General features: G+C 63.3%; 1 protein-coding gene across 2 annotated transcripts; it reads right to left on the bottom strand.

Annotated features, from left to right (window-relative positions):
* Positions 1-28,323: 28,323 nt before the first annotated feature.
* Fbln2 (fibulin 2) lies at positions 28,324-64,113 on the bottom strand. 2 transcript variants are annotated; one of them, XM_077793541.1, is made up of 18 exons: positions 64,030-64,113; positions 54,742-55,972; positions 47,549-47,657; positions 46,364-46,493; positions 44,517-44,694; positions 43,696-43,905; positions 43,240-43,353; positions 42,750-42,851; positions 41,115-41,255; positions 37,734-37,868; positions 35,889-36,026; positions 34,358-34,501; positions 34,105-34,233; positions 33,822-33,947; positions 32,964-33,080; positions 32,462-32,590; positions 30,046-30,169; positions 28,324-29,055 (listed from the first exon to the last, which is right to left on the bottom strand). In XM_077793541.1, exons 2-18 carry the CDS (start codon positions 55,967-55,969, stop codon positions 28,698-28,700), a joined length of 3,612 nt encoding a protein of 1,203 aa, XP_077649667.1. In that variant the 5' UTR covers positions 55,970-55,972; positions 64,030-64,113; the 3' UTR covers positions 28,324-28,697. The 2 variants fall into 2 exon arrangements, with proteins under 2 accessions (XP_077649667.1, XP_077649668.1); XM_077793542.1 differs by lacking the exon at positions 41,115-41,255.
* Positions 64,114-68,802: the final 4,689 nt, after the last annotated feature.

Raw genomic sequence — 68,802 nt, 5'->3', positions numbered from 1 at the left:
GAAGGGCGATCCCACTCTGAGGACCCACGGGCCCAGCCTCCATGGCAGCCTCCCATGAACTCCTGGCCTCCTAGAGCCCACCGCCTGGTGACCAACCCTCAGGGACAGGAATGCGTTCACACGCAGCATGCGACCAGGATTCGGAGTCCACTGATTACGAGGACCTCTGTGACGGTCCCTCCCCTGGGGACATCTGCGGACCACATGCTCCAGTGCTGCAGTGTGTGCATCGCAGACCTGGCCACGGAACATTCTGGAACAGTCTCACTGCCCGCCCTGTTGTCACTGAGGCCCCACGCACCTCCCTGCTCCTGGGACCCGGGGCCGCAGCCCCTTCCCTACCAGCCCAGAGGACCCTCCGCCCGTGGGCCACAAGCCCCGAGGCATCCACGGTGACAGTCGGGAGCAGACTGTGGCTGAGTGGGGACAGGGCAGCGTCCCCAGCAGGCCTGGGCAGGCTGCAGTGTCCCTCCAGGGACCAGGCCAGCCTCCTGGGGAGGGAGCCTGGGGGTTGTCGGCTGGGGACCAGAAGTTGAGGTGACCCAGGGGACACCAGGGCTGCGAATTAAGCCAGATGCGTCACCTCATGAGCCTGACTGGGTTCCAGGCACGGTTGTCACCAGCAGGGCTAGGGCGAGGTGACAGCCTCAGGGGAGGGCGAGGGTGTGACCAGGTGGGGAGGGGGACCCCCCCCCCGGGGGAAATCACCAGGGTGACACAGCAGCAGGCACGGAGTCCGGGAGTGTGTCCCTCTGCACCAGGACCCGCAGAGGTGACCACGCTGGCTGAGGAGGACAAGGAGGGCACGGGTGCAGCACCCGCGCCAAGGCCACCAAGTGCTAGGGCGGCCGCAGTGCGAGCCTGGGGTCCCGGAATGGGCAGGGCGGCCGTCGGGGACAGGCTCTGGGGAAGGTGGGAGCCACGGAGGGTGCAGGGCAGAGGGGGGACAGGCTCCTGGTGCCCCCGAATGTCTCCTGCTGAGGAAGGACGAGGAGCCCAGCAGGGCCATCGAGTGCCACCATCCAGGCCGAGGCTGCAGGCCTGGGAGCCCCTGTCCCACCTCCTGGAAGGACCCCCGGGCTCGGGCACCCCGGCCTCCCTCAGAGGCCCTGCTGGCTCTGGGTAGAGGCCGGGCGCGGAAGGAGCCCCGCAGGACCCGACCCTGCAATTACCCACGGGAGGGAGAGTCCTCGTCCCCGGGGAGGCGGAGGCGCAGGGGCCTGTCATTACCTAATTACAGCTCGCCCGGCCTCCGTGCAGGAGGAGGACCTCAGCCTCCTCCTCCCTCTCCTCTCTGTTGGGAGCATCCAGCGCCCTGACAGTGACAGTCACATCCCGCCTCCCAGGAAACATGGCTCCCTGCCAGGGGACCCTCCCACAGGCCACTTGGGCCCCCGGCAAGGCTGTCCTTGCTGGGCCTCTGTTTCTTGGGCCCTCGAATGGAGGCCAAGCCTCAGCACTTGCCGGGTGACAATCAGGAGCCACCAGCTACTGCTGACCCCAGCACCTAGGGAGACCAGGTGCAGGTGCTGGGGACACGACCCGGCAGGTGAACCTCAGCCAGGAGCTGGCGCCCAGCAGGCGCTGAGACCAGTCCCCCTGGTGTCCCCTGGGTTCCTTGGGACGTGAAGGAGGCCCCAGTGCCCTGTGGTCACTGCGTCTCTGTGACCTTCCCTGAGCTGGTCCCACAGCTGCCCTAGAGGAAGGGGGACCGAGGCCCAGGGCACAGGCACCTGCTCACTGCAACCTGCTGCATGGGGTCTGCACAGGGTCCCTCCCTCGGCTTCAGGCCGGGGCTCCCCACCAACCTGAGCTCCCACAGGTGACCAGGGACAGGACCCGCACGCTCACCAGCGCTGCAGGGCCAGGCCACTAGTCCTGTGTCCTGACTGCTGCACAGAGAGTCCCTGTCGGGGGGGCTCCGCTGTCTCTGGCGCCCCCTCCTCACCAGCCCAGGGGACAGACCTCGGGCCTCACATCATGAGATGGATGTGGTCACCAGATGGAGCTGAGCTCGGTTTCACTGTCCCTTTTCGCCAATGACGTGGGAGGCTGAGTTGGGGGTTTGGCTCTCCCTTGTTTTAGGATCGTGCATCAAGTTCCATTTGTGTAAGTGGCAAAAAGCGAACATGCTTCGCCAGGTGGGTGGCCACGCCGGTCAGCCCAGCCTGGGAGGCTGAGAGCGGAGGATCGGGGGTTGGAGGCCAGCCTCAGCATTGGCGAGGCCCTGAGCCACTCAGGGAGACCCTGTCTCTAAATAAAATACCAAACAGGGCTGGGGACGGGGCTCAGGGGTCGAGGGCCCCCAAGTTCAGTCCCTGGTACCAAAAAAGAAAAAATGGAAATTGTTTCCAGAAAGTCCGGTCCACCACGAGTTCTGGGGGCGAAAAATGGGAAGGGTCAGGGCAGCCTCTGCCAACTCATGAGGGACAGGAAGGACCAGATGCCCCCAGCTGTCCCAGATGGGACCCCACACACACCCTGGGACGCTGGCACTGAGTCCCCAGCACCCCGCAGGGCGGCCCTTCCCCTCTGTGCCTGGGTTCCCCCATCCGCAGGGGCACGGCCTGGCCACTGCCCATCATCCCGGGCTGGACGGCTGGGGAGTGAGACGTCAGCGGATGGCCTAATGGCCCTCAGCCCCGGGCGTCGTGTGTTTTCCCAGGAAACAGCACACCTGGTCCCGGGTGCTCCCCGCCCCTGCCCGCCCCTGGCCCCGCAGGCCACCTGACAGGTGGCCCTGATGTCTTTATTAGGGCTTTGAAAAGACGCAGGGCTCCGGCCCCGGCCCTCCCAGAGACGCCCAGGGGTGTTCCGATGTCAGCCAGGTTAAGGACGCAGAGCCACCGGCAGATCCTGCCCACGGGTCCCCCTGTCACTTGGACATCTCCATAAATAACGCCCAGCCCCTGCGCGGCCTGCCCAGGACGGCTGCAGACCACGGTGGCCCCCGCCTCCCGACCCAGGTCAGCTCCTGGGCACGTCCCAGGAACCAGTCACTTGGGGAAAAATCAGTGAGTCCACTGGAGTCCCCTGGGTGAGACCCAAGGCCCAACTGGACAGTCCCCCGCTGTCCCACACGGATGCCCCAGGAGGGTGCCCGGGAGCTGTCACACCCCCACTGCCTCAGTGGCCCCCAGGTGGGCACGGGTCCCTGCCATCAAGGACCCTCTGGGCACCAGGGACAGACAGGAGGGACATGACAGGCAGGCGACAGTGGCCACAAGACGCCCCGGAGACTTCAGATCCCAGAGCAGGGGACGCAGGGACCTGGGGCCGCACTTGGGTCGTGGTTGGAAGGCATCAGGGGCAAAAAGGAAATGAAATAAAGGGACCTTGAGAGGGTCCAGGCCACCTGGGGACATTGGGGGACCACAGTCCTTGTTTTCAATGCTGCTTTTGGGGTCACATTTCAAAGCCCTTCCCTGAGAAGGCGAGGGTCACCCAGGACCTCCAGCCCCCCACTCCCTGCTCACACGAGTGGGGACCTGGGGTCAGGGGGACACAGCACCTGGTCACAGCCACTGGGGGAGGGTGGGCATCTGCGTCAGGTGGCCACTGAGCCACCCGGGGAAGCCTGAGTCTGTGGACCCCCAACCAAGAGGGGACCCAAACGTTCAGCAGAAAAATCAAACCGGGGCTGGGCTGGGGCGCTGGGCTCCGTCCTCAGCAGCACGCAGAACGCGTGAGTGAAATAAAGGCACAGTGCCACCTGCGACCAAGGGCAGGGGTGTCCTCCACCCATCAGGAAGACACCAGCTGTCACCAAGGCCCTTCCACAGCAGAGCCCTGAGCCCAGAAGGCAGAGAGGGAGGAGAGAGGGGAGGGGAGGAGGAGGAGGGGAGGAGGGAAGGGGAGGAGGGAGGGGAGGAGGAGGAGGGGGGAGGAGGGGAGGAGGGGAAGGGGAGGAGCAGGGGGAGGAGGGAGGGGAGGAGTTGGAGGGGAGGAGTTGGAGGGGAGGATCAGGAGAGGAGGGAAGGGGAGGAGGGAAGGGGAGGAGGAGGAGGGGAGGAGGAGGAGGGGAGGAGGAGCAGGGGGAGGAGGGAAGGGGAGCAGGAGGAAGGGAGGGGAGGAGGAGGAGGAGGGGAAGAGCAGGGAGAGGAGGGAAGGAGGAGGAGGAGGGGAAGAGCAGGGGGAGGAGGGAAGGAGGAGGAGGGGAAGAGCAGGGAGAGGAGGGAAGGAGGAGAGGAGGAGCAGGGGAGGAGGGAAGGGGAGCAGGAGGAAGGAGGGGAGGAGGAGGAGGGGAGGTAAGAAGGAGGAGGGGGAGCAGGGGGAGGAGGAGGAGGGGAGGAGGGAAGGGGAGGAGGAGGGGAGGAGGGAAGGAGGGGGAGGAGGGGAGGAGGGGGAGGAGGGGAGGAGGGAGGGGAGGAGGAGGAGGGGAGGAGGAGGAGGGGAGGAGGGAGGGGAGGAGGAGGGGGGAGGGGAGGAGGGGAAGGGGAGGAGCAGGGGGAGGAGGGAGGGGAGGAGGAGGAGGGGAGGATCAGGGGATGAGGGAAGGGGAGGGAAGGGGAGGAGGAGGAGGGGAGGAGGAGGGGAGGAGGAGCAGGGGGAGGAGGGAAGGAGGAGGAGGGGAAGAGCAGGGAGAGGAGGGAAGGAGGAGAGGAGGAGCAGGGGGAGGAGGGAAGGGGAGCAGGAGGAAGGGAGGGGAGGAGGAGGAGGGGAGGTAAGAAGGAGGAGGGGGAGCAGGGGGAGGAGGAGGAGGGGAGGAGGGAAGGGGAGGAGGAGGGGAGGAGGGAAGGAGGGGGAGGAGGGGAGGAGGGGGAGGAGGGGAGGAGGGAGGGGAGGAGGAGGAGGGGAGGAGGAGGAGGGGAGGAGGGAGGGGAGGAGGAGGGGGGAGGGGAGGAGGGGAAGGGGAGGAGCAGGGGGAGGAGGGAGGGGAGGAGGAGGAGGGGAGGATCAGGGGATGAGGGAAGGGGAGGGAAGGGGAGGAGGAGGAGGGGAGGAGGAGGGGAGGAGGAGCAGGGGGAGGAGGGAAGGGGAGCAGGAGGAAGGGAGGGGAGGAGGAGGAGGAGGGAAGAGCAGGGGGAGGGAGGGAGGAGGAGGAGAAGGGAGGAGGAGGAGGGGAGGAGGAGCAGGGGGAGGAGGGAAGGGGAGCAGGAGGAAGGGAGGGGAGGAGGAGGGGAAGAGGAGGAGGGGAGGAGCATGGGGAGGAGGGAGGGGAGGAGGAGGAGGGGAGGAGAGGAGGAGGAGGGCAGGTGCGGGGGGAGGAGGGGAGGTACATGGGGAGGGGTCAAGGCCCAGGGAGGACAGCTGGACATGGGCAGGGCAGGCTCCAGGGACTGTGTGAATGTGACCCTGAGTCCCACTGCTGCCTGCGATTATCATGTGATAAACAGTAAACTTTAAAGTGAGAGAGAGGGAAACGGGGTCTGCAGACCCAACCCCAAGTCCACTGAAGACCACCCATGAAGCCCTCCTGTCCCAACACAGCGACGGGCAGCCTGGGCCCCAGCAGACGGAAGGCAGCAAAGACCCCCGTCCACAGAGGCACCAGGAGCCTGGAACCCAGCCTGGGCCTGGGGCCTGGGAACAGCACCGGGGAGGAGGCCTCCAGACTCTACGCAGCGTGGACATGACAGAATCTGAGAATAAGAGAAGTCCCTGGCCAGGAAGACGTGACAACTGGCCACTGACAGGCACCTACCAGAGCCCAGAGCAGACAGAGGAGAAGTGACCATTAATGGGAAACAGAGGAAGGGACATGACGGCTGTCAGTCACCGTGTCCGACTTCCAATGATGGATACTCAACTGGAAGATCAGACTTGGAACAAGTGTCTTGGTCCACGGTGTGGACATCAAGACGGGGTCTAGCTATGAAGCTCCCCAGGGCCACCACGGGGTCGGGGTCAGGGTCAGGCTCTGAACTGTCCCCATGGCCAGTGCAGGGTCAGGGTTAGGATCAGCGCCAAGTCAGGCTATGACCTGTCCCCAGGGACAGCACAGGGTCTGTTTTAGGGTCACTGTCAGTCTGTGACCTGTCCCCTGGGCAGTGCCGGGCTGACCATATGTTAGGCCACCACACCAACCTCCGCAGATTCCACGGAGGTGACCAAGTGTGTGTCCCAGGACTGCCATGACCCCAAGGTAGGGAGCCAAAGCAGAAAGAAGTCGGGGGACTGATGACCGTGGGTCTGCGATGACATTCCCTGTCACCAACGGTCACAGAAATCACAAGAGAAACGAGGTAAGATCTTGGATGACGTGAGAATAGCGGAGGGAAGACATCGATGCGCAACCTCAAGTTCACGGCCATCTAAAGGACACGTTGTCCGCAGAGGGATGAAGCAGGGGACGCTGCTGTCGACCTTGAGGACATCAAATGGCCCATCACCAGCGATCACGTGCCATTGGAGCAGTGGAGTGGGGGGAGGGGAGGTGCTGGGGGAAGGGGAGGCCAGTGGTGGAGGCCGAGGGAGGCCGGCGACGTGGAGGCTGGAAATGGAGGCCCACGGACACCGACGGTGGAGGCCCTCCTCCAAGTCCTTGCGACACTCTGACCTGTGAACCGTGTGGGTGGCTCAAAGAAAAATGAAAAGGAAAAATGGGAGATGAAGACAAGGGTGAAATGCCGCACGGGGAGGCCACCAGCGGGCAGGGGCCGGGCAAAGGCAGGGCTGGACTCCCAGGGCCGAGGCCACCACTGCCCGCCACCCAGGGTCAGGCCACACAGAGCTCCAGGGCCGGCTCAGAAACCTGCCCCCAGCTCACAGGTCACACAGGCCAGGCCAGACTCGAACCTCGACCACAGCCACCCAGAGGCCACGGCCCCCGACGCCTCGCAGCCACCCATGCGGCAGCCCTCGAGCTCCACGTGAAGCCGGAAGTCCAAGACCGGAACTCCCCACACACACAATGGCGGCACATACAGGAAGCGGAAGCCAGCCCAGGCACCGGAAGGCCCGTGCTTCCCTAAGCCAGCCATTTGTGTGCACCGGTGTTTCTGGCCCCAGAGAGCCGAGAGGGCGAGTTCCGCGCCCAACGTTCAATGGCCACCCGGCTACAGACCCTGACCCTAGTGCCAGGCCCTAAGTCCTCCTGCTCGCCTCGAGGAACTGACGCGTGCTATGTCCAACACGGGCCGCCCTCCAGTCCGCAGACAGGAAAGGAAAGAAAAAGGAAGTGAAGGAAACTAGACGGAAGGGAAAGGGGAAGGAACGGAAATAAAAGGAAGGAAAGAAAATGGAAGGGAAAAGAATGGAATGGAAATGAATGGAGGAAACAGCAGAACGGAAATGAAGGGAAAGGGCAGGGAACGGAAGGAAAAGGGACACAATGGAAAGGAAAGGGAAGGGACAGAACTGAAGGGAAAGGGAAGAAAAAGAAACAGAATGGGAAGGAAAGGACGGAACGAAAAGGGAAGGAAAGGAGGTGCCACGGAATGTAAAGGAAGGGAACCAAACGGAAGGGAAAGGGACAGAAAAGAAAGGAACAGGGAGGGAAAGGAACATAATGGAAAGTAAAGGAAGGGAACTAGAGGGAAAGGGAAAGGGACGGTACGGAATGGGAAGGGAACCTACCGGAAGGGGAGAAGAACGGACGGAAAAGAAAGAAACAGGAAGGAAAGGGAACGGAAAGGAAGGGAACCAAGTGAAACGGAAATGAAAGGAACGGAAAAGACCCGGAACAAAAGTAAAAGGGACGCAACAGACTGGAATGGGAAGGAGACTCAAAGGGACCCAGCGAGGCCTAGAGGGAGGCTGAGATCCGGTTGGACTTGGGCCAGGTCTCACTTGGAGCCTTGGCGTCTTTATCTGTAAATGGCGTTCCTGGCACCTGCTTTGCAGATCTGCCAACAGGGTTAGACAAGAGCCACGGGAAGTAGCCTCGCCCAGTGCTCAAAGCGGACGAGCTGCTGCTGTGCACCCCCAGCTTTTTCTGTGCCTCAGCCTCATCGTCTGGAAAATGGGAAAACTAGAAATCTCTGTTATCTGGAAAATGAGGATACTAGAAACCGCTGTCTCTGGAAAATGGGGATACTAGAAACTGCTGTCGTCTGGAAATGGGGATACTAGAAACCGCTGTCATCTGGAAAATGGGGATACTAGAAACCGCTGTCATCTGGAAAATGGGGATGCTAGAAACCTCTGTTGCCTGGAAAATGGGGATACTAGAAACCTCTGTCGCCTGGAAAATGGGGATACTAGAAACCTCTGTTGCCTGGGAAATGGCAGGGGACAGAGCCCTCTTTGATGAGGTCCCTCAGGAGGATCGAGTTAACTGCAGAGCTCGTGACAAGTGCCCTAGTTTGTGGGAAACCTGTTTGTACCTTATTTCAAATGAACAAATAGTCACAAAGCTGAATCTTTCAGCGGCTCCGTTGCAGGGGACCCGGACTGGGGTCTGTGCAGGTCACTTTTGCGGACAAACCATCCTCTTGGCTCACTGTTGACTGCTGTGCAGGGGCGCTGTGACAACCCCCCGTGACAGGTCTGGTACAGAGAGAAGGACAACTCTTGTCCCTAGCCAAGGGAGTGTCTGGGCGGTGTGGTGAGAGAAACAGAAAAAGGACGGGGCTGGGGACAGCAGCCCACGCCTGTCATCCCAGCAGGTCGGGAGGCTGAGGCAGGAGGATCGCAAGTCGGAGGCCAGCCTCAGCAACAGTGAGGTGCTAAGCAGCTCAGGGAGACCCTATCTCTAAATGAAACGCAAAACAGGGCTGGGGCCGGGGCTCAGGGGTCGAGGGCTCCTGGGTTCAGTCCCTGGTCCCCCCTTCAAACGATGGAGGAGAAGGAGGCATTTGAAGGAGGACCCTGTAGAGGCTCAGCCTTCCTTTCCTCCACTCACCCAGCAGCTCTCCTTGGAATGGCCCCCACACACGCTGGCTCCTGGGGCCACAGCACTGACCTTGACGGAGGTGGCCCCATCCTCCACAGCTGTCACCCAGCAAGGAAGACGGACAGTACGTAAACAGACCCCAAGGACAAGAGCACTCGGACTCTTCATGCCTCCCAGGGAGAGGAAAGGGACCAATCCAGAGAAGACTAAGGCAGGGTGAGGAGCAGAGTGACGCTGGAGTGGTCACAGAAGGACTCCTGGAGCAAGGCCGCTGGGTGGACGCCCAGGAGACCCGAGGGAGCCACCCCTGAGAACACCCAGAAGAGAGACGCTCCCAGGACTGCATGTGCAAAGGCCCTGGGGCAGGGTGTGCTGAGTGGCTTCTAGGATCAGCGAGAAGGTCGAAGGTCAGGGTAGAGTGAGGGAAGGGCAGTGGGGGAGGACATGAGGGTGGAGCAGGTGTCCCAAGGGGGAGTGACAGCTGCCACTCTGGCTCCCCGAAGCAGGTGGTTCTGTGCTGACACATGGACAAGCCCCTTCCCTTTTCGGCCTCACCTAAAGCCCCCGGGGTTGTCCCCAAGCTCCCCCAAGCCCTATAGCCCGGCCACAGGGGCCTCGAAGGGACAGAAGGACAGAAAGCCCCCAGTCACTGGCCTGCTCCAGAGGGACCCAGAGCCGAGCCCCGTCCCCAGCCCTGTTTGGGACTCTGTTTAGACTCAGGGTCTCCCTGAGCTGCTCAGGGCCTCGCTGTTCCTGAGGCTGGCCTCCACCTTGCCATCCTCCTGCCTCGGCCTCCCGAGCCCTGGGCTCACATGTGTGCACCACCGTGCCCGGCTGGACCTCTGAGCTGGCCGTGGGGGGGACAAGTGCCTTCCCCTTCAATCCTCTGTGGGACGCACGACCACGGCTTCCTGGGGGGACAACGCATGGTGGCACCCACAGAGGGTGAGCGTCTCCACACACAAAGGAGGCCTCCCCGGCGGCTTTGCTCAGACCGCACTGGCCGATGGCGCTGGGCTCCCCCTCCCTGCGTGGACACCCGCCGCCTGATTTCTCCCAGCCCCAGGTCTAGACCCCCAGAGCCACCCTGGGGCAGCCGTGGGCACAACCAGGAACCCTGCCTTCACCAACGGACGGACGGCGGGACGGTGACGTTTTCATCCTGTCCTGTGGGTCCCCAGAGAATCCGGACCAAGTCCTGGGCATGCAAATAGCATGCAAATGACATGCAAATAGCATGCAAATGACATGCAAATGACATGCAAATAGCATGCAAATGGCATGCAGATGAGCCCTCCTGAGCAGAAAGCCCTCCCTTTAGCGTCCTTTCAGCTAAAAGGGAAGGAGGCCTGTGAGTGGCCGCAGCTGTTGGCATGGAAACGGCCTCCCAGGGGCCTAAGGAGGCTCCAGACAGCTCCGGGGGGTGCAGTGCTGACCCCCACCCCGAGATGATTTGGGGGGAGGCACCAGGGATGGAACCCAGGGGCCCTCGACCCCTGAGCCACATCCCAGCCCTGTTTTGTATTTGACTCAGGGACAGGGTCTCGCTGAGCTGCTTAGGGCCTTGCCATGGCTGAGGCTGGCCTCCAACTCTCGATCCTCCGGCCTCAGCCTCCCGAGCTGCTGGGATGACAGGCCTGCGCCACGGCACCTGGCTCTGAGTCTGGCTGAGACCCCAGGCTTTCCCTGCAGGGTGGGGGGGAAGGGTCCTCTTGGTCCCTGGGGGTGAGCGGGCCCCTGGAGAACGGGGTCTGTGTCTCCCTTCCTTGGCCATGAAACCCCTCAATCCTGGGGGGATTTGCAGGAGGATTTACTGAGACCCAGGGGGGTCCTTCCTGTCCCCCCTCCAGTCCTAGACAGGGCCACCAGAGCCAGGACCTGGCCAGAGCCACCCCCTCCCCGGGTTCCCCCAACGAGGCCCGGCACATAATAAGCGCTCAACAAACATCTCACCCCCGGGAGGAAGGGGCGACCCGGCGGGGTGCAGGCATCTCGGGCTGGTTTTTGGGGTGGAACCGAGACAAGTCGGAGCCCGGCATGAAGTCCCGGGATTCCACCTCGAGGGGACGGGTCGGCCGTGCAGGATCCGCGGGCGCCCGGCTGCCCCCAGACAAGTCGCAACTGCTCCCCAACCCCCCGCACCCGCTTCCAGGGAGATTTACGATCCCCCAAAACCACTCCCCACCCAATCCCACCGGACGGTTCCAGAAGGTTCTGGGTTGGGGTGTCTGTGCCCAGTGCCACCAGTACCCAGGGCAGGGCCTGCAAACGTCGTGGTCACTCCCTGCCAGCGACACGGGAGTGCAGGCCACCCCTCCTCCCCCCCAGGGAGGCCTTGGCCCTCCAAGACGGGAGCCTCCTAGACCACAGGCTCCTCCTCGGGCTCTCCTGGAGCTGGGGCCGAGGCTGGAGATGGTCCTCAGAGCATCTCTGCTGTCCAGGGCGGAGGCTCGTCCACCCCGGCAGGGCCTCCGGGGGTGCCCGGCGCCCAGGGCAGGGCAGGTGGGCAGAAGGGGACTTGGGGACATGGGGTGCCCACCAGGAGCCACTCCCCACCCCTTTTTTCCTCTTTTATTCTGACCCAGGGCCTCACTAAGTCGCCCAGGCTGGCCTCAAGATGGCGATCCTCCTGCCTCAGCCTCCGCAGTCCCTGAGATGCTTAAAAACCCCAAAGAGGATTCAAGGGGAATGTCCAGGATCCACTGTGGGAAGAGGGATCGCCCTCCCTCAAAGACCTCTGTGGCTCCCCACTGCCACTGCCGGCCGGGGGCCTCCCCAGTTCTGCAGACCCCACCCCAGAACCCCCACCTCCCTCCCAGAGGCCTGCCGGGTCCTTTCAGATGTCCCCTAAGATGGGGTCCTTCCCACACTGCCCTCCCCCAACTCCTGGCCTCCCAGCAGGCCCCTCTGGGGTGGCCCTGCCACCGCGGTCCCTCACCTGGCTCTGGTGGGCACTCGCTGTACCCAGGCCGCCCCCCCACACTAACCTCAGGTCACCACGACACCCAGCCCACAGACACAGAGCCCCGAGCCGGGCACGGTGGCCCACGCCTGCCATCCCAGAGGCTCGGGAGGCTGAGGAAGGAGGATGGAAAAGTGGAGGCCAGCCTCAGCCACAGTGAAGCCCTGAGCCACTCAGCGAGACCCTGTCTCTCAATCAAATAGAAAAAGGGCTGGGGACGGGGCTCAGGGGTGAAGTGTCCCTGGGTTCAGTCCCTGGGACCAAAAGGAAATAAATAAGTAAATGGCGACCCATGTCTTGCGCGGGGCTGGGGACCGGTCACGCTCCACAGGTGACAGCGCCCAGGCTTGGCCAGGCCCCACAGCCTCTGGCGGGGAATGAGGGACGGGCCAGGCCCCGTGGGCGCCCCCAGAGCCCCGCCTGTCCCCTGCTCCCTTTGAAGTTCAAAGAATGGGCCTCGCCCTCCCGGGAGCCCGTAAATCACCCCAGAGAAAGGGAGGCCGTCCACCTGGCTGAGTTATGGTGACCGCGGCGAGACGGGCTGGGCGGCGGGAAGGCCAGCGCCCCCTCACCTGCCTCTGCCCCTGTCCTCACCCCTCCACCAGGAGCTCCTGGACCGGGTCACCCCTGGGCAGGGCCAGGATCCGTGGGCAGCCTCTGGGCCTCTAGAGTGACCAGGGCCTCCGAGGCCAGGGGAGGCCAGCCACTGCCTCCCCGGGGCCCAACTCCTGAGGCAGGCGGGAGGCCCCACCGTGAGCTGGGCCAGGCCTCGGGCCTCCTGCCTCTCCTCCCAGGGGTCAGTCCCTCTGCCAATGTCCCTGTCACCTGCGAGTCAGCCAGGGCCCTGGTGGAGGCCTGGGCACTATCCTGACCAACACCAGTGCCCACCTCGAGGCCACCACCAAGCCCCAGGCCTCCTTCCTTCCCTCTCTGGTCTCCACAGCGACCGTCACCCACACCACTGTGGCCTCCCCGGACCACACTGTCCCCCCCAGTCCCCTGTCCCCGTCTAGCCCCACAACATGGACAGACAGACCACACGGGCCCGTCTGGGGACTCAGAAGCAGGCACAGCCCCGTCTGTAAAGGAGGTGACACAGGCTCAGAGAGGAACGGTGACTTCCCCAGGGCACGAGGGGCCCCCTTAGCTGGGGCTTCCCTCTGACCAGAGCCACCAAGCTCAGCCACAACCTGTCATCCCAGAGGCTCCGGAGGCTGAGGCAGGAGGATCGCAGGGTGGAGGCCAGCCTCAGCCACTCAGCGAGGCCCTGTCTCTAAATAAAAAGCAAAAAGGGCTGGGGACAGGGTTCTCGGGGGCTCAGTCCCTGGCACCAAGATAAATCATTAATTCAATCAAATACCCTCCGGAGGCGTCACCAAGCACAACAGTGGTGTGTCCCAGGTCTCCTGCTGGGACACCCTGACACTGGGCAGGTCCCCTCCCGTCTCTGAATCTCTGTCCCTTTGCTTGAAAAGGAAGGGAACGACTCCTAACCCACAGGGGCAGCCTGGGACTCGAGGTAAATGACAGAACCTGACCCACGCGGCATGGGTGACTACCCCTGTCCCAGGGGCCGGGTGACCTGGGACCAACCCCTGTCACTCTCGGGGTCTCTTTAACAATTTGGGGGTGCGCTCCCTCCAGAGACTCAGAGTAGATGAGAGAAAGGACATCGGATGTTCCATCAGGACAAACAGGAGATTCCTAAGGTGGGTGCCTTCAGGTCTGGTTTGATCAAGGCGCCAGCTTGGTTTCTCTCTTTGTCTTCTACAAACTGTTGACGGTGACATTGGGGTGGGGGGGGGAGGCAGGGCCCATAGCCCAGCCTCGGGTGCAGGGGACTCGTGGTTCTGATCAGGACGGAGCACACACCTGCAAGGCACTATTTCCGGTCCCTCCAGAGCGGACAGAGACTGGCGTCCTAACCCTGCCCGGCCCCTTCCAAGTCCCCACCAGGACCCCGCAGCGGAGCAGGACAGAGCAGGCTCCAGGCCACACGTTTGGCAGGCTCCAGTCTGCTGCCCGTCCACCTCCTGCCCGCAGCCTGGGTTCTGCACCTCCTGGGCCCCCGCAGCCTGAGTTCTGCACCTCCTGGGCCCCCGCAGAGGAACAGGGACGACTTCCAGCCCCCGCACGTGCCCCACATCATCCCACAGAGCAGTCACCGTGACGTGGCTCTTTAAATATAAAGTCCAGCTCTCAGGCACACTAGCCGGGTACCAAGGGCTCCGTGGCCACAGGGCACTGGCCACCCTACTGGACAGTACAGAAACAGAATATTTCTGTTAGCTGGGCAGGGTGACACGTGCATGTCATCCTAGTGGCTCGGGAGGCTGAGGCAGGAGGATCGCAAGGTGGAGGCCAGTCTCCGCCACTTAGCGAGGCCCTGAGCCACTCAGCGAGACCCTGTCTCTCAATAAAATATCAGAAAGGCTGGGGACGGGGCTTGGTGGACGGGTGACCCGGGGTTCAATCCCTGGTACCCCAAAATAATAAAATAAAATAGCAGGAGAGGGGGAAGGAGGGGTGCTCTGGTCTTCTGGAGGCCGTGGCTTGAGCAGATCAAACGGGTCAGGGACAAGAGAGGGTGAAGACTCAGGAGGGGTGTGGGAACCGATGGAGATGGCCAGAGAAGACAGAGTGACATGGACCCGGAGTCTTGGGCATTGTCGGGGGACAGGAGGCCAGATATCTAAGAGGGCCGTGTGGCTAGTGTCCAGATGTGACCCCTGGGTAGTGGACACGGAGGCCACAGTTCACCTGGGGTGAGGATCCAGGGCGCTGCTTCTATTCTACAAACGCCCAGAGGCTATAAGAACGTCCGCCAGGCAGGGGACCTAGCACTGGGGACAGGTCTGTCTGGGGAAGCCGGGACCCCTCAACACTCCTCCGGTGGGGTAGCAGGATAGCGTCCATGTCGGTATTTCCCCGCTCTACTTGGCTACCAGGAAGCTCAACGCTAAGTTTGCAGGTCAACTTTTTAAAACTGTTGACATCCATGGTTCCTTCTTACTTCCTGCCTGGACTTGATGTCCCGTTAGGGTTCCACCTTGGCTGGCCCTGATTTATTGTTTGTCATGATAACTGTTTGGTGGGGCTTAACTGCTTGGAAATCCTAGATCTCAGCGGCTTCAAACATGATCACGGATTCTTTGGTCTCTTGTAACTAAAACCCACCAGCCACATAAGCTGGACCTAGGTGGCTTCTCTGTCCCCCATCTTAGGGATGTGGGCTCCACCACACCTGCATCCAGGTGTGCTCCTTGTCCTCATGCTCATAACACTTCTGCAGAGTTCCAGCCATCACACCCACATCCCAAACAGAACACAAGCGCTGGAAGAAAAAAACAACCAGTTTCCAAGAAGCCCCGCCCATCAACTTCCGCTTCAAACTCATTGGCTCGGGTTGTGCCCCAGGACCCACCCTTAGCTGCAAGGGAGGCTGGGAAATGTAGTTCTTTGTCTGGACACAGCGCCACCCTGAACAAAACCAGAGGCCTATTACTCAGAAGAGAAGAAGGGTGTTGGTTAGGTAAACGGCGACGTCAACTGTTCAGGGCAGCTCTAAGGATCCCGCTGTAAGCTCTGTCTTCCATTTCCATCCTAGCACACAGTTGGAGCTCAATAAATGTTTATGGCTTGGAAAGAGTGAAGGATCTCTTAAATGGAGTGAGCGTCCTGATCTCCACCAGAGAAGTGCCTCTGGCCCAGAGACGGTGAGTGAGTTTCCCAAGATCACACAGCAAATTCACAGCAAAGACTAGAACCTGCGTCTTCAGAGGATGGTTTCAGGTTGAACCTGGTCCTGGACCCAATTGGGCCCCGGAAGCTCCCCAGGCCGGGGTCTGTGCGTTTCCCAAGCCCCTGAGATTCCACCCCACACGGTGGATGTCACACCGCGGGGACCAAGGGGGGGAGGCTAACCAGAGCCAACTTGGTTCCTCCTAAGCCAATGGGCATTTATGGAGTGCCAACTGACCCCGGGGAGGCCCAGGGCGGAGGAGGGCGATCATTCATCACAAGTTTTGATCAAATTCAAGGTGAAACTGGCCAGCAGCGACCTGGAGAGGGGACGCCATTGTTCCCCGCCATCTCCCGGGGTCAGGAGTGTGTTGGGAGGCGGCTTCCAGCAGACCGTGAAGAGGGGACCTGCCCCTCTCTGCTGTCCCTCCATACAGGCCGGGGACCCCCCCACCCCCGGGTTGGCGCCTGGACAAGTCGCCACCCGAATCCCAACACGGCCTCAACCCTGGGAGAGGAACCCAAGTCCCCTGGTTCCGTCACGTGATTTACAGCTCCCAAGGCCACCTGGGCCCCTGGCCACTCGGAATGGCCCCAGAGGTCACCTCCCTGACATCATCAGGGTCTTTTTTTGTCCCTTTCCTGAAAGGCAGAGGCCGAGCCGGAGTGGCATTCAAAGCACACACCATGACGGAGGCCGCTGGGGAAGTCACCCACGCGGCCTCTGACTCATGTGTCCTTTCTGGAACGACACAAGTGACTTCTCTTCCCACTGAAGGTGGCTCCGAGGGCGGGAGAACCTAAGAGGTGGCTGGAGGTGGAGAGTGGCAACCTGGACATCTCCTGGAGACCACCTCCCCTGGAGGATCAGAGAGGGTGTCACGCTGGACTGTGGTCACACAGGAAGACGGAGCACCGGGAACAACTAGCCCACCCCCTGGGGCTCCCTGGCAAAGCTCCGGCTGCAGGGATCCCCAGTTTGTCACTCCGTCAAATGGCCGTGGAGTCCAGCGTGGTGGTGGTGGTGGTAGGCACACACCTGTCAACCCAGTGGCTCGGGAGGCTGAGGCAGGAGGATCGAAAGTTGGAGGCCAGCCTTGCCCCCAGTTGGATTGTGATGCTCCTGACCACAGCAGGGGACCCCCGACCCCCTCTGAAACCCAGAACTGTCCCCCCTGGCCCTGCCCCTTTGGGGGGGCTCCTTGCCCTCCCCTACCCCAGAAGCCACGGTGACCTTGGGATGCCCTGAGAGACGGCTAAGGGTGGGCACTTCCGGTCAGGAGCTGGGTGACTCTGGGCCAGTCTCCTGCCCTCTCTGGTCTCCGTTTTCTCTCCGGGCACAGCGCCAGAGGACATCTAGGTCGGGATTCTTTCTGTCACTAAAGGGCCTCCAAGTCCAAGTGCCTTCAAAAACCTGAAACGGGGGATCAATGACTTGGAAATGACAGGCTTAAGCCATGGCTTCCAATCCAAAGATGTCATCGGGACTCCGTCCATGTCCTCCTCCCACCCCGCAAGGCCACTCAACCCCTGAGCCACCTCCCAGGACTTTTCCATATTTGATTTAGGGACAGGGTCTCACTGAGTGGCTGAGGCTGGCCTCCAACTTGAGATCCTCCTGCCTCAGCCTCCCAAGCCACTGGAATGACAGGCGGGCACCACAGAGCCCAGCCATGTGCCTTCTTATTTGCAGCACTGTGTCACCCGGTGGCCTCATCCTCGGCCAGGTCTCCGGGAGGTGGCACGATGCCCGCCAGCAGCTCTGACTTTACTGCAGCCACCGAGCGCCAACCCCAAAGCCAGGCCAGAGTGCTGCCCCCTGCTGGCGCCCCAGCAGAATCCCAGGGTGGACGCTGATTGGCCTGCCTTGTGTCATGTGACCATGCGCAGACAGCCAATCACTGCACCAAGTGAGGGTATGCTGTTCTCTGATTGGCCAGAGGGCCACGCCCACCTCGGATGCAGGGATATTTCCCTCCGAAGTCAAGAGAGAAGTGACCCCGCCCGCAGGAGGCAGCTGGGGAGGCTGCCTCCACGGAGGCCCGGGTGCACCTGGGCCTTGGCCCCGTCCTCCAGCGCCAGCACCCTCGGGGATCAGCACCCACAGAGACTAGCACCCTCAGGGTCCAGCACCTGGAGTCCGGCGAGTCCACGAGGGGCAGCCCTCGCCCACCGGCCTGCAGAGGGTCCCGCTGGCCTCCAGTGGAGAGGCCGCCGAGGGCCTCCAGGGCAAGGCGCGGGCTGCGGTCACCACCACCTGGGGCAGGGCTGCGCCTCGCCCGTCCCTCCTGCCTCCCCTGGCCACCAAACCTGTACCCAAGCCACCAGGGGAGCCACCCAGGGGACAGGTCTGCACGCGGGAGGTCACCAAGCACCCAGGGCTGGGGGTCATGGCCTCCGGGTTGGTCAGCCCTGCGGGGTACAGAGGACCCAGAGGGTGTCTGTGTGACCCTGGACCTGACTGAGGGCAGGGGTCGGGCAGCGCTGGGGGGTGGACAGATGGACGGATGGACAGACTGGGTGGACAAGCATGTGCAGGAGGCCAGTGGAGTAACGAGGGGACAGCAGCTGAGTGGTCGGAGGCACAGGTGGAATCTGTTGTGGAAAGACCAGGAGGTCATCAATAGGATGCTGAAGAGGAGGGGACAGAGGCAGTCACCTTAGGGTGGCCAGGAGAGACCTCCTGGGAGACACAGGCTGAGGTTTTTGAGGGGGGGGAAAAGACTCTATTTGCAAAGGGAGATTCCAGGCAGAGAAAGAAGCAGGTGCAAAGGTCCTGTGGCAGGAAAGCCTTGGGCACATTTCGGGCACGGCGAGGTAGCCAGCAAGGCAGCACCCACGGGGACCATGTCCTCGGATGCCACGCCCTCCCTGACGCTCACCTAGAACTCCTGTTCACATCTCCTATGGTGTGACCTCCCCTCAGCAGGAGAGCGAGCCAGCCCAGCCAGGACAGCACACCTAACCCGGGACCCAGACTCAGGCCAGTGGAACCGCAGAGGACATGGGAAAGGGGACAGTTCCAGCCTGCAGCCAGGAACTGCTCACTGTCCAGCCCCTTCCAAAGCCTCCTGGTGGGAAACTAGACACCAGAGAGGTCAAGCAATCTGCTTGAAGCCACACAGCCTGGGCACCAACTCCCCATGGAATACTCCAGCCTCCAGAGCGGGAAATCCCAGGGGAACCTGGGAGGACAGCTGCCTCCCGTCCCTCGGGACTGGAGCTGCCGACAAGTTACCAGCAGCCAGACTGACCCTCTCCAGAGACCAACAGCCTCGGGTTGGGATGGACATATGGTGTCTGGGGGCGTCTCACAGGGAGCCCAGAGAAGGGCAGTGAGCTTCCCAAGGTCACACAGCACAGTGGCTGGGGCCGGGGAGGGGGGGTGTCTGGGAGAAGGAAGCTGAGAGCCTCGTCTTCCAGGTAGAGATTCCTCACGTCTGGGCCATCACGTCATCCGCAGGGACACCGCCGCCCCCGGAGTCACCGTCTGTCCTTCATGACATCATCCCTTGGCCGGGCCCCAGCGCAGTGCCTGGGCCCGGAATCAATGCCTCTTGGCACAGCCCAGCCGTCTCCCTGCCTCTCCCGGGCGGCCCAGCGCCTCGGCCACCTCCGGTCCCCCTCCCCGGCCAGGGACAGCCAGGGACAGCCCCAGAGCTGCTGGCCCACTGCAGGCTGGGGACCTGCACAGAGACCTCGGCCACTCCCAGACCCCACCTGGGCCCCAGGGAGGCGCGTCCCACCAACAGTGGCCTTGAGATCCCAGGGCAAACAGCAAGCACTCAATAAATGCTGGCTCCCTCCACGCCCTTCAGTCTGGGTGCTGAGTGAAGCACCCCAGGGCCATCATCCCGGTGAGCGGGTCCCAGGTGGTGGCAAAGTGGGTCTCAGGAGGGCGCACGGGAACAGGCTCTGAGCCCGCACCGCGGGGTGACAGGCAGCTTGAAGATGGCCCTGGACACCCACAGGCCACCCCCTCTGGAGGCCGAGGCAGGAGGACGGAAAGTGGAGGCCAGCCTCGGCAAGGCCCTGAGCAACTCAGGGAGACCCTGTCTCTCAATAAAATATTTAGAAAGCGCTGGGGACGGGCTCAGGGGACTCAGCACCCTGGGGTCCAGGCCCTGGTACCAAAGAATTCAGGACTGTGAGACGGGGACTCCCATGGGGGCACAGTGGTGACCTCTCCTCGCTAAGTACCTGGTGGTCATGCGGGAACTCAGGAGGAGGGACCACATAGGCCCAGTCCAGGGCCATTTGCTGACTGGCCTGAGGCGACCAGGACCACAGCATCCTCCCGATGTAGGAGGGGCACAGAGATGGACCCATCACGGGAAGGCCTGGAGCCACCTCTGAACCTCTGCTGGAAAGTCTCTGAATGAGTGCTGGAGCTGCTGCAGCCACTCTGCCATCCTGAGGAAGCTCAAACCCAGAGGAGGGGGGGCGAGGGAACGGCTGGTGGGGCCAGTCCCTGGGGAACCCAAGCCACCACTCTCCGGCTCATCTCCACCCCCTTGGTGGCAGGGGCACCCCGAAAACACCAGGCCCCCCGGCTGTTGGGTCCCCACTTCCACGCCCACCTCGCCCGGAGCAAAAGCCAAGTCCTCACTGTGGCCTTAAGGGGTGCCATCTGGTCCCCTAGGCCCGCATCCTTCCTCCTGTAGGTCTCTGGTCAAATGTCACCTTGACCATAGCTGTCACTAAGAAAGTCACCACCCATTACGTCTGCAGTGGCCCCTCTGCCCCGCCCTGCCCCGCTTCCTGCCTGGCCTCTTCCATTCCCAAAACTGATCCTGGACCTTTTTTTTGGGGGGACACCAGGAACTGACCCAGGGCACTGACCCCTGAGCCCCGTCCCCAGCCCTATGAAGCATTTTATTTAGAGACAGGGCGTCCCTGAGTTGCTCAGGGCCTCGCTTTGGCTGAGACTGGCCTCCAACTCGCGATCCTCCGGCCTCAGCCTCCAGAGCCTCTCTGGCAGGACAGGCGTGGCCTCCGCCCCTGCTGGCCTTTCTCCGCCTACCCAGGAGGAGGAGAGGCGGGGACCCCAACAGCCACGGCTCCCCGCTGACCCCGGCGCCTGCACTTGCTCTGGGGCGCCCCGCAGCCCCCAGGCCCCGGAGACCGCGCTACACCCTCCCCGGAAAGGAGCCGCCCCGCCGCCGCCCCGGGGCCTGAGTCTGAGTCAGGCGCATGCGCGGACAGGCCGGGCCGGGACTCCAAGAGCGCAGGCGCGCAGCCCGCAGGCCGGGAAGGCCCACCCGGGCACCGCGCATGCGCCGCAGGCTCCCTGCGCGCAGAGTCGCTCCGGTTGTGGGAACTCGCTGGTGGCCGCGCGGCGCGTTCTGCGCTTGCAGACCTGGACCTGGGGCACCGTGTGGCGCGGCCCTGGGGACGCTGGCGTCAGGGCGGGAAGGCCCCGGGGCTGCTCTAGGGCAGGGTCGACTGCGGACCCAGCGTCATGCTCACGTTCCTGGATTTCCAGCAGGGTCTGCTTGCCCTGGCCCCTGTGTCTGAATCCTCCTGTGATTTTCCTGCCACCAGTGGGACATAGCAAAGCACCCCCCCCCGCCATCAGCTTCCAGAAGATTGTCTGAAAACACATCTGGTACCCGCAGCGTGGCTCTTTTTCTTCTTCCCTCCTTCCTCCAGCCTGCTACTTCATCAAGATGTGATGGCTGGAACTGTGGCAGCCATTCTGGACCACCAGGACAAGATCTCTTCCTTGGTTCGTGGAACCAGACGCTAAAAGGAGGCTAGTTCGCTTGTCAGATCTGTGCCACCTTCCTGGGAGTTTAAATAGGAAAGGGACAGAAGTCCCTCTCTTGAGGCGGTGCTCTCCGTTGGCCCTACTGTTGTGCACTGGGCACATCTGAGACCTGAGTCAGACATGGATCTGTGTGAGTCTAGAGGATGAGTCAGAACACAGCCAGCGCCTAACCTAGGCCTCTCCTGATAGGTCAGAAGTCCCTATGACTCAACATGGCGGAGGCCAGTCCCCTGCCTCCCTCCTACCCATGAGAGCCTCAGGGGACCTGGGCTCTGCCAGTGGACAACCCTGCTTCTCTGGGGCCAGCCACCTGCCTCCACACCCCTCTCTCACTGCTTCCCCCTGGGGGGCCCACGATTCCTGACTTCTGACTCCCCATTCCTTCCCAGGCTAAGCCCAGCAAGGTCTCGCACGCCGGTCATCCCAGCCGCTCAGGAGGCCGAGGCAGGAGGATCGCGAGTTCAAAGCCAGCCTCAGCAACAGCGAGGCCCTGAGCCACTCAGGGAGACCCTGTCTCTAAATAAATTACGAAAAGGGCCGGGGACGGGGCTCCGGGGTTAAGCACCCCTGGAGTACCAGAAAGAATCAAAGCAGAGAGTCCAGCCTCCCTGCGCGGCCTCCCCAAGGCCTGGGTTTCTACTGCTGCGGGAATGCAGAGAGCTGCCGTCTGCCCCGGTCCCCGCGGGGGGCCAAGGAAGGGCCCAGGGCTGTCCACGTCATTAGTGCCGAGTGCTTTTTATATAGGATCTGCCTGGATTTTATGGCCGTGTCTAGAGGAAGCCCGGGCGCTAAGCCCATTTCACAGATAAGAGGCCGGGACAGCTCCCGGCGTGGCCCAGGTCTCCCCCTCACCCCAGGCGTGTGCCACCAGCTCAAGGTCTCCCTCTTCCTGGGACCTGGAGCCAGCCCCACCCCCCGCCCTCCCAGTCGGGACAAGACTCCAACTTGCAGGAGAAATGTTCAGAAATGAGGGGAGAAAGTAAGTCCCGCCCCGTGCATGCCTCGAGTATTTAAATTCTTTTTCATAATTATCTCAAATAGTAATTATGGAAGAAGCAGATGGTGCTTATCACCGACAAGAACCCACCTGCCCTGCCCGGGTTTTTCTCAAAAGTGGAAGCGCTGAAATGATTTTTTTTTTCCCTTCTGAATCGCTTCAATGGCTGTTTTCACTGTAAATACCAGGAAGACGCCCGGGGCACGGCAGCCACGGGGGGCTGTGAGGAACAACTGCCAAAGGCCGCAGCTACCTCGGCAGGACACCCAGCGTCTCCTGGAGGGTTTGACTACCAGGACTGGGGCTCCCAGGGGGCACCCCAAAGCCCCTTCCTCCTCTCTGCCTCCAGGTCCCACCTGCGCCATCACCACCCCCCTCCACCTGGCCCTCCGGGGCTGCCCACTCGCAGGAGACACATCATGCATCCCAAAGAACATTCCAAACCCCAGGGGCTCCTCTGCAGGCAGCGGGGGAAATGGGGCCTCCGCTCCCCTGGGAGGTCCTAAGAGTCCAAAGAAAGGGACCAGGTTTTGGAGATTTGCGGGCCTTCATCGAGCCCTGGGGACGTGGAGGGGGGACAGGGACACCAGGAGCCACAGACCTAGGAAGGAAGAGACCCGAGGTCATGGCAGGATAGGACCTGGGCAGGAGGTAGCCCTCGGGATGCCAGGCCTGTGTCTGTCCCAAGGAGGGGCTGTCCAGGCTGGGTGCAGAGGAGGGGAGAGGGACAGAGGCCTCTGCAGTCCCCTGAGCGCTCGGGTCCGCCTGGACCGCGAGATCCGTCCCAGCTGCGTCCTCTGCTGCCCCCGTGTGGTCGAAAGGGGTTGCTGCAGCCTTGCGGAGCTGGCCTCAAGACAGGGGCGACCCGCTCTGGACAGAAGGCCAGGGGACACCGGGTGCAAGACGGGAGGGAGGGCGCCGTGCCTCCCTGGGTCTCACCCCACCCGCGCCACTCGGCCACGTGTGACAATTGAGCACATTGCCCCTGCCCAGCCTTGGCCCTTGAAGGTCTCTCTGCCTGGGGACACGCTTCTCAGCTGTGCCCATCACAGGCGACCTTCCCTGATGGGACTGCGCGGCCAGGCATGGCGCACCCTCCTGCCTCAGCAGGGGAAAGGACCCGATGGCTCAGGGGACAGCCAGGACACCGAGGGCTGCTGTCCCCTGTGCAGCAACTTTCCAGGAGGAAGGGCAAAGCCTGGCCCGGTTGCAGACAGCTAATCACCTTTACTGAGCACCTACTGAATGCCACAATCACCTTTACTGAGCACTCACTGTATGCCACAATCCCCTTTACTGAGTACCTGCTGTATACCACTAGTCACCTTTATTGAGCAACTACTATATGCCACTAATTACCTTTATTGAGCACCTACTGTATGCCACAATTGCCTTTATTGAGCACTTACTGTGTGCCACATCCCATCCTGGACATCAGCCTGTGCATTCGTCCATGACCCTGTTTTACAGATACGGAGACTGAGGTCCCAGTGCTCAGTGGCTTTCCCACGCTATGCAGCTGGTCCGTGTCCCCAAGGCCATGGCCCTGGCCTGGCACAGACTGCCAGTCTACGGCACAACCTGTTGGGGCCCTCTTGTTTCCTTTTCTTCCCAGAAGCAGAGAAGACGAATCCAGCCGACCCCTGGGTGCTTCTGGTGACCTGTGGGGGACACTCTGCTGCAAGTCTCTGGTCTTCCGATGGCCAAATCTCTCAGGGGAGGAAGCCAGGCACAGAGAGGCTAAGGAACTTGCCCAGGGTCACACAGCTGGGAGACGCGGAGAGTCTGACTCCGACCCCGGGCTACCCCGACTCTGGCACCCGGAGGAGGGTCCCTGGGGCCGGTCTGGCGTCTCCCTCCAGCCCAGGCCCCGCTCAGGGGACCCTCACCTGCTCCAGAGCGGGGGGCGGGGCAGGTCCCCGGCGCGAGTGCCCCCTGGCGGCCGCGGGCGGCTCTGACCTTGGGCGCGGGCAGGTCCTTCCAGCGCGGAGCTGGGGCGGCGGGAGGAGCACGGGGCGCCCCAGGATGGCCCGGGCCAGCGGAGGGCGGCAGCGCGAGGGACGCGCCCGGGCCCCGCCACCTGCTGGCCAGGGACAGCTCCTGGCCGGTCGCGCGTTCCTGTCCCCGAGGCTCCAGGCCAGGTCACCGGCTGCAGCGCGCCGAGGGCCGATGGAGGGAAGGGATCGCCCAGCCCCGGGTCCGGGGAGCTGGCCGAGGCCCTGCGCTGGGGAGGCCATCGCCCTGGGGAAGGAGCCAAGGCCCTGTCACCTGCGAGGTCACTCCAAGGGCCGCGGGGGACGCCCGCCCACCCGCCTGGCGAGGCCCCGTCCCGGTGGTGCGCGGTGGTGCGTGGTGCGCAGGGTCACCAGAGGTGTGCCAGGGACCCCAGGAAAATGTGCCAGGGGACAGGCTTCGCCCCGAGCGCCCAGAGCCTGGGGCCCGACCACAGGACAGCAACCAGGACCTGCAGAAGGGGAGGAACCCGCTCCTGAGGCCACCAGAGGCGAGGACGCGGGCCCTGCGCTCTGGAAACGCCCTTTGCACCTGGGAAGCAGCTGCCAGCGCGGGGAGGGGCGGGAAGGGACTTTGCAACATGAGGTCCCCAAGTCGTGGTCACTGCCCAGGACAATCAGGAACCTCAAGCAGCTCCTGCAGCCGGCGCAAGGGGTCCCCGGGCCACCGTGGCGCAGAGATGCCTCCTGACCCGCGCTGCTTCCGTGGTGACCCCTCTTCCTGGTCCCCACAGGGCCATCAGCGACGGCCGGGACAGCAGCCAGGCCTCGGGGCACAGGCGGGGAAACTGAGACCTGGGCTCCGACAGTTTCTGCAAGTCCCACTTCCCACCGGCTGCACCAGGTTCCCCATCTTAGGACACCAGCGCACCCCAAGGTCTGTTTCCTGGGACCCCCAGACCATCGACGCCCACCTCAGTGCATAAAATATTCCCAGCAGGTAAATCTGCTCTTACAAAAGCCACAGAAAGGACCCGGGCTCAGTGACCCACGCCTGTCCTACCAGCAGCTTGGGAGGCTGAGGCTGGAGGATCGCCAGTTGGAGGCCAGCCTCAGCCAAAGTGAGACCCTGAGCAACTCAGGGAGACCCTGTCTCTCAATAAAACGCAAAATAGGGCTAAGGACGGGGTTCAGGGGTCGAGGGCCCCCTGGTTCAGTCCCTTGTACCCCCCCCCCAAAACGAAAGCTTCAAAAGGTAAGGGGAGAGGGGTCTTTGTGAATACGGTGGCCAGTTGGAGGTGACAGGGACAGGAACAAGAGGAGCAGGAAAGTGATGAGGCTCTGGAGCCGTAGAGTGTCGGGAAGGAGACGGAGGGAAGAAGCCGGGGTTCTGGAATGTTCTGGGACCCCATCTAAATCCTGCAGGATCTGGATATGGGGGTGACAGAGGGGCATCAGGCTTCCAAAGGTCTCCACCTGAGCAGCTGGTGACCCCGGTGACAAGCTCAGAAATGCTTCCCCCCCCCCCCCGCTGAGCTTCTGACCTGATAAATGCCCAGGAGAAAGGATGCGCCCTACCCTGCTGTGACCTTTAGGGACAAACGACAGTGAGACACAGAAGGCTGAGCCCAGCGGGAACACTCAGGTGTCTGTGTCCAAGGGACAGCAAAGCACCCTCAAGGAGCCCCTGGGGGTCTGCAGCAGATGGCACAGGTGCTGGTGAGATGGGGGTCCCCAGAAGGACCCCTCACCCAGCGGCGGCCACCACGGCCACCCAGCCCCAACTGACCGCGCCTGGGCTTCCTGCAGGAACCCTGGAGAGACCAGCTGTCCCTCATGCCATTGTGTGCTGGGCACTGGGGACCCAGAGGGGGCATCCATCCTCACTCACTGCCCAGAAGGGTGGCCCTCAGGGGACCGCAGCAGGGAGCTGCCAACCCCCTGAGGGCGGCCGGAGCTGGACAGGGCAGGGTCAGCAGGGGTGTGCCAGGGACCTCAGGAAAAATGTGCCAGGGGACAGGTCACAGCGGGGGGCTTCCCCTGCCAGCCCGGCTGCAGACACCCCTGTCACCTGCTAACCTGGCAGATAAGGAAGCTGAGCTGCCCTGGGCAGAACAATCAACCTCTCTGGGCCTCCGTTTCCGCATCTGTAAAATGGGCTGGTCAGGAAGGCAGGCAAGAAGGCCACGCCATCGGCTGAGCACAGTCACCTCCCAGGAGGCAAGCAGAGGGTCCCCGACGCCTGGCCATCCCCAGGGGCCCTGGGCAAGGTGTCCCCCCAGGGCCAGAAGGACTAGGCTGGACACAGAATCTCAGGGCCGGCGCACCTGCTAGGTGTCCCCACGCTCCTGTCCCCACGTCCCCTTGCCCAGGGAGCGGCAGCCCCTACCTGGGGCTTGGACAAGCCCGTCTCCCTGCTGCTCCAGCCTGACTCCGAGTGGCGCCTATTTGTCACCCGGGTGTCTAGATCCACACGTCCTGTGCTCAGCAGACCCATCTGGACAGTGCGACGTGTGCCCCCCCCCAGGCCCCTGGGACCGCCTGGTCGCCTGCACCTTCCCGAGCTCCAGTCGATGCCGATGGTGGCCGGCGAACTGCTAAGAGTGGTTCCCAATACGACACATGACACGGCACAGCAGATGTCGCCCGATGTCCCTTCCCAAGCGCGACCCCACTCCAGCCCCGCCCGGCCCGGGCAGCCTCCCTGCCGCTCTGCGCCTGCGCGGTCCCTAGCGATCCCGCGCGCCGCCGCCAGGGGTCGCTGCGCACTGGCCGTGGCTGGGACCTGGGGTGGCGCCTCCAGCCGGGTGGGCGCCCAGGGTCCTCGGCTGCTGGGACTCTGCACGGATCGCCCCACTCTGCACCCTGGAACCGCACCCGACCCGCCCTGCTGCTTCATCAGGGCCACCAAAGGGCTTTTCCAGAAAGCCCAGGACGCACGCCGTGGCGCAGCACCCCAAGGTTCCAGAGCCCCCCACGAGTTCCTCTTGGTTGCAGTGACTGTCCAGGGCAGGGGCGCTCGGCCGTGGAGCCCCCCGCCTTTTATATGCATATATTTTTATTTAGACACACAGAGTCTCGCTGCGTTGGGGAGGCTGGCTTTGAATTCGCGATCCTCCTGCCTCAGCCTCCCAATTTGCTGGGATGATTGACAGGCGCGCGCCACTGCGCCCGGTGTTTTTTTAATAAACATTTTTGGAGCTACTTTAGATGCACAGCAAAACTGCGTGGAAGGTACAGAAGAAGCTCCCCTGTACCCTCTGCTCCATGAATGGATGGCCACCGTCCCCCTCTCCCCGCCAACATCCCACCCAGGCTGACGCATCTTTTGCAAGTGATGAGCCTACACCACACATGGCCACCCACAGGCCATCCGTCACTCTGGGGTTCACTCCTGGTGGGGTGCTCTCTACAGGTTGAGACAGGTACGATGGCATTAGGAGTGAGAGCTACTGTAGCCACCTGCCTGTCCACCCCTCCCTGAGCCCCGGCAGAGCGGCCAGGCTGGCGCTGTGGCCACGAGGGCGCGCCATTGCCCCGCAGATATGCCCAAACTCGGGGCTGCGGGAAGGAGCCACGCAGCCGCAGAGGGGGCTGTCGCTCAAATCCTGAAACGGGACGGGAGGGAACTTCCAGGACCCCACCCCGAGCTGAGGACCTCTGGGAGCAGCTGCATGCCTCTTGCAACGGGTGCAGCTCTGAGGTCTTCGGGGCTACGGGGGCAAAACCTCTGCAGAGAACAGCTTTACCTGGGAGGCCAAAGTTTCTGTAAGATTTCTCAGTGTCACATCCTGGCTGAAACCCTTTCCAAGGGCAGTGGTGTACGCCAGTCATCCCAGGGGCTCGGGAGGCTGAGGCAGGAGGATCGCAAGGTGGAGGCCAGCCTCAGCCACTTAGCAAGGCCCTGATAAACTCAGGGAGACCCTGTCTCTAAAGAAAAACTAAAAAGGGCTGGGGACGGGGCTCAGGGGTTAACCTCCCTGCGTTTAAACCCTGGGAGCCGCCACCCCCCAAAAAAGAACCCGATCCACTACCCAACAGCTTGGGCCAGCTGGGGGAAGGAGTGACGTCCAGAGCCCACTGTCAAGTTCAACAGAAAAGAAGGGACCAAGGGGCATGTCACTCCGAACTTTATGATCCTTTCGTGCTACTCAGTTCCTCACAACGTGGCTAGTTTTATAATTAAACAAACTTTAAAAATGATTTTTTTTTTTTTAAAAAAAAGGACAGAACTCATCACAGTGGAACAGGAAATGGAATGTCAGCTCTGGGGCCAGGCCCTCCAGTGGAGTCCTGAAGCCCCAAGGTGGTCACTGTCTTTGGGGTGTGTGCATCAGTCAGGGTCCAGCATAGGGGCCTTGCCCTCCAGCACCACAGTGACCTTGACCTTGCACCCTGCGGCTCCCTCCCTCCCGGGCTGGGCGGGCGCAGGAGAGGCCAGGACCTGGGGAGACTGAGTCCGCGGACTCTGGGGTGGCAGGTGGCGCAGGCAGCAGGGCTCAGGGGCCCAGGGTGGTGAAGAAGATGTGCATCTTGACCAGGAAGGTGGTCACCGAGCCCTGGCGCCACAGCTTCATCTCCACGTCCAGGGCGAAGTCGCGCGGCTCCAGCACCGGGCGCTGCAGGGTCACCACCCCCGTGTAGGCGTTGAGACGGCGCGTGACGAAGTAGCCCTCCTCGTTGCCCCGGGTGATGGCCAGCGAGATGGTGTCCCCCGCGAAGGCCGGCGCGGGCCCGATGCGGAAGATGTGCGCGGGCACCAGGAGCCCGGTCTGCAGGCTGAGCTGGTGGTGCGTGATGCGCGCGGGGGACGCCTGGCACTCGGCGGGGTCGGGGCAGTGCGCGCGCTCACACCTCCTGCGGGTGGGGACGGGTCATCGGCGCCTGCGTCAGCGAGGACGCAGGGGGACACAGGGCAGGCAGCCGGGCGCGTTCGCGGGGTGCTCTGTTTTTGCAGCAGGAGGGAACCCCGGCTCTCGCCCCCCGAGCCCTGTTTGCTTTTCATTGAGAGACAGGCTCTCACGGAGCTGGTCAGGGCCCAAGTTGCTGAGGCTGGCCTCCAACTTGCCATCCTCCTGCCTCAGCCTCCCCAGCTGCTAGGATGGCAGCCAGGCCACCGCCCAGCTGGCTCCTGTTCTCGTCCCTCTGCTTCCCACTTGCTCCCTCTTCCCATGGCACCTAGTGACCCCTGCTGCCAGCCGTGTCCTGCTTGGCCTTCTCCCCACCCTGCTCTGGCAATGCAAGGCTGTGTGGCCAGGGGCACAGGTCATGTGCTGTCACTTCCCAGAGGACAGCGGCTTGCGCTCCTCATGGCCTGCATCGGGCATGTCCAGGGCCATGCAGCCTCCTGGACAGGCCTCCCACCCAGAGCCACCCGAGCCGCGTCCAGCCCTGGGACGGTGCGGCCCCCAGGGAGTCCCGGCAGCCCCAGGAGACCCTGAGCCTGGGCCACAGCCACCGCTCCGGCCCCCAGAGACAGAATGGGACCGTGGACCTTTGTCACCCGGGGTGTGGAGCATTGGGGACCTTTGTCACTCAGGCTGCCGACCATGTGTTGGGGACAGGGACAGAGACAGAGAGAGAAAGACAGAGTGGGACAGAGAGACAGAGAAAGAGACAGAGGGACAGAGAGACACAGAGACAGAGAGAGAGGGACACAGGGCCAGAGGCAGGGGGCGTGGACTTCTCTGGTCCCCTGCTGCTCGCTCTGGGCGCCGTTTCATTTGCACCCGACACGGCGTCGGGGCCATGGGCAGGAGGTGACCGCGGCAGGGCCTGTCCCTTGGCCAGGTAACGAGGGATCAGCGCAGGGCCGGGGGCGCAAGGCCAAGACTCGGGGGCACTCACATTTCGGAGACTTGGACGTAGTTGGGGGGACACGTGAAGCGCAGGCAGCGGAAGCCGCCCTGGATGTTGAAACAGGTCTCGGCCGCGGAGCAGTTGTGGGTGCCCAGGGCACATTCGTCCAGGTCTGTGGGGACAGGAGGGGCGGTGAGGGGGCTCCCAAGACCCAGCCTGAGACCGACCACGGAGTCTGGCCACCTCTGCGCCCTACCCTGCACAGGGGCCACGGTCCTGCAGGACACCTGGACAGCCAGTGGCCTGACCTGACCCCCGGGCCTTTGCACGTGCCGTTGCAGTGGTCACGACAGCTTCCCCGCATCTTCCCTCACTGGCTCCCACTCACGCCCAGGCCTTGGGTGCCACGTCCCTCCTGCAGGATGGCCCACCAGGCTACTCAATGCCGTCCCCCCTGCCCCGACCCCGTGCTTGTCCCTGAACCACTGTCACCATCTGTCACCCTCTGACACACACCAAGGCTGCTGTGTGGCTGTCCCGCCTCCGCCCTCCCCTCCTCGCACGCGTGGGCTCTGCGGCACCCACAGGGGCGTGGGGAGGGCCACTCAGGGCTCTGCAGCTCACAGGCCCAGACAGACCCACAGACATGCCGACCCAGAAAAGGCTCAGAGCAGCGTGTGTGAGACAGACAGACGGATGGACGGACCCAGGCACCCAGCCACTTGGTGCAGAAAGGACAGTCCTGGGAGGCCCCAGGGGCTGTCCCCAGATGACCCCTGGAGCGCTCCACAGTGACTTCCCGAGAGCTTGCCCTGGCTCAGTCCACCCCCAGCTCTGCCAGCAGACCTGGCCTCCCGGGGCGTGGGCAGCTCAGACCCAGGGGACACCGTCCCTGCTGTCACTCGGCGGCGTCAGTAGTGGGGCTGGGCCATGTGGGTGTCCAATCCAGGCTCCACCGGGCAGTGGGGCAGCCGGTCAGCCCAGCAGCTCAGGAGGCCGAGGCCGGAGGACCGTGAGTTCAAAGCCAGCCTCAGCCACTTGGTGAGGCCGGAGCGGCTGGGCGAGGCCCTGCCTCTAAGTAAGGCAGAGAGGGCCGGGCGGGGCCTGGGGGAGCCCCCTGGTCAGCCCCTGGACAAACACAAGGAACCCAAGTGCCCTCAGGTGCCAGGAACAACACTGGTCCCTCCCGGCAGTGGTGACAAGGTGGTGACGATGACTGCGACCTCCCTGCAGAGTCCACCCTGACCTTCCCGTGACACCCAGGGCAGCCCAGGAGGCAGGGACCAGTGTCCTGGGAACCCGCAGACCGCCCAGGCCACGGGGGCAAGGACGAGCCTCAACCCCCAGCTCTGGCCACTCTGTCCCGGGCTGCTGGCCAGCAGGGCTCCTGCAGGGAACGGGGCGTCTGTCCACCCCACGGCTGCCGCGGGCAAGTGCGAGGAGCATGGCCCGAGGCCAGGGTAGGGGTGGCTAAGGCTGGGCAGCCAAGGTCACCACAGGAAGCCAGATCCTCCTCCGCTCCTTGGCCTCTGCCCTGGGCCTCCCACACTGGTCCTGGGGATTGAACCCAGAGACGTTTAACCCCTGAGCCCCGTCCCCAGCCCTGTTTATGCTGTATTTCGAGACAGGGTCTCGCTGAGTTGCTGAGGTTGGCCTCCAACTTGCGATCCTCCTGCCTTGGCCTCCCGATCAGATGGGATTCCAGGCGTGCACCCCTGTGCCTGTGCCGGGCGCATTTTCATATGTTTAACCCACATTTGGTTGAATCTGAGGACGAAGAACCTGCAGATAAAAAGGCCAAGTGTGTGTGTGTGTGTGTGTGTGTGTGTGTGTTTGCACGAGGAAAGATGGAAGGAAATCTAATGTATCCAAGTACACGGACTCCAGCTGTCTGTCAATCCGGCTGTCGGTCACATGTTCGCTGAGCACCTACTGTGTGCTGGGCATTGCTCTAGTGGGGTGAGCAAGGGAGACCCGGCCTCACCTTCACGGAGCGTCTCCTCCAAGATGGCTAAACCCAAGTGTCTTCCAATTCTTTCTGTTCTTTGTTTTTACTCTCAAAAATGGGCAAGGTCATGGGTGCTGTGGCCCACGCCTGTCATCCCAGCAGCTCGGGAGGCTGAGTCAGGAGGATCGAAAGTTGGAGGCCAGCCTCCGCCCTAAGGGAGGCCCTAAGCAGCTCAGGGAGACCGTGTGGCTCAGGGGTTGAGGGCCCTGAGTTTTAATCCCTGGTATTAAAAAGAAAAAACACACAGCCCACGGGATCCCTGTTCCATTTCCAGGTCGGGGTCCAGGCCTGGGAGATTCTGAACTGGATCGAGCACCCCAAGACCCTGCCTCCCTCCTCCTAAGCCTAGGCCTCGGTTAACACGACCCTGGTGGCGCGGGCCTTTCTCTGCTCGTGCGCTGAGCCTTCCTGTGTGGCCTGGAGCCCCTGAGCCCCGCAGGGCAGGGCCAAGCTCACCCTTGCAGGTCCTCCCGTTGGCCATCATGGTGTAGCCCTGGTCTGGGCACGCGCACTGGTAGCTCCCGGGCACGTTGAGACAGCGGAAGGTGCAGAGGATGCCCGCGCCCTGAGCGCACTCGTCAATGTCTGCCAGGGAGAAGGTGGGCCCAGGTGACCCCAGCCCACCCCCAGGTCCCAGCCGCTGACAGCGACAGGAGAAAGTCGGCCAGGGCCGCAGAGCAAGGGCCCCCGCAGCCTCCGTTCCAGATCTGACTCCATCCTTCACCAGAGAGGCCGGGGGGCGTCTCCCGGTTACAGAGGAGGAGCCTGAGGTCAGAGTGGCCCAGCAGTTCCCCAAGACACCACGGCAGGCGACTGAAGGGCTGGGGCTGGAACATGCACCTCCCGACAGACCCCTGCAGGCCCTGGGCGCCCGGCCCTGGAGCAGTGCTTTGAGAGCCCGGAGGCCGGGGAGGGAGGCCCACGGGGTGGTGGAGGCCCACGGGCGGGGGAGGCCCACCTGTGCAGGTGTGCCCGTCCTCGGCCAGCTGGTAGCCCTGGCGGCAGTAGCACTGGTAGGAGCCGTAGATGTTGGCACACTCCTGGCTGCAGCGCCCCGCCTCGCACTCGTTCACATCTGCAGGGCGGCAGGGGCGGGCCGCGAGGCCGGGGTCAGCTCGCCAGGAGCCTCGCCTTTAGAAACGGTCAGTTCTCACGTTTTGGGGGCCAGTGGAGAGCCAGAGGCCAGGAGGAGGATGGGGAGCCAGGCAGGGGCCAGGGGCAGGGCAGGAGTGGGGCTGTCCCCAGCGGGGTAGTCACAGGTCAGGCCAGTGCTTGGGGGCCTGGTGCTGTCCCCACGCGGCTCTGGGGGTGTGGCCACCCGGGTGCTGACACAGGCCTCCATAAGGGCCGCCAGGTCCGTGCTAAGGGGCGCACCTGGGGACATACCCATGAGCCAGACAGACAAGTCCCTAAGTGAAGGAGGTCACACGCACACACAGAACAGCACAGGGGCAAAGTGACAAGCAAGTCCAACAGTCACTGTGTCAAAAGGAGCCAGGGAGCCGGGCGCAATGGTGCGTGTGTGTGATCCCCGGGGCTGGGAGGCTGAGGCAGGAGGATCGCAAGGTGGAGGCCAGCCTCAGCCATTCAGCGAGGCCCTAAGCAACTCAGGGAGACCCTGTCTCTAAATAATATATAAAAAGGGCTGGGGACGGGGCTCAGGGGTCAGGCACCCCTGGATGTGACCCGATACAAAAAAAAACAAAAGAGTCGAAGTCCACCCAGGGCCGTTCAAACCGACCCCACAAACACGGGCACCTGGGGCTTCTGGGGAGCCAGGGAAAGGGCCACCAGGGCCAGGCAGGCGGGTGGGTACCTTCGCAGTGCCTGCCGTCGGCGGCCAGCAGGAAGCCCGAGGCGCATGCGCAGCGGTAGGAGCCCAGCGTGTTCTCGCACGTGTGCTGGCACAGGCGGCCCGGGGACGCCCAGCACTCGTTCACGTCTGCGGGGACAGCGGCAGCGGGCGTGGGAGGCCACCCCACACCCGGGTCCCCCCCGGGGAAAAAAGGGGCAGGGGAAGGCTGGCCTCCAGGAGGGGCGGCGGGCACCACCCTGGCTGCGAGGACCCCGAGGGACCCCAGAGGGCGCGCCCCACCTACCGACGCAGGAGCGGCCGAAGGCGTCCCTCTGGAAGCCTGGCTTGCAGTCACAGCGGTGGGACCCGGGGAGGTTGTGGCACACCTGTGTGTCCCCGCAGTGGTGCAGCCCGGTCTCACACTCGTCCACGTCTGGGGAGGACAGTGGGGGGGGGGGCAGCAGCTGAGTCCCGCTCCCTCTGCCGGCCTCCTGTGGCCGGGAACCCTGGTCAGGCGGAGGCCCGGAGGCCAGGAGGCAGGGAGGCTGGCGGCTTACCCACACAGGCCGTCCCGTCCTGGTTGGCGTGGTAGCCGCGCCGGCAGACCAGCGGGTTCCTCTGGCACGTGTAGGAGCCCACGGTGTTGACGCAGCTGAAGCCCGAGCGGCAGGGCTCGGGCAGCGACGTGCACTCGTTGATGTCTGCGGAAGGGAGGTGGGTGACACGGGGCCTGGCAGGGGCCTTCCCCGGAGCCCAGGGCTGCACTGGGAAGTGGCCGGTCCCAGACTCCAAGGCAGGGGAGGAGAGGGCTTTGGGGCCCATGGGCCTGGCCTGTCCCCCCTTCTCCCAGCCCCAGTCCTCTACAAAGCTACAGCATGCAGGCACAGCCCCACCACAGGGCCTTTGCACACGCTGCCTGTTTCCCGGCCTACGCGGACCTCTAATATTTCTCTAGCTGAACTGTGTACTTCCTGATGTCATCTCCACGGGACAACCTTCAGGACCAGTCTAGGGAGACCAGACTTCTGCACAGCACCTGTCCTTCCCCTGTCCCTCTGCACAGCTCATTCCCAAGACTGAATGTGGCCTTGAGTGTCCCTCCTACAAGAAGCTGAGCTTCTACCTCCAAGGGAGCAGGCCCACAGCTTCTGGGGAGCTGGGACCTTCTGGCTCTGTGGCTGACCAGCGGCTTCTTGGAAGGGGACGATGATGGGTGGGGGCAGTGTGGGCCTTCAGAACCTCTTGGGGACAACAACTGGCCCAGCATCCATCAAACTGTAGCTCTCAATCCTTGGGATTATTCTAGAAGGTCTCACTAGCACTTGTTTGGGTGCTGGGGACTGAACCCGGGGCCCTCAACCACTGAGCCACACCCCCATCCCCATCTTGGATTTTATTTACACACAGGTCTGGCTGAGTTGCTGAGGCTGGCCTCCAACTTGCGAGCCTCCTATGTCAGCCTCCTGAGCTGCCGGATTAGTGTACCACTATGCCAGGACCCAAGTTTTCCGTGGGGCTGTGCTGTGAAACCGGTGTTCTGTTTCCCTCTGCGTGTGTCTGTACCAGGTCACCGTATCAGATGTCACCGGCCAGGTTAAAAAGTACTTGATATGCATTCTTCCAGTCCAACCCCACTAATGGGGAAACCGAGGCCACAGGACAAGTAACTGCCAAGGTGAGACGACTCAGGTGGGGAGGGCAGGTAGAATTTTGCAAGCATCTCCTGGGGCTGGCCACTGGGCACGCCCATCGCAGGTGGAGACAGAGGCTGTGACAGAGCCGCAAGCCAGGTCCACCTGGTCTCAAAAGGGCTGGGAGCAGACAGGTGCAGTGAGGCCCACCTGTGATCCCAGGGGCTTAGGAGGCTGAGGCAGGAGGATCGCAAGGTGGAGGCCAGCCTCAGCAACTTAGGCCCTAAGCAACTCAGGGAGACCCTGTCTCTAAATAAAACATAAAAAGGGCTGGGGACGGGGCTCAGGGTCGAGTGTCCCTAGTTCAATCTCCAGTGCCCGAAATACAGCGCTTGGAGATGGATGCCACCTCCCGAGGAGCCCAAGGAGGGGACCCCACTGAGCCGTGCCCACTCACCCACGCAGTTGCCCTCGGGGTCCTGCAGGAAGCCCTCCATGCAGCGCTGCCGCACCTGGCAGTAGAAGGAGCCCCTGGTGTTCTGGCACGAGAAGCCCGCCTGGCAGTTGTGGGTGCCCGTCGCACACTCGTCCACGTCTGGCACACAGAGGCCGGGGGTGAAGGGCAGCCCCTGCCCCGCATGCCCAGCACCCAGCCCACCCAGCTCTGCCCTCAGGATGCCAGATGGCTCAAAGGTCGCTGCAGGAAGCTGACAGAGCCCTGTCACTAGCGTGGCCCGTGTCCCCAGAGTGCGATGGCATGAGCTCATTTACCGAGCTGCCCCGGGGTTCCAGGTCCTGTCGTAAGCACATGGTGACAACAGCTTACACCTCTTAGATGAGGTCCTGCGTGGATGCTTTTCGACTTTTGGTACCGGAGATTGAACCCGAGGTGCTTGACCACTGAGCCCCGTCCCCAGCCCTTTCTACTTTTTATTTAGAGACAGGGTCGCACTGAGTCACTTAGGGCCTTGCCAAGTTGCTGAGGCTGGCCTCCGCTTTCAATCCTCCGGCCTCAGCCTCCCGAGCTGCTGGGATGACAGGCGCGTGCACTGAGCACACAGAGGTGGCACTGGTAACACAGAAGCCCCAACCCCTGAGCCTGTCTTTGTTCTCGGACACGCCACCATCCCACCCTCCCTGTCTCCACGGTGCCCCCGGCCTGAAACACCCTTCCTACCCTCCTTTTATCAGGCCCGAGGATGACATCGCCCGCACTGGGGGCCTCCTCGGGCCACGCCACCCCAGGAGCACCCAGCCCACAGCCACGCTGCTCTCTCCACCTCCGCCTAGTTCCCGTGTCCCCTCCCCCGCAGCCAGAGGAAGGACGCTGCACCTCACCCCCACCCTTGGCACCCAGCTGCGGCTCGGGAAATGACAGTTGAGAAATGCCGCCTCCTCTTAGAAGGCTCCAGTTTTACAGTAAAAGGGACAGAAGTGGCCTCCAGGGGGCGCTACCCAAAATACCAAAGGGACCCACATGTGCCACCACGAGGTGGCCTCCCGGCATCCGTCCTCAGACCCCACCCTCTGCGCGCAACACTGACGGTGAGGTCTTTCCTTGGAGAGGAAACAGACATAAGAGCTGGACGCTTACAAGAAGGGACAGTCCGGCTCAGATCAGAGCAGGGCGTGGCCGCCCAGGGGCGTGGCTGGAGGGGGTGTGGCTAAGGAGCTGGGCTGGGGCTGGTCAGGGGCGTGGCTGAGGCTGTGGGTGGGGCTGGCCAGGGGCGTGGCTGAGGCTGTGGGTGGGGCTGGCCAGGGGCGTGGCTGGGGCTGGTCATGGGCGTGGCCGAGGCTGTGGGTGGGGCTGGTCAGGGGCGTGGCTGGGGCTGTGGGTGGGGCTGGGCAGGGGCGTGGCTGAGGCTGTGGGTGGGGCTGGCCAGGGGCGTGGCTGGGGCTGGTCGTGGGCGTGGCCGAGGCTGTGGGTGGGGCTGGTCAGGGGCGTGGCTGGGGCTGTGGGTGGGGCTGGTCAGGGGCGTGGCTGGGGCTGTGGGTGGGGTGGTCAGGGGCATGGCTGGAGTGGGTGGGGCTGGTCAGGGGCATGGCCGGAGCAGGTGGGGCTGGCCAGGGGTGTGGCTGGAGCGGGTGGGCTGGCCAGGGGCGTGGCTGGAGGAGGAGGGTCTGGTCAAGGGCATGGCTAGGGTTGCAGGTGGAGCTGATAAGGGCGTGGCCAGGGAGGAGCCAAGCAGGCGGAGGGCGGAGTTGGTGCTGGGAGAGGCGTGGTCAGCCTTGGGGAGGGGAGTGTCAAAGGTGGGCGGGATGGGGGGGTACCCAAGGCAGGCCGGCCTCCGCCCCTTCTCACCTGTGCACTCGCCGTCCTTGAGGGCGTAGCCGGGCTCGCAGGTGAGCGCCTTGTAGCAGCGGAAGGAGCCCAGGGTGTTCACGCAGTGCTCGCCCCGGCTGCACGTATGAAGGTCCGTCACACACTCGTTGATGTCTGCGGGGAGAGTGCGCGAGGTGGCCGTCAGGACCTGCAGGGCACTCTGGATCCAGAGGCCCAGCACAATCAGGGGACCTCAGGCCACCAGGAGGCAAGGGGCGCCAGGCTCTGCCCTTGGAGGTACTCATCATCCAGAGAGGAGCACGTGCTGATGTCCCCTTATCCAAAACTCCCTTCATTCAACAAAGATTTACTAGGAACCAGCTACGTGTCAAGCACGCTTCTTGGCAAGAGGGACAGGTCAGCGACCAAGACGAACAGACACGGCTACCGTCGCGGAGCAGACGCTCAGATACATCAATGCTCACGACAAGGAGGGTGGTCACCAGCGTTATGGAGAAAAGGGAGGACGACACGAGGGGGGGGTTGGTGCAGCAGGAAGTGAAGGGGACATGTAGACAAGAACCTGGGAGGGGTGACAGAGACAGCCAAACGGATGGTCCAGGCCAGAGGGGATAGCTGTGAGGGCCGGGACCGGTCAGGACCCTGGCAGAGTTGTGGCTGCAGGGGAGAGAAGGACGACTGAGCAGGTGAGGATGGAGGGCAGGTGGGAGCCACGGAGGGTTCCCCACAGAGCGGGGAGGGTGTCCTGCTGCAGAGGAGAACAGACTAGGGCTGAAGAGAAGCCAGGCGGGAGACGGAGGTGGCTGGGAGCACCACCCATGGAGGTGGGAGGAGGAGTTGGAAGATTCTAGAAAAGCCGGAGGCAGAACGAATGAGATGCATTGACCAGACAAGATGGACGAAAAAGCTGCGCGGCCGGTAGCCATCCCGCAGGGGCAGCTGGAGAAGCGGTCTGCAGGGGAGCCTGGGAGCCCGGTGGCCGCGGGTCCAGGAAGGAGCTGGGGACACTGAGGAGGACTAGGGGAGAGACCCCCCAATCACAGGAGACCCAAGGTGGCTGGACTGCAGCAGCAGCAGCTGAACTGGGATCCAGCCAGCCTGGCCCGGGCTGCAAGGCCCCGCTGTTCAGTGCCGGCAGCAGGGGGCGCTCTTCCACCTCCCAACTTGCTGCAGCCCAGCTCATCTAGGGCACCCGCCCCAGGGGACCAGACAGTCCTCCCAGGGCAGGGCACAGGGGAGTCCCTGGCAGAGGTGACACCCAACACAGTCCCACTTAGGCTCACATGCCTCTAGTGCTGGGGCGCTCACTACCTCTGCTGGTGGCCTCTGAGTAATGTATTTGAAGAAAAATGACGACACTAAAGCTCTGGCCCACTTCTTACCTGAACTCACTCACAGGGGGGTTTTGGTTCCAGGGATTGACCCCAGGGGTGCTTAACCCCAGAGCCCCATCTCCAGGCCCTTTTATGTTTTATTTAGAGACAGGGTCTCGCCGAGTTGCTGAGGGCCTTGCTTATTGCTGAGGCTGGCCTCCAACTTGGGATCCTCCTGCCTCAGCCTCCCCAACTGTTGGGAGGAAAGGCGTGCACACAGCACCTGGCCTACCTCACAGTTCTGAGGCAGGGGCTTATCTCACTCTCAGATGAGGGATCCAGGAGGTGGAGCAATTTTGTATAAGGTCTTAGGAGTAAAGTGCAAAAGCAGGACTTGAACCCCAGCAGCCTGGATGTGAGACCTCAGGTTCCCACGCGAGCCTCCCCTCCCACCTGCCGAAAAACAAAGAGCCACAGGGGCCCCAGGAGGCGGTCACAGACGTGCACGTAACGGACAGAGTGCGGGGAAGCCTGTATGTGATGAAGAACGATCAGACGGTCAGACAGGACGTGTGCGGTGCAGGAAGCAGGCGGGCAGCCAGAGGTGTGCTCGTGAACCTTGCTCAGTGCACAGACTGTTGGCATTTCATCTCCTAAACCCATTTCCCGGCTGCCTGGGGACCCCTAAGAGCACAAGATCTTCTTTCCTAGGCCACCTGGAAGCCCGCACACTGGGGCAGGCAGGAAGAGGGCGTCCTGGGAAGGACGTCCACCGGCCCCGGGGGGATCTGCCTCCCCAGACGCACACACAGCCCCGACCCGCACAGGAGGAGAGGTCAGCCGCCGGCAAGCAGGTTTGAGAGGGCCCCATGTTCTGCCCGTGGCTGGAGGCCGGGGGGCAAACATGTCTGTGAAAGTCGCTCAGCCAGCACCCCGGGGCCTGTCTGCCCAGCAGCAGAGGGTCACAAAGGGGACATTCCAGGCTGGACATGGCCTTCAAGCAAGGAGAAGGCATCATATGGGGGCCTATCCCGGGTCCTGAGTGACCTCTGTGCAGACCCTACCTCTGGGCCTTCGCCTGGGCCGTTCCTTCCACCCTGCACACCCTTCCCGGTTCCCAGCCTGTCCACCCTGGGGGAGCAGGCAGATTCCACCCTCCCCAGCTGCTCTGCCCGTGTCTCTGCTGTAGCTTGACCTCTGTGTCCCCTGCTGCGCCTTTGCATCTACCTCCGTTTGGGGACCGTCCCCTGTAGAAAACCAAGGGCTCCTGTGTCCTTGGCCCACCACCCACAGAGCCCCGGGAGCCCCGGCCGCTGGCCACACCAGCACCAAGGAACAGGCCGGAGCGCCGTCACCCAGCAGCCACTGTGACCTGTGCAGGCTGGGCACTGGGTACCACAGAGGCTGAACTGCTCGGGGTCACCCAGCAAATGGTGGGAACAAAACCAGATTAGCTGGACCCCAGCCTCTGTCATGCACCTCTGGAGAAGGTTCTAGATGCATCCCAGGTACCTGGACAGCTAGACCCGGGCTCTGGACTGTACACATCCAGTGGTCATCAGATGAAGACCAACGTAAGATCCACTTTTCTTTTTTTCGTACCAGGGATTGCTTAACCCCTGAGCCATGCCCCAGCCCTTTGCTACTAAGTTGCTGAGGCTGGCCTCCAACTTGCCATCCTCCTGCCTGAGCCTCCGGAGTGGCTGGGAAGGCAGGTGTGCACCACCCCACCTGGGAGCAGCTTCCTCTGTAACAGACTAGGAAACCGTGGCCAGGAAATGGCAAGTGACTTTATGTCTAAAGTCAAAGCGAGGTGGGAACTCCCAGCTGCCCCACTGCCTCTAGATCCCACCGTGCCTGATGCCCTCCTCAGTGACCCACCCAGCCTGGGGACACATTCTGCTGAGTGTTCTGACTCCTGGGGACGTCGCTGGACAAAGAGGCTTCCCGGAGGAAAGGCAGGACAGGAGGCCAGGACAAGGACATGAGACGGAGCGGGGGGTGCCGGCTGGGGACAGCTCACGGAAGGGCCTTAGCGCGTGGAGCAGAGCGGCCGTGAGCGGGCGGCGGGAGGCCTGGCGCTTACCCACGCACTTCCTGTGTGCGTTGAGGATAAAGCCCTGGGCACAGAGCAGTGTGTGATTGACACAGGAGAAGGATCCCAGGGTGTTCACACAGAACTGTCGCCGGCCACAATCGTGAGTGCCCGCCAGGCACTCGTCTCGGTCTAGCCGCAGCCACGGGAGGGAAACAGAGCGGCCGTTAGCGGGCGGGTGCCAGCCACAGGTCTGAGGCTGGCCTCCACCTTGCCATCCTCCTGCCTCAGCCTCCTCAGTGGCTGGGCTGGCCTCCACCTTGCCATCCTCCTGCCTCAGCCTCCTCAGTGGCTGGGCTGGCCTCCACCTTGCCATCCTCCTGCCTCAGCCTCCTGAGTGGCTGGGCTGGCCTCCACCTTGCCATCCTCCTGCCTCAGCCTCCTGAGTGGCTGGGCTGGCCTCCACCTTGCCATCCTCCTGCCTCAGCCTCCTGAGTGGCTGGGCTGGCCTCCACCTTGCCATCCTCCTGCCTCAGCCTCCTGAGTGGCTGGGTGGACAGACGTGGCCACACGCCTGGCTTCCATCTGATCATGGTGAACACAACAGAGCGGGAGGACAACTCCGCAGGGCAGGCTGCCTGCACCCGCAGGATGTCTGTCTGCAGCCTCCGGCCTCAGCTCTTACTTCCAGAGGACCAAGGGGGGCCTGCAGACATGTGGACACTGGCCAGTCCACATGGCCAGCAGAGGCAGAGTGGGCCTCAGGTTGCTCATGGGGGTCAGGCCCAAAGGAATCCTGACCCAAGAGCAATGCCTTCCTCAGGTCCTCAGGGTCTGGGGGGCAGGAAGTAGAGCCCAGGGGACACAGTGTCACCTGGTCCTGCAACCTGTCCCCACATGGAGAGAGAGACCTGCATGCTACCACCATGCTGTGTGATTCAGGCAAATCTGTCTCCCTCTCTGTGCTCACAGGGTACTTTCGGTCCCCATGGGAACCCATCTCACAGAAGAGGTGGACACAGGGCAGGTTCTTATGGGGACAGCGGGAGAGATGGGGCCATGTCTGCATGCCACCCACACGACGATGGGGCCTGGCGTCCCTCTGTCCCTCTGATCTCTACCCAGGCGGGAACATGGATGTACTTGCCGGCCACAGACCAACAGCCACCCAGACAGGGGTGACCCTCAAGGGCAGGCGAGCTGAGAGGTGGTCCATGAGCCAGGCCCGAGGGTCGCTCTGAGAAACACAAAGACCTCAGCCGGGCGCGGGGGCTCACGGGTGGGTCATTCCAGAGCTCGGGAGGCTGAGGCAGGAGGATTGTGAGTTGGAGGCCAGCCTCAACCACAGCCACAGCAAGGCCCTGAGCAGCTCAGGGAGACCCTGTCTCTACAGAACAGGGCTGGGGACGGGGCTCAGGGTTGGGGGGCCCAAGTTCAGCCCCTGGGACCAGAAAGAGAAATGCGGATCCTCAGGCCACCCCGATCTGCAGGTGGGGACCTCTGGGGAGTCCCTGGCCCTGGGCCCACCCAGGGGCACCTCCCACGTGGCTCAGTGACACCGAGTGACTGTCTCAGGGCTCCAGGGGGCTCTGTCCCAGGAGCCAGACCTCATGGACACAGCGAGGCTGCAGCCTGCCCCCCACCGCAACCCCCAGGTCCCTCAGGCGGCAGCAGCCGCGACCTCACCTTCGCAGGACACGCCGTCGGCCATGATGGCGTAGCCAGGGAAGCAGGAGCACATGGCCGTGCCCCCGACCACGCGGCACACCTGCCGGCACGGCCCATTGTCTGCAGGGGGGACAGGGATGTCAGTGCCACCCGCCACCTGCCACCCACCACCCCCCACCCGCCATGCGGGCTCCTCCCGACTCAGGTCTAAGTTCAACAGCAACAGGCCCAGAGAGGGCAGAGGACGATGGACGGTGGACAGACAGACAGACGGGCGGGAAGGTGGGTGGTCAGATTCGTGGATGGGCAGGTGGACAGATGGGTGGACAAGTGGGCAGCTGGGTGGATGGACTTACAAATGGGAGATCGCAAACACACTCCCAGCACCAGGCATGACCGGGTGAGAGGACAGGGCCAGGTGCAAGGCGGGGGCCACATGCCCAGCCCTGGGGCCCTCGGCACCTACCTCGGTGGCCCCGGGACCCCCGAGGACCCCTCCCCTGCTCACCTTTGCAGGTGTTGGGCTGCGGCAGGGGCAGCGGGATAGTGTTGGGGGGCTCCTGGGCTGGCTCCGGGTTCAGCTGGGTCTCCTGGGCGGCCCCCTGCTGCGGGGACTCTCCGTCTGTGAGGACAGCAGCGGGCTCAGTCTTCCCAGGGCCTCAGCACTCACAGGCACCAGCCGTCCTTGGCCAGGGCCACCACAGAGACCCACTCAGGCAGGAGGAGGGACGGGGGGACATTATCTGGAGTGAAAATCCACAGACCACCAGGCACGGTGGCCCACGCCTGTCCTCTCAGCAGCTGGGGAGGCTGAGGCAGGAGGATGGCCAGTTGGAGGCCGGCCTCCTGAGTCCCCAAAGCAGGCGTCCCCAGCCCCTGCCGGTTCCCACGCGTGCACGACCACAGGCCCCTTCCCAGGAAGGCCCGCTGCCCCGCGGGACGGCTCTGCCCGGGCCTGGCCTACCTGGGCGGCAGGTGCGGCCGTCGTCCTGCAGCGCGAAGCCGGGGAAGCAGGCGCAGCGGTAGGAGCCCACCGTGTTGACGCACAGGTGCTGGCACAGCTCCCCGGGCAGCAGCAGGCACTCGTCCTGGTCATCACCAGGCAGGCTGTTGGCCATCTCCGCCTCTGGGCCCAGGGACAGGGCCTCCTGGCTCGCCAGATCTTCTTCTGAAACTGGGGTGCAGGCCAGCGGTCAGGACAGAGCCAGAGATGGTGAGGACGCAGGGAGGGTGGACGGCCGGTGGCTATGGATGCCAGAGAGGAAGGGGGACTGGGGGGCTGGACCCAGGGGAAACGGATGGATGGAGAGAGAGAAATGAAAGGGAGCCGGGAACAGTGGCCCACGCCGGTTAACCCAGCAGCTCAGGAGGCCGAGGCAGGAGGATCGCAAGTTGGAGGCCAGCCTCGGCAAAAGTGAGGCCCAAGCAGCTCAGCGAGACCCTGTCTCTAAAAAGGGCTGAGGACGGGGCTCAGGGGCCAGGTGGCCCAGGTTCAATCCCCAGGACCAAAAATAAAGAAAAAGAAATGGACGGGTGGACGCAGAGGTGGAGGGGTGGGTCAGGGAGTGGGGAGAGGCTGGAATGGATTCAGCACCTCTGGACAGACAGGTGGACAGACATGCAGGTGGACAGATGGATGTGTGGATGGACGGCGGACAGATCTGTGGATGGGTGGACGGACAGATTCATGGATGGATGCATAGATAGACGGACACACAGATTTCTGGATGGACGGACGAGCAGACCAGTGGCCACAGGCACCGGGGCCTGGCGGGCGTCACCCACCTCTGTGTGGCGCAGCCTCGGGCTCCGGGGGCCGGCGCACCTCGGGCACGAGCGGGTCCTGTCCCTCGCAGCAGGACAGCATGGCGTGGCTGCAGGGGTAGCCCAGGCCGGGGATGGCCTCGCAGGGCTGGCCCTCGGCCCGCACACGGAGCCCCAGGCCACAGCAGTCGCAGCATTGCTGGAGGGCGGGGGACGGCCGTCAGCGCCTGCTGGCCCCCGCGACTGTCACCTCCCCTGGCCTCAGAGCCCCGCGACGCAGGCAGGACGCCCAGGAAGGAGCAGGGGGCCTGGAGGAGCTGGCCAACGGGGTCCAGGGTCGAACTTGTCATCCACCCACCCCGTGCCCTCTCCCTCTCCCGGGGCAGGGCTTTCAGATCTTTTGGGGACTGACTATTCTTGCTCTCCTTTGAGCACACTTGTGATGGCTGGAGCTTTCGCAGCCATATTGAGCCATGAAGATCGAAGCTCTAAGCTAAGAACAGAAGCCTGGTCCCTAAAGCTGTCGCGGAGCTCTGTGTCATCTCAGGCCGTTGATCCCCAAAAGAAACTTGGTGTCATGGTTTTTAAATCTGTGATGGTGGAGTGGCTGTCATCACAGCCCCAGCTGTTCAAGCATTTTCCGTCTTTGCAAGGTGCCGTTCCAGCTTCTCTTACGAAGCACGTCAGCGGGGCACAGTGGCCCACACCCGTGATCCCAGTGGCTCGGGAGGCTGAGGCAGGAGGATTGCAAGTTGGAGGCCAGCCTCAACCACTTAGCAAGACCCTGACTCAAACCTTAGGAATCGTTAAGAAGGACTGGGGTGTGGCTCAGTGGACAGCACCCCTGGGTCAGCCCCAGAGCAGGACGGAAGGCAGGCCCAGGTCGCCTGTGGGCAGCCACCCGAGGCCACCCAGCCAGGACCCGCTGACGGGGCACAGGCAGAGACGGATCCTGCCTGAGCCAAGCCTGGGACGGTCTGCCACCACCCAGAGCTGACCGGTGCTGCGGACGCGTGACATCCACGGACTGAAGACCCGTGTGTCCCGACCCCTGCAAAGTCCCCAGTGCTGACAGCCATCGAGAGGCACTGAGCCCAGAGGCGAGGGGCAGACGGACTCCAGACCTGCCTCACCGCAGGGCAGGCTCCGATGGAGTGACCCAGAGTGACAAGACCCAGTCGCAATCCTCTGCCCAGTGCCACCTGGAGCCTGAGAGACGGGGGTCTTCGGCTCTGACTCGGGACCGACACCTGGTCCTCTGCCCTCACCTCAGGGTTGGTACCAAGCCTGTCCTCCTCCTGCCTCGTGTTCAGTGGGCGCCTGACCTCTCCTTCCCAGCCTCCCCTGCAGCTAGGCATGGCCCCCAGTCCATCTAAGTAGCAGTACAGAGAACAGAGGGGATCTTCGAGGGCCCAAGGACACAAATGGCATTGTGTCTCACAAGAGCCAAGAGCAAAAGGCACCACATGGTCACTGAAGGGTGGGATGGACCAAGAAAATGGAATCCAGGCAGAGAGTGGAGTACTATACAGCCTTTAAAAAGGAAGGGAATTCTGACCTCCGCTCTCACGTGGATAAATGCTGAGGTTGGTGAGCCCAGCTCAGAAGGACGGCACCATGAGGCCCGGACACTGGTACAAGGTCCCAGAATAAGCCAGTTCACAGAGAGTGGGATGGGGGCCTGTGGACCGACGGCCTAAGCGGTCGCTGGTGGGACTTTCTGGGCGGGGGGCAGGTGGCGGGTCTCCCGACCCCAAATGAGCCCCCGCCAAGGAGCCCTGCAGAGGGGAGCTGCCCGGGCCTGGAGGACCGTGGGACCCACGCCAGTCCACCCGTGCTGGCCATCACTGCCCCGCCCCCGGGCTTGCCTTGTACAGGGAGACGCCACAGGTGTCATTGTCCTCGGCCCCACAGGGCCCTCCCTCCTTGGCCACCAGGACGCCGGCCAGACAGCTCTTCTCCTTCAGGTAGGACGTGCAGCAGTATTTCTGGGCCGTCCTGCAAGAGAGGTGGCCTCAGCCTCAGGCGCGGCGGGCTCCCGTTCTCCCAGGGACCCTCTGCCGGGGGTGACAGTCCCCAGTTCACAGAAGGAAAGTAGCAGCCAGGGCACGGTGGCACGCACCCTTCATCCCAGTGCTCAGGAGGCTGAGGCAGGAGGATCGTGAGTTGGAGGTCAGCCTCAGCCACTCAGTGAGGCCCTGTCTCTAAATAAGTAGCAAAAACACAGAGGGGAGGTAGAGGGTCTCAGAGGAGGGACCTGCCCACAGCTCCGCGGCCCCGCGTCATGATCCTGACCACGGAGGACCAGGCTGGACACCAGGACACAGGGCCTGCTCTTGGCCGGGCTGGCAGTGAGCTGTGGGGCTCAGGTGGACAGAGCGACCTCTCTGAGCCCTGCCTTCTGTCTGGGAAAAGGAGTCGCTGGAAGAGACGCAGCTTCTCTGTGACAAAGAGCCCGGCTGACCGCCCCCAGGGAGGCTGAGGACAGAGAACTCCTGGGGCTGGAGGGTCCCCAGGGAGCAGTGTTCCCAGGTGGCCGTCAGCAGCAGGTGACTGGGTCATGGGCACTGACTCAGTGGGCTCCACCAGCGAAGGTGCCTTGACTTTTTTTTGGCCACCAGGATGGAACTCAGGGCCCTCGACCTGTCCCCAGCCCTCTGTGCACCATATTTAGAGACAGGGCCTCGCTGAGTGGCTGAGGCTGGCCTCCAACTCGTGATCCTCCTGCCTCAGCCTCCCGAGCCGCTGGGATGGCAGGCGTGCGCCAGGGTGCCTGGGGGGACTCATCACTCTAGTGGACTCTTGGAAGGAGGTGGACACGCGGGAGGTGTGCCCAGCTGAAGGAGTGGGCCCTGGGTACCCGGCTGTGGGCTCCGTGCCACCATGCGCCCGCCAGATGCCAACCAGGACGGGACCTTGGAGACCCGAGCCAAGGTCACCCTCCCGTCCCCTCTGCTGTTTCTTCTCTGGCACTTCTGTCACGGCGCCCCCTCAGCCCCAGGTCAGGGAGCGCCACCCGCCCGCGGCGTGGAGCAGGGGACAGGACGGCTCACCTGCAGACGTCGCCCTCGGTGCCCTCGGGGATCCCCACACACTCGTCCCTGAGGACGGCCCACTGCTGCCCGGCCGCACAGCACGTCTCCACCAGCTCCCGGGTGGACCCTGGGGACGACCAGGACACAGTCACCACGCACAGCGCGGGCGGCCGGCCACTGTCCAGACCTGTCCCCAGGTGGGGGACACGGTGGCCACTCGCAGCTCGGCGTCACTGTTGTCTCTGCAGAACGGCCTGGGCTGGGTGCCCCCATGGGGCCACCCGGGCTCAGAGCGGTAGGAGTGACACTTCCCGGGCCCAGCCCCACGAGTCGTCCCTAGAGCTGTCCCCAAAGGAACCAGCAGGCCACAGTGACCCCGGCTCTCAACCTGAGGGGCAGCAATGGAGGGGCTCAGCGTGAGCGCATGCCCGGCACCTGTGAGGCCCGGGCTCCGTCCCCAGCACAGGACGAGATGGACACAAGGTGTGTGCGTGAAGGCCTCAGGTGGGACAACTGGGTGGACCGGCTACTGCCACCTTCACCGCCTACAGAACAAAGACCTGCATAGCCCAGTGCCACGGACGGAGGGACAGGCGAAGCCATCTCTAAGATCCCTACAGCTGACAAGAAATTGCCATCGAAGAAACGTACGTGTGCAGGGACCCATGCCTGTCCTCCCCGGAGCTCGGGAGGCTGAGGTAGGAGGATCCCAAGTTGGAGGCCAGCCTCAGCAACTCAACAAGCAAGACCTAGTCTCTAAGGAAAATCTCAAAAGGGCTGGGGACGGGGCTCAGGGGTTCAGCACCCCTGGGCTCCATCCCTGGCATGAAAAGGAAAAGAATGTCACGCGTAGGCTTCGGCCATTGAGGTGCCTGTGACCCATGAGGGACCGACGCTGCGAGAAAGAGGGAAGCGCAGGTTCCCTTCCACAGAACAGCCTCCATCCAGTCCCCACGCACAGAGCTCCAGGGGCCAGGCGGTGGGGAATGAGGAATAGGAGACCGTCCCCCGCCCCCACACTGGCGCCCCCTCACTCCCAGCCGCCAGTTGGGGTCACCTTGGTGGGAGGGATGGACTCAGAGCTGCCCTGGGCTCTGCTTCCCTCCCACCCAGAGCTGCGCTGCTTGGTCCGTTTTCAGTCACTGTGACACATGACCCGAGACAAGCGGCTTACGAAGCAGAAAGGTTTACTCTGGCTCAGAGTTGGCGAGTCTGTGGTCCACGACCGGCTGGCCCTGTGGCTTTGACCTGTGGTGGCATGTCACAGTAGGAGCTGGTGAAAAGTGGGGGTGGGAGGAAAGAGAGGACCAGCCCCCAGGGACCTGAAGGCCACCACGGGGCTCCCCACCTCCCACGGGCTGGGCTGTCACTCAGTCTTCTCGGGGGACATTTGCTACCCAGAGCAGAGCAACTGCCCATGGGCCTCTCCGGGCCACAGCCCCCATCTCCACCCCCAGCTGGGGACACACCCAGGTGGGAGCCAGCTCCCGGGGCCCTCACCCTGGTCCCCATGGCCACCATCCCGAGCGGTTCCTCCTCATTCCAGATTGTCCCTCAGCCAGGCTCAGCCCTGTCTGCACAGAGGAGGCCGCACCCGGGTCCCTGCAGGCTCGGAGCCCTAGACCCCACTCTCCTGCCCCGCACTGTGCCCCCGGCCCCACGCTGACCCTGACACACAGTCCCTTCCTGAGGCTCCTTCCCAGCCTCCACTCAGCTGGGAGGGGACACTGGCAGGGAGCCAGCTCGAGTCAGGCCCCATGAGCCCCGGCCACCTCCCTACCTGGCCCCCAGCCTCCGCTCCTAACCAGGGAGGAGAAATCAGGGAGGGCAGCACTTGGAGCAGAGGTCGCAGCAGCAAGCCTGTGACTGCTGTGTGTTTAAAAGATCGATCTGAATGATCTGCCAATATTTATAAAGTTGAAAGCTTTTATCTGAAACTCCCGATTCCAGCTTCCCTCAGCAAATCCAAAGTTCTGCTACTTTTCTTGTCACCAGGGATTGAACCCAGGGGCACTTGACCCCTGAGCCCCGTCCTCAGCCCGACGCTGGATTTTATTTAGAGACAGGGTCTCGCTGAGTGGCTCCGGGCCCCAATTGTTGAGGCTGGCCTCCTAAGTTGTGATCCTCCTGCCTCAGCCTCCAGAGCCCCTGGGGTGACAGGTGTGGGCCACCGTCCCTGCAGACGATCCACATTAGGGGCTGTGCTGGGCCTCCACGCTCTAGGGCCAACCCCTGAGTTGGGCGTCTCGCTGGCCTGGGGTTTAAGGTGGTGGTCCCTGGTCCCCATGGGCCCGGTGGCCCCTGCTCATGGACCGCTCCCCCTGCTGCCCTCCAGAGGCTGGCTCCTGAGCATCCCGAGGGCACAGGAAGGGCTTTCTGGCCCCTGCCAAGTCCTGGGCACCTCACAGAGCCTGGCCCAGTGTCCCGGCCAGGGCGTGTGGCCAGTCCTGGGACTGCGAGCTGGACAACGGGGACGTGGCCACTGGCAGGGGCCACTAGGGCCCACCAGAGGGTGGAAAGGGTCCAGGGCAAGGTGCCCAGTGGGTGGCCACCAACCATCTCTCTTCATGGGCCTTGGGGACCTTGGACAATTCCCTGCAGCTCTCTGGGCCTCAGTCACCCTGACCGTACGCTGGTTGTCACCGTGCCGTGCCCCTCGTCCTGTGCTGGGCGTCCTGGAGCTCAGGGGACGGGGCATGTCCAACAACGGGGCACAGGCACTGGCTGCACCCCACACCCCACCCGGCAGGAGGGACCCGGCTGCAGACGGGCGCAGGCCGGCGGTCCTCCTCCGGTCACCGGGCGGCCGCCCACGGCCAGGGGAAGGGCTCTGGGTTGGGGCGTCTGCTGGCTCCGGGGACAGGGCGGAGACGGAGCCTGAGGACACTGGCTGCACATCTGGCCCAGCTGGAGTGACAAACAGGGGCGGGGACGGAAAGTGGGCAGTGAACACCCCACACACACCCGGCCCCAGCAGGCCTGTCCTTGGCTCTCTCACCAGAGGGGACGGTCCCCGGCCAGCTGAAGACACACGTGTTCATTCACTGGAACCAAAACACGCATCCACCGCCCCTCCCACCCTGGACCCCGGGAGCAGGGGACAGACGGGACGACGGCCCTGGACGGCTGCTCTGTGCTGCAGAACAGCTCAGCTCCTCTTTTGGGGAACCCTGGGACCAACCCCACATCTGACAGATGCAGAAAATGAGGCTCAGAGAGGGCGAGTTGCTTGCCTGAGGTCACACAGCCAAGGGCAGAAGAGCAGGAACTCAGCTTCTGGGGCCACACCCGGGGCTCCCCCAAGCCAGGCTTCCCAGCATGGAACCACAGTCAAGGAGAGGACCGAGCAGGACAGCCACGGAGGGCAGAGCCCCACCACGCACAGTCCCGACCCGGGCCTGACGCGCCATCTTCCTCATGGTACCCGGCTCTAGGAGGGAGCCCTCTGTGAGTACCCTCTTTTGTGTTTTTGGTACCAGAGATGGAACCCAGGGGTGCTGCCCATGGAGCCACATCCCAACCCTTCTTATGTTTTATTTAGAGACAGGGCCTCGCTAAGTGGCTGAAGCTGGCCTCCAACTTGTGATCCTCCTGCCTCAGCCTCCCAAACTGGCCTGGGCTGTGAGCCCCTTTTGTGGATGAGGAAACTGAGGCCGGAGACAACTAAACAATTGGCCCAAAGGCCACACAGCTCCTGAGGGCCCCAGTCAGCCTCCAGCAAGGGCAGGGGGCAGGAAATCCCGCTCCCACCACCGACAGACCTGGCTTTGGGCTGAGTCCACCCACTGGCCTGGGCCTGGGGCCAGGCACAGTTCCGCCTGGGTGGGAAGGACCGCGTAAGCCTTTTGTTGTGAGATGACATCAGGCTGGGGCAGGAGACGGGGCAGGTCCCGGGCGCGGAGGCCCTCTCCCCCTCCCTCCTCATCCCACGGCAGTTGTCGCTGCAAGGAGCCCCTGAACCTGCGCTTGAGCCTGGGGGACATCAGCCACCCCTGGCCTAGCCAACCTGTGGGTTTGGAAAGCCACCGATTTTGAAAACAGATTTAAAGACCAAAGAAGCCCATCTGGACAGAGCCCAGACCTTCAGACATCTCTCTGTGATATGACCCGTGGCTTCTGGGACACCGATCTGTCAGCAGCTCCACTGTCACAGAATCTGTCCCCAAGCCAGCCCATGGCATGGCCCGCGGCACAGCCACACCGGCCAGAGAGCAGAGTTTACCGGGAATCCCTGCCGTTTCTAGACGCCGGCTGCATGCCCAGCCCAGAGAGGCCCATGGGTGGGCGTGGCCTCGCGTGGCCTAGGGGCGTGGCCTCGAGTGTAGTATGGGCGGGGCCTCCTCTGGCCACGCCCACCACCTACCTGAGGCTGAGCCGGCAGCGAGGAGGCCCTCAGAGGGCTCACTAACGGGGGTGGCAGGGCTCTGGGAGAGGTGGCGCCCAAGGCCCCGGGTGACAGGGCACTGAGGAACGGGCCCTGGCACACGCCCTGGACTCTGCTCGCCTACCTCCCTTCCTCTGTCCACATCTGAAGACCCAGAATCTTCCTGCAGGTCCCAGCGTCTGCAAGCCTTGGGTCCCTCCACCTGCGACCGAGCAGCAGGTGCACGGAAGCCAGGAGCCCGCGCCCGCGGACCGTCAATCATCCCTAAATGACGGCTCCTAACGGATGCGGGGAAGCAGTGCCCTGTGTGGTCGCAGCACGGGGAGAGGAGGAGCCCACTCAGCACGGCGCCCTCGACCTGAGGTTGGGCCCTGGGGGCCCACTGTCCCCAGAGCTCCCCACCCAGGGTCTGACGCGCCGCCTCTGGCAATCGGAGCAGGCCACCAGGCCCGAGGCCACTTGCCGCACACAGGAACTTGCCCGGAGGGTTGCAGCAGCTGCTGGGATGCCAATCCCTCCCCGTTGGCTTCAGGAACCTGAAGCTCCTGCAAGATATGGTTAGGTCACCAACCATGTGTCAGGGTCCCCAAATCCTGGAACCCTGGACCACCTTCGTGGACGCTCAGGTCACTGCAACCAAGACTTAAAACATCGATCGGATCATGCCCCTCCCTGCCTTAGACCTGCCCTTAGGACAAAGGCCCAAATCTTCATCCTGAGGATGTGCATGTCACCCTGGAACTAGCTCCTGTTCCTCATATCAGTCACAGGGCCTCCTTTCCACCCAATCGATTCCCTCTGGCCACGGGGCCTTTGCACATGCTATTGCTCTGGCTCCTCGCTGCTGCCCCATGACCATCACACTGCAGCTCTTCCCTGATAGCACTTGGCCTTCCCGGATGCCCAGGAAGAATGGCTGCCCCAGGCAGGCTCCCAGAGCGCCCACCGCCCGGCCCAGCCCACTCCCAGCTCCGACTCCAGCCTGCGGGACTCAGGATCCCTCCCACCAAGCCTCTCGACTCCCCAGGGGCGGGTCTGTGCTGGGGTCTGTGACACTGTACAGTCCCCGCCTGCCCGAGCCCAGGCATGCTACGGACACTCGGAAACCACTGTGAGGGCAGGAGGAAATGAAGACTCGAGAAAAACCAAGCTGTCAGCCTGGGTCCCTGCAGCTGGCTTTCCTCGTCCACAAACAGGCCAGGGCTCTTGGGCACAAGGAGAGGGCTCGGCCATCAGAGCGTGCCCAGCGCCTGCCCCCAGGCCCAGAGGAAGGGGCCCCTTTCCTGCCCCACTGTCCTGGGGCTCACGGAGGCTGTGCGGGGGCCTCCTCCAGGCTGGGGCTGCTTGCAGCTGCTCCCGGAACCTCCGACCTGCAGAGGGCCACCTGGACCCCAGGATTCTCTCTGTCCTGGTTCTACAGAGTACTTCCACCAGAGGGGTCCCTGGCCCCCTCCATGGTGCCAGCCTGGCAGGAAAAGCCACCCTCCCAAAGCGTCCTGAGTGACAGCAGACGTGCTGGGCCGGGGAGCTGGGCATGTGGATTCCATTAGGCCACATCTGGACCCGCTCAGAGGCAGGCAGCCTGGGCCCTGGCACGGCTCCGACTCACAGGGAGGACCCCCGCCCCAGTCGGGGGCCGGGCGGTGGCTGGAAACCCTTCTCCAGGCCCCCCGGCTGCCATGGCAACGTAGCTGGGGGGTCACTTCCAGCCCATCCCCCACCTCCGGCGGCCAGGGCGGAGCAGGCTGAGCCACCTCCAGCCCACACCCCCAGCCTCGGTGACCAGGACTCCCGCCCCAGCCTCCCCGAACAGCAGCAGCCACAAGGCCCCGCGGGCCAGACCCCCCACCCCAGGCAGGCCACCAGGCCACCCGGCCCACCCTCACCACACCGCGCACCCACAACAGCAACCCTGTGGGTGCACTTGAGGGTTCTGGTGGCCCGGGAAGCCTGTCTCACTGGCTGGCTCCGCCCTGCAGAGGGCGCACCCTAAACCTCAGACGGCAGGTCGCTGCTAGCTGGGGTGAGGCCCCCACGCATCTGATTCTCGGCAAGGCTCAGCGGCTGGTGCTAGGCGGCCCAGCTCTGCAGTGCCCCAGACACCCCGAGGCAGGACTTCCTGCAGCTCGCAGAGAAACAGAGGCACAAAGCCCAGGTCACTGGCCCACATCTGGGTGTGTCCTGGAACCAGCGCACAGAAAGCAGGACACAGGTGGCCCAGAGTGGGGAAGAGGACACGGTGGCTGATGGCCAGGCCTGAGTTTCCGGGTCCCAGTGACACCCATCCTCTCCCAGACTCCCCTTCCCTTCCCTGCACACCAAGTCACTGCCTGTCCCACACCCACTCCTTCGAGCCTCAGGACCTTTGCATGTGCTTCCAGGGGATCTATCTCCCAAAGAGCCTCATCAAAACACACCCGAGAATCCCGGGGTAGTGACAAAAAACCACTGGGATTCCTGAGAGCAAAGTGGGGTTCCCTGAGGCCTGGGACCCTGGGAGGCAGGCGGCTGGGGCAAGGCTGTGGCTGCCTGCCCCTCTGGATGTGTACTTCCTCCAACTCCCTGTCACCCCCTGGCTCTGCAGGCTTAGGCTGCCCCAGTCCCCGCCCACGGCCACCGCCAGCTCGCGTCATCCCAGCAGCCACACCGCCTGGGTTTGTGGAATGAATGCTCCCAGAGGCCCCCAGGGAGGCTGTGCTGTGGAGCAGGCCGGTCTCTGGCCTCCTGGGTCCAGGGACGGATGGCCTAGTCCCCTCCTTGAGCAGGGAGCCAGAACAGTGGTCCAGGTCCTACAGCCCTGTGTCTTGAAGAGAGGACACGCTCTTACCTTCAGGGATGGCCCTGGGGACGGAGTGCACGGAGTTGGGGTCCACGTCCTCCTCCTCGTGGACTCGGGGCGGCTGCGGCGGGAACTGGGGCCCAGCCTGGGTGGGGAGCGCTTGGGGCTGCTCCAGGGCCACAGTGGCCGGAAGTGGGGGCACGTTGGGCTCCTCGGGATCCCCAGGGGCACGGGGCGGGGTGGGCTCTGGGCTGTGGCCTTCGGTGTCCGAGCCCGGGGGCGTGCTAGTCTGGGGCGCAGAGCTGCGCGGGGTGGCCTGGGCCTCGGGGATCAGGTTCTCCTCCAGCCCCAACTGGGCTGCGGCTGCCACCTCTGGGGCGCGGAGACCGGGGCTGGCCGGGGCGGCGGTGGGCAGTGCCTCCAGCTCCCCGATGGCCTCCTGGGCCTCCTGCTCTCCGTCCTCCACGTCGTCGATCACTCTCCGGGATTTGGCCTGCGCGGGCGCCGGGGGACCCAAAGCCGCGGCTGCCGTGGGCCTGGGCAGGGCGCCTGGCCAGGGGGTGGCCTGGAGGGTGGCCGGGGCCTGGTTCCCGCCACCCAGGGCCGCTGGAGGGCCTCCTGCCCCGGCCTCCGCCTCGCTGGCCTCTGCCTCAGCCACCTCCTGGTCGTAGCTGTAGGGATCGTCGTAGGGCCGCTCGGTGTCGCCATCCTCAGGCTCCGACGCATTGCCCTCGCAGCCTGGCAGGCGGTAGCAGATGAGCGCGCCCCCGGCGTCGGGGCAGTGGCAGGCGCGACAGGGCGCCAGGTGCACCGTGTGGCCGGCCGGGTGCTTCAGGCCGCGGTGCACGCAGCCCAGGCGGCCACACTGCGGGCAGCTGTCGGCGGCCACCACGGCCTCGATGCAGTTGGGGGGCAGCTCAGGGCACAGCATGAAGCGGCAGCTGATCTTGCCGCCGCCGGGCGGGCACGAGCACTCGGTGCTGCCGAAGTCCACGAGGTAGGAGCGGCCAGCGGGCACGCGGCCATCGGGGAAGCCACCGCGCACGCAATCGTAGTACTGGTAGCCCTCGCAGGGACAGCCCCGCTGCACGCACGTCGCGCAGCACTCGCCCGGCGCCAGCGCCTCCTCGATGCAGTGCTCCAGCGGCGGGCACTGCGCGCCCGTGCAGTCCGGCCAGGGCGCGGCCGCCCCCGGGCTGAGGGCCAGGGCCAGGGTCAAGGTCCAGGTCAGGGCCGGGGCCGGCCAGCTTCCTGCGGGCTCCCGGGGCAGCGCCATAACCTGCAGGAGGGAGGAAGCCGTGAGCGCCGAAGGGACGCACGTGCAGACGTCCCCGTCACCGCGTTACCCAGGGGTCACCACAGCCCTATACCTGCCCGCTCAGGATCACAGGACCCCGTGGGTTAGAACCCTGACGCAAGCCCAGTCTCTCTTTCTCTCATACACACTCTGTCACACTCAGCCAACAAAGTACAGGGACAGCGACAGACACCGTGAGTATCTACTGTATGCGCGCGCAAGGGCCACGCCTGCGCACGTGCGGCGCACGGGGGCCACAGAGGGCCACCCAAACAACATTTTTTTTTTTGGTACCAGGGATTAAACCCAGGGATGCCCAACCCCTGAGCCACGTCCCAGCTCATTTTTATTTAGAGACAGGGTCTCACTGCGCTGCTGAGGCTGGCCTCTAGCTCGCCATCCTCCTACCTCTGCCTCACGAGCTGCTGGGATGACAGGCGTTTTCCGCTGCACCCAGCCCCAAATGATTTTTCTCCCCCAAAATGTGGCTTGACCCAGTTCCTTGGCGGGTAGCCAGACAGCATGGCCAAGAGTAGATACTGGGCAGGAAGAAGCCCCCTCCCCGGGGTTTGGCACACCCATTGACGCATCATCTGAAGCTCCAGTATCAGGCCCAGGCCCAGGCCCAGGCCAGGGAAACCTTGGGAAGGTGACCTCGGCCCCAAGGATGCCACCAGCCAACGCATCCTGGGGACCTCCCTGCTCCTGGAGGCCCAGCAGCATTGACACAGGTGCTGCTGCTTCCTCCCAGAACAGCCCTCTGCCGCAGACTCCGCCCCAGCCACAGACTCCACCCCAGCCGCAGACCCCGCCCTCTGCCACAGACTCCACCCTCTGCCAGACTCCGCCCTCTGCCACAGACCCCGCCCTCTGCCGCAGACTCCACCCTCTGCCAGACTCCGCCCTCTGCCACAGACCCCGCCCTCTGCCAGACTCCGCCCTCTACCACAGACCCCGCCCTCTGCCGCAGACTCCACCCTCTGCCAGACTCCGCCCTCTGCCACAGACCCCGCCCTCTGCCGCAGACTCCACCCTCTGCCAGACTCCGCCCTCTGCCACAGACCCCGCCCTCTGCCAGACTCCGCCCTCTGCCACAGACCCCGCCCTCTGCCGCAGACTCCACCCTCTGCCAGACTCCGCCCTCTGCCACAGACCCCGCCCTCTGCTGCAGACCCCGCCCCGCCACAGACCCCGCCTCTGCCGCAGACTCCGCCCCGGCCACAGACCCCGGCTCTGCCAGGCAGCAGGCCTCCTGCCGTCCGGGTGCCAGCGATTCCCCAGTGGCTGCCCTCACACCCACAGCCCCAGCGCCATGGCTCCAGACTGCCCAGCTCTGCGGGGCCCTCTAAACACTCCCTGGGCTCTCTTCCTGACAGCCTTCCTCTTCCAAACGCCACCCAAATGCCACCTCGTCGCCAGTCCTTCCCCTCCTCCCCACCCTTGCAGAGGCCACGTGAGTTCCCACAGGCCCACGGAGGCAGTGCAGCCCTGCAGATGTGCTGCTGGCCCTGGGGGCCACCTGCTCAGTCCCGGGAGTGGTGACCTCGAAGGCACCCCCAGCCCCATGTCCTCCCGTCTCCCAGGATCCAGTGACCCGGGGTCAGGGTGGGACGGTGGCCCTCAGGCCTTGGCTACTCTCTGAGACCCTCCCCAATGGCCGAGGTCCCCAGCGGCCTGCCCAGCCCTCAGGCCCAGGGGCCACGGTGCCCTCATGGCTACTGTCCTGGGCACCCCCTGCTCCCTGACAGGCAGGACCCCAGGAGGGCCACATGGTAAAGGGGACAAAGAGAGGCAGAGACCGTCCCTGCAAATGACAAACGCCTAGAGCCGGAGACAGAAGACAATTTATGTTCAGGGACAGACTGAGGGACTCACTGGACAGGACTGGACACTCGCCCATAGGGAAAGGACTGGAGTGGTTGTGACACGCCCTAAACAAGAGCCTTGTCGTGACCTTGAACTCCCTGCACTAGGACAGCAGGTGACGCGTGTCATCCTTGAAGGACTGGGATTAACTGAGAGCCAACAGAGAAGCCCAAGGAATCCCAAGTGCCAACTGCCCGCTGTCCAGCGGGCCCCCTGCTGGCCTCGAGGAACGATTAGGGGACCAGCACCTGGTGAGGCTCGGCCCCTCCTCACTGTGATGGGGCCAGGGATGGGCAGGTGACAATGTAGCCAGTGAAACTCAGCACAGTGACCATCCCCACAGGGGAACGGCAGAGGGACGCTCAGGTGCCAGGCTTGCACCTGGGGTCTGGGATCCTGGGCAGCCAGGTGAGGGTCTGGCCACCGCAGGAGGGACCACGGGAGCCGCTCTGCTGAGCCTGGTGACCCTGAGAGGACCCGCCTTGGCCCAGAGGCTTGGAGGCCGAGGCAGGAGGATCGCGAGCTGGAGGCCAGCCTTAGCAACAGCGAGGCCCGGTCTCTGAATAAAACACAAACAGGGCTGGGGACAGGGCTCAGGGGGCGAAGGCTCCGGTTCCTAAACAAAAGAGAAAGAAGGAGGAGGATGTGGTGGCCAAGGCTGCCACTGGGGGCGGGGACTGGGTGCTGACGGGCACAGAGGCCTGTCCAGGATGATGACAAAGTTCTATGAAGGTCAGCAATGATGGCCGCCCGAGGAGCTGAGTTCACCCCTCCACACTGAGCTGAGCCTTCCAATGGCAGACTTCAGGCATATTTTGCCAAAAGAAAAAGTAATAGCACATGGGGACCACGGAGCCCAAGTGAGTCATAAGCCACAGAGAGGGGACAAGGGAATAAAAGAACCAAAGACCTAACAGGAAGTAAGGGCTGCTCCTGAGACCTTCCTGGAGGAGTGAGCTTCCTGGCAGCCAAGGCCAAAAGGGAAATTAGACAGTGACCCAGGGGCCCCTAGTCTGCTAAAAGGAAGTCGTCAAGTTCACTGGGAAAAATAAACGTGCTCTTGGCACGAGATCCCAGTCGGGGTTGGAGCTGTTGATCAGGCTCATGAGTGATCCTCTGTGCCAGCAGGATGTCAGGCCCTGGCAAACATTCCAGGATTTTTTTTTTTTAACCACGCTCTACAGATGAGGAAACTGAGGCCCAGGGAAGGTACGTGATCTGCCCGAGGTCACATGACTAGTAAAAGGTGGCGGAGGCATGTGATTGCAGGGCCTGGCGGATGCAGGACAGCCAGAGCCCTGCAGTTCCCAGTTCTTCCTCAAGCACCTGCCAGCCGGGCACCTGCTGAGTGGCTCGAGAGGCTGAGGCAGGAGGATCAGGAGTTGGAGGCCAGCCTCAGCAACTCACTGAGGCCCTGAGCAACTCAGCGAGACCCTGGCTCTGAATAAAGAATAAATAGGGCTGGGACGCGGCTCAGGGGTCAGCGCCCTGGGTTTAGTCCCTCATTCAAAAAAAAAGTCGCTGGTCTTGCTGCACTAAAAACAGGAGTCACTCAATAAATGTCCAACACGGACAAACTGAACACAGAAGGGCTCACAGGAGGACCCTTCCAAATGGGGCTGGAGATGACCTCAGGGACATTCCCCCTTTAGTTTTCTTTTGACCCATCAGGACAGCAGAGAAGGATCCTGTGGTCCTGGTGGACCTATGATATCTCCAGACACTTCCCCCCGCCCTTTTTAAGAATGAGTGGGCAGGGGACAGAGGGTCCAGGAGGCCGAGGGGGCTTGATCCTGCTCTATTTTTTTGCAGGGGGTATTCTGGATTTCAGGCAAGTGATCTCACAGCCAGGGTCAAAGGTTTGTTTCAGCAAAACAAAGAGAGTTTTCTCAATGATATTAAGTGTCGGAGGAAGGCCAAGAAGGTAGGCGGACAGGCGGGCGGAGACCTGGCACTCGTAGGGCCTGGCCTCACTGTGCTGAAGAGGAAGCCAACACCTCGGCCAGTCTCCCCAAGAAAGGGCACAGGTCCCCTCCAGGGCCTGGTGCTGCAGCCCGTGATCAGATAACAGCCACAGAGCCCGGGGGATGCGGGGTCAGAGGAGGTCCTGAGACCAGCTTGCTTTCCAAGAGAAGCAGGGAGCAGATAAGAGGAGAGGCTGCCAAGGACAGAGCCAGCAGGGGACAGCCAGCCCTCTGCTGTCCAGGACACCGCAGCCTGGCCGTGGCCCATGCCTGCCATCCCAGCCGCTCGGGAGGCTGAGGCAGGAGGATCACGAGTTGGAGGCCAGCCTCAGCAACTCGGGGAGGCCCTGTCTCTAATAAGATATGAAAAGGGCTGGGCAGGCTGCGTCCACTCCTGCGTCTCCGCCCACCCCGGGGCCGGGCACAGCCACCTGGCCCATTTCACAGCTGGAACCACTGAGGCCGGAGAGAGGACCCCTATGACCTGGGCACAGCTCCATCCCCGCGCACCCCAGAGCCCTCTTCCCACGGCCAGGCCCCTCCTCACAGACGGGTGGGATGACCGCACCCCAGGCCAAGACTCCTGGCCGCTGCCCAGGGCGGGGGTGGCAGCCCTTCCAGACCTGGGTGGGGACGTTGGCCAGGGACAATGTAGCCCTGGGGGCGCAGCGGGCTCCAGCCCTGAGGAAGGAAGCGGCCTCCCTGGACCGGCCTCCCCTGCTGCCCGTGGAAACAGAGGAGGGCGTCTGTGCCTGTTTAACCAGGACAATGGAGCAAAGTGACGCAGGGGCTGACCCCCGGGGCCTGGGAAGGACACGCCAGAGGAGGTGGAGAGTGGCACGCGCCAGCCATGCCAGCCGGAAGGGGCCCTCGCTGGGGACCTGGCCTCTGTCCCAGCCCGTCCTCCTCAGCCTCTGCGTGACTGCGGGCAGGCATATGCATCTGAGCCTCAGTATCCCTGCCCTGTCCCCTGCAGGCCTCCCACCTGCAGCTCTGTCCCCCAGGCCTGCCCCACACCCGACTGCACAGGGACCTCCAACTCCCAAGTCTGACTGTCTCTTGCTCCTGCTCAGAACACCCCAAGGCTGCCGGGCACAGGGCAGCACACCTGTCATCCCAGCCACTCGGGAGGCTGAAGCAGGAGGATCATGAGTTGGAGGCCAGCCTCAGCCACTTAGCGAGGCCCTAAGCAGCTCTGCGAGACCCTGTCTCTAAATGAAATATTAAAGGTGCTGGGGACAGGGCTCTGTGGTCGAGGACCCCTGGTACCAGGAGACCCGTGGAGAAAGCAGAGCTGACCTGCCTCCCTAGGAGTCTGACCCAGAGCGCAGGGCCACCAAACTGGGACTCCGAAGGAGGCGCTGGCAGCCCCTCCTCTCAGGGAACGGAGCTGGGAGCTGGCAGCCGGCTGTCCCTCTGCCCCATGGGGTCCCCCAAGTCCCTCTGTGTGGCATCTCATTTGCCGGGAGTGGCCAGGGGTTTAGGGAACCCGTTCCCACCCCGCAGCCTCTAACTGCCAGACACACAGAGCATCGGGTGGACACACCCCAAAGATCCCAGAGGCACAAGGACTCGCCCAGAGATTTGGCAGTCTCCACCTGGTGGTCACGCGGGGACACGGTGAGCATCACACCGATGCAGGAATCCTGTGCTGGCTTTTATGGCCCCTAGAAAGTCCTCCTTCAACATGGAGGACTAAGGCGTCCCCTTAGGCCCTGGTCCACTCCACCCTGACCCTGTGGGAAGACAGTCCCCGCACCTGAGCCACACAGGGCAGGAGGACTTACTGAGCACCTATTATGTGGCTGTCCGAGGTGGACCAGGCTCAGGGAACTCCCCACAGGGTCAGTGACACCCAGCCCATGCCTGTCATCCCAGGGCCGGGGAGGCTGAGGCAGGAGGATGGCGAATCCAAAGCCAGCCTCAGCAACAGTGAGGCCCTGAGCCACTCAGGGAGACCCTGTCTCTAAATCACATACAAAATAGGGCTGGGGACAGGGCTCGGGGGTCGAGGGCCCCTGAGTTTAATCCCTGGTACCCTGCTCCTGCCTTCCATCTGGGAGGACCACAGACCTCTGTCCCCCGCAGTCCAGCATGAAGGCCACCCCTTGTGACTCCTCTGCCTGGTAAGACAACGAGGCTTCCCAAGATGTGCCTGGGGACAAAGCTTGACCCTGGCCGTGAAGCCCCCAACACCCCACGTCCCCAGCAGTCAGAGCAAGGAGGGGTCCAGCAGGCCAGCCAGGAGCCAAGGAAGCCAAGGAAGAGGGACATTGCCACCCAAGGGCATGGCTGCCCCACCCGCCTGTGGGTACCAGCACGACACGAGGATCACGAAAGGCAAGAGCCTGGGATTCTTTTTCTTCCAGAGAAGACGGAAATCCGGACTTTGATGTGAAATCGGCCAACTTGTTAATGCTGGCAGCTAATTAAATTTTCTAGAATAATAATAACACGCTCCCAGCCAAAGCAAACAGCAGGGCGAGCCGCGGGGCTGGCGGGCTGTGCCTCGGGGAGAAGGTTCTCTGACTTCACCCCTGGCGCCCCACCCTGTCCTGCTCCGGATCAGAGTGGGGAGCCGGGTCTGGCCACTCTGCCCGCCCTCCTGGGGACGTGATCTTCACCCCTATTTTCATATGGAGAAGTGAGGCCCAGGGCCCGGGTCCTTCAGTCCCAAACAGGCACTGCTTCTCCTGGGTGCCAAGCCCCAGGGAACAGAGCCCTGCCTGCCACCCAGTCCTAGGGGTTCCTGGACCAGCACCCTTCCTTCTCCAGCGCTCTGCTTGAATAAGCGCCCACACTAAAGCACATCCATGGCCACCACAGAGCTGGAAGGAGAACCCTGGGGACAGAGGCTGAAAGGGCACCCCTAGCACAAGAAGGGGAGGGGACAAGAGGCTGGAGAGAGTCAAACCCACCCCCGGAGGCTGAGCCCCTCCAGACCACCCAGGTGCCTGCAGCAAGGGACCCTGGCCCAGAGAAATGCCCCGCCAGCCCCCAGGATTCGGGTTCCCCACCCCACCCAGGGCTGCCCAGAGACCCACAGGTGCCTGGGACCGAACGGTCATCCGTGCCTGGGGCTGTGCCAGGCTCCGGTGCCAGATTCCCAGAGCACAGGATGTCCCATCTGAAGGTATGTGAGCCACACGGATCGTGTGTGGGAGACATGTGTGGCCCATGTGACAGGGGCCTTGCGTGTGACAGGCGCCCACGTGGGGTCCCCTGCTGCCGCCTGCGGTGAGGGCACAAGCTTTTAGTAAAGACACCCACCACCGAGAAGGCTGCATGTCTGGGGACCACTTGCTCGCTTGTGTGCAGGAGCACATCGTGCAGAGGGGCCCAGGGGAGGGGGTGCAGACGGGCACCGGGAGAGGGTGCAGAGGGGCCCTGGGAAAGGGGTGCAGAGGGACACCAGGAAGCGGGTGCAGAGGGGACCCGGGGAGGGGGTGCAGAGGGGCCGTGGGGAAGGGGTGCAGAGGGACACCAGGAAGCGGGTGCAGAGGGGCCCAGGGGAGGGGGTGCAGAGGGGCCCCGGGAAAAGGGTGCAGAGGGACACCGGGAAGCGGGAGCAGAGGGGACCCGGGGATGGGGTGCAGAGGGGCACCCGGGGAAGGGGTGCAGAGGGACACTGGGAAGCGGGTGCAGAGGGGACCCGGGGAGGGGGTGCAAAGGGGCACCCGGGGAGGGGGTGCAGAGGGGCCGTGGAGAAGGGGGTAGAGGGGCCGCGGGGAGGGGTGCGGGAGCCTCTGGCCGGGGGCGGCGCTGGCGGGAGGCCGGGACGGGACGCGCCCCTGCGGAGGGTGCGAGACCTTCCGCTGTGGCGGTGTGTGTGGCAGCTAGAGGGGGCTGGGGACAGGGTGGCGGGGGCTGGGGACAGGGTGGCGGGGGTGGCGCCAGCCCGCGAGGCCCCAGTCTCCCCGGCCGAGGTGGGCGACCCGGGGGCGGGGACAGACCCGAGGCCAGCGCAGCCAGGGGGCGAGGGAGTGGGCGACAGACGTGCCAGGCGGGGACCTGCCGGCTGACCCCGCGCAGAGCGAGGGCCACGCGGGCCGGCGGCGGGGAGTCGGGGGCAGCCTGCGGGGTCGTCCGCCCGTCGGCCGGCCCGCGGGCTTCGTGGCGCCCCCAGCCCCGGGCTGCAGCGCGGCGGCGGGGCCGGGGCAGCGCAGGCGGGGACCGGCGGCCCGGGTCGCACGGGGCCGGCACACTCACCGCGGGTCTGCGCTCCGCCGGGCGTCCGCGTCCGTCCCGTCCGCAGTCGGCGCGTCGAGAGCCGGGCGCCCCCAGGCTGCGCGCGGCGCGGGGCGGGGCCGGGGCGGGGCAAGACGGCCACGCCCCCTGTGGGAGGGTGATCATGCCACGCCCCTTGGGCGGGGCGGATAAGCAGGCCACGCCTCTGGGCGGGGGGCGGGTGAAGATGCCCCGCCCCTGGGCGCGGCGGAGCAACCAGGTCACGCCCCCTGGGCGGGGCTGCGAGCAGGCCACGCCCCAAGGGCGGGGTCTGGGCCCCGCGGGCTGGCTGGGGCGGGCTGTGCAGACCCTCCTCCTGGCGCTGCTGCAGAGCGGGAGCTCGCCTGGTGCCTGGTCCTGGCGCCCTCCTCCTCCTCCGTCCGGGCTGGACCTGGAGTCCCACATCCGGCCCCATTGCTAGGGGCGCGCTGGGGAGCTCCGGTCTCAGCCTGCCTGAGCCTCATACTCCGCCTGGACCCCTGACCTGGGTGTCCGTTGACAAGGCCCCATTGATGGCCTGAGGACCTCGGAGGAGGCCCCCGCAGAGGCCCGCCAGCCTCCATCCAGCCGCACCCTCTTGGCTGCCTCTCCCGGGATCCCCCAGGCACCCTACCACTGCAGGTCCTCGGGGACACAGCGCCCGGCCAGGCTGATCTCAGCTGTGAATGGGAGACGAGGAGACCGGGTCCTGCCTGCACGGGACCCCCACCCACTGCAAACTATAAACTCAACATGTCAACTCCTGGGGCTGAGACCAGGGGCCCCAGTGGAGGCGGGAGGGGAATCCACCATCTGGTCCCCACCTCCACCCTCAGCAGATCCAAGCTGCCTCCCAGGTCCTTCTTCTTGGCCAAGGTGCTCCAACTCCTGTCCAGAGCACGCAGGCACCCGGCACCCCGCAGCCCGGGGAGGAGATCCTGGCCCAGCACCCGGGCTCTGCAGCAGGACCGTGGCAGGGGCCCAAGCTCAGGTTCCTTCCTCCGCACCCACCTGGCATCCCCGCGGCCAGCCAGGCCCCAGCAAACGCAGTAAAATTCACATCGCCTGAAACCCACCATCTTCCCTGTTATAAATGTTACGATTCAGAGTTTACTTAGAACTTTCCAGAACTTCCCTCTCTCTCTCCTTTAGCCCCTTCCCCTGCCTGTGTCTCTCCTGGCCTCTGAATCTCTGCCTGACCCTCTCTGTCAATCAAGAACCTCGTTGTCCAGCACCCCATCCCCCTCCCAGGTGCATGAACAGCCCCACGTCACTAAGTGGCAGCCATGACCCAAAAGTGAGTGATCACTGCACCCCAGGGGCTCCCTGCAGCCCAGGACAGGAGTGAGGCAGTTAGATGCAAAGGCACAGAGAGGGAAAGCCACCTGTCCAGAGTCACACAGCTAGGAAGAGCTCACAAACGAGCCAGGAGGGGATGAGGGGGCCAAAGCTTGATCTGAGAACCTGCCGCAGCTTCCTGTCTAAACCTGGGCAGCACTTTCACTCTCTGGGACTGAGGAGCCCCAGGCCTGGTGGTGCCCTCCAACACAGGGAGCTGCTTCCAGACCCCTGTTATGTGAGCGGAGCTGCAGCCAGGGCTGCTATCAGACAACTGCATCACCCACCAGGAATCTGGGGCCCAGGGCGGGGCTGACGCACAGTTGGAGGAAGTTACTGCTGATAAGGCGGAGACAGAATGGTCACAGCGGGCAGCGGTGTGATTTACATTCATGACAATCTCACCCGCTCCCAGGGACCAAGGGACCCACTGGGTGGGCCCAGCCGCACCACCTGCACCACCTGGCCAGTCCAGATGGGGAAAAGAGGGCTCAGTAGCGTTTATTGGGTCTGCATCCTTGCTGGGCAGCCTTGGGGAGGTTACTACACCTCTCTGAGCCTCCGTCCTGGCATAATAAAAATAATTCTATTCGATCATCACTAAAGGTCTGGGAATACTGGCTTTGCAACCCAAAGGCTTTTGGTTTAAACATACAGCTTCTCTATGTGACCTTCAGCAGGTGGCTTTACCCCTCTGGCCTCAGTGTCCCTGGGTACAAGTGGTTCCTGACTCCATGTTTATTTTTTTTATTTTGTTTTGTTTGGGTGCCAGGGATTGAACCCAGGGACACTTAACCACAGAGCCACGTTCCCCAGCCCTCCTTTTAAATTTTATTTAGAGACAGGGTCTCACTGAGTTACTTAGGGCCTTGCTGTTGGCTGAGGCTGGCCTCCAACTTGCAATCCTCCCACCTCAGCCTCCCGAGCCCCTAGGATGACGGGCGTGGGCCATCTCCTCGGGCTCCTTGGACTGTTTGGAAGTCAGGTGCTTGAAGCAGCGTGTGGCATGTCAATCGTCCCTGACTCATTTCATTGTCCTTATAATTTCAAAAACAACTTGAGCTGTTAGGAGGAGAAGGCATTTGCTGTGGCTTGGGTTGGGCCCTGCAGGTTTGGTCTGGAGGGACAGGGTGTTGGCGGGATAGAACCTTCTAGAAGTGGAGCCCAACAGAAAGCTGTGAGGTGTCTGGGGGCATTGCCCAAAGTGTGTCTCTCAGGACCCTGGTTAGTTCCCGCGAGAATAGCCCCTGAATCTTCCTGGCTCCCTGTCTCACCACGTGACAATCCACCCTGAAGCCACTCGCCCAAGGCACTCTGGCCAGGATGACAGTACCAGGCCCTTGAACCTTCAAAACTCTGAACTCACTATATTTTTTTTTCTTTGTAAAGTAGCTAGCCTCAAGTATTTTGTTGCAGTAAAGCTTAGACATGGAGAGTTCAAAATAAGTAACTAGATCCCCGCAGGTGATGGCAATGCCTTGTCTAGTTTGCAAAGTCATATTCTAAAACTCTATCGGGGACAGTGTGACCCTGGGTCTGGGGTCTTTGTTGGGGCATCAGGATGGCAGGTCATGCTATCCCCTGGAGAGGTGGGCCTCCATCTGGAAATCACTGTCTACACTTCAAACATCATCTTAACCCAATTCCTAGAGCTCAGAGGTCACTTCTTAGCATAACCTGCTACACATGAGACCAGTGTCAGGGGACAGCCAGGTGTGGAACACGAGGCTTAGGCAATAATTCCAGTGGAAGCTGCAGTTTCTGGGAACCAGGAGCCTTGCCTAGTGCCATTTGATTCATGGAGGATTCTTCATGTATATTTGGGGGGGGGATACCAAGGATTGAACCCGGGGGGCCCTCGACCCCTGAGCCCCCTCCCCAGCCCTATTTTGTATTTTATTTAGAGACAGGGTCTCCCTGAGTGGCTCAGGGCCTCACTTTGGCTGAGGCTGGCCTCCAACTTGTGATCCTCCTGCCTCAGCCTCCCCAGTGGCTGGGATGACAGGCGTGGCCACCGCGGGGCCTCTGGTCCGATTGAGGCGTCCTGGCAGGTCAATTGGTAGCCTCAGGCTTGAGGTCCATTTCTTCCCCGTTAGATTCGGATGCAGCTCCATATTCACTCAGCGCCAGGATGTTCTCGGTAAAACCTTCCGCGGACGCCAAGGAGCACCCACAGGCTCGTCAGCCAATCAGAACCCGGGAGACCACCCCTCGCCTGGTGGGCTTCCCCTGGGCTGGGCAGAAACCCCGTGGGTCCAATGGGAGGGCCAGTCGCCTGCGGTTGGTGACTAATAATAGGACAAGCAGGTCACACCCACTGCACAAATGCTGGCCCAGGACGGGAGCCGGGATCTGATTCTCATTAGGTGAATCTGCTGAAAGAGGTCGCAGTTAATGGCAGGTCGTCCCCACCCTCTCCTGGGTCCCTCCGCAGTCACCTGCCTCACCAGGTTACCTTCGAAGTCTTACCTGCCCTCCCACCCGCTTGGGAGGCTGAGGCAGGAGGATGCCCAATTGGAGACCAGCCTCGACCCTTTAGCAAGATCCTGTCTCAAAATTTAAAAAAAAAAGGGGGGGGGGGTCCAGGCAGCGGTGGCCCACGCCTGTCATCCCAGGAGCTTGGGAGGCTGAGGCAGGAGGATCGCACGTTGGAGGCCAGCCTCAGCAACTTGGCAAGGCCCTAAGCAACTCAGCGAGACCCTGTCTGTAAATAAAATACCAGATAGGGTTGGGGACGGCGCTCAGGGGGTCAGCACCCCTGGGTTCAACCCCTGGGACCAAAAAAAATAAATAACTGGGTGACGTGGAGCCCACGAGGGGGAAGAGAAGCAGCTCAGGACCTTGACTACAGGGGCCGCGTCCCAGTCCTGCCTCCACGGGGGACATACTGAGCTCTCTGGAGTGTCCCATCCTCTGTGCCTCAGTTTCCCCACCAAACTGGCCTCCTTCCATCAGCGAAGGTGCCCCATGGCCGGCCTCAGCTCTGACCCACAGCCCAGCCGCAGGGAGCAGGCAGCCACCAGACAGAAGGGCCTTGTTCCCCGCCCCCGCTCCTGGAGGGACATCCCGCAGTGGCTCCGCTGAACAGAACCAGATGCCACCTCCCGGGAGGGGTCGGTGGGCAGCCGGCATGTCGGGCCCCGCCCGGAATTCCAGATGCCACAGCCTCCAAGGGAGGCCCCCTCCAGCCTCAGCCAGACGGGGCGGCCGCTCCAGGCTCCACAGTGAGGGGGCCGTGGGGACCAGCTCCCTCTGATGTCACCCAGCCTGCCGCCAAACCTCCGGGTGGGCCTTGTCTCCAGGCCCATTTGACAGATCGGAAGCTGGGACCTTGGAGGTCATGGTTGCCAGCCTCCAGACTCGACCAGAAGTGGCAGAGCAGCCGGGCCACACCCTGAGGCTCCCTGTCCGGGGTCCAGGCCAGTGTCCTCCCAGGCT

This window comes from Urocitellus parryii, chromosome 16 (assembly GCF_045843805.1).
Source record: "Urocitellus parryii isolate mUroPar1 chromosome 16, mUroPar1.hap1, whole genome shotgun sequence".
NCBI lineage: Eukaryota > Metazoa > Chordata > Mammalia > Rodentia > Sciuridae > Urocitellus > Urocitellus parryii.
This window is presented reverse-complemented; position numbering and strand designations above follow the sequence as displayed.

What these genes read in the sequence shown, in the direction of transcription:
- Fbln2 (XM_077793541.1), bottom strand. Translation starts at nt 55,969, where the DNA reads ATGGCGCTGCCCCGGGAGCCCGCAGGAAGCTGGCCGGCCCCGGCCCTG. An exon ending in CTTCGGCCGCTCCTGCGTCG is followed by an intron (nt 33,948 to 34,104) that starts GTAGGTGGGGCG and finishes CTGTCCCCGCAG; the next exon opens with ACGTGAACGAGTGCTGGGCG. An exon ending in GGACGGGCACACCTGCACAG is followed by an intron (nt 32,591 to 32,963) that starts GTGGGCCTCCCC and finishes TCTCCCTGGCAG; the next exon opens with ACATTGACGAGTGCGCTCAG.